The 60948-nt window shown below is 48.6% G+C and overlaps 5 protein-coding genes across 6 annotated transcripts; 2 read left to right on the forward strand and 3 right to left on the reverse strand.

The window, feature by feature from the left end:
- Positions 1 to 7608: 7608 nt before the first annotated feature.
- LOC149279835 (aquaporin-12-like) lies at positions 7609 to 10682 on the forward strand. The gene is made up of 3 exons (XM_089500832.1): positions 7609 to 8206; positions 9731 to 9847; positions 10597 to 10682. Exons 1-3 carry the CDS (start codon positions 7609 to 7611, stop codon positions 10680 to 10682), a joined length of 801 nt encoding a protein of 266 aa, XP_089356958.1.
- Positions 10683 to 14031: 3349 nt separating this feature from the next.
- Positions 14032 to 17719, reverse strand: LOC149279836 (methylosome subunit pICln-like). Its single transcript, XM_089500833.1, has 7 exons — positions 17697 to 17719; positions 16865 to 17188; positions 15735 to 15871; positions 15403 to 15519; positions 14533 to 14643; positions 14267 to 14440; positions 14032 to 14099 (listed from the first exon to the last, which is right to left on the reverse strand). The coding sequence occupies exons 1-7, from the start codon at positions 17717 to 17719 to the stop codon at positions 14032 to 14034; spliced, it is 954 nt and encodes a 317-aa protein (XP_089356959.1).
- A 3639-nt stretch (positions 17720 to 21358) lies between these two features.
- On the reverse strand, positions 21359 to 41540 carry LOC149279837 (remodeling and spacing factor 1-like). Its single transcript, XM_089500834.1, has 16 exons — positions 41415 to 41540; positions 34270 to 34353; positions 33188 to 33280; positions 32873 to 33078; positions 32395 to 32537; positions 30268 to 32075; positions 29297 to 29500; positions 29018 to 29122; positions 28389 to 28468; positions 25991 to 26049; positions 25804 to 25903; positions 25617 to 25687; positions 24784 to 24979; positions 24375 to 24598; positions 24085 to 24273; positions 21359 to 21930 (listed from the first exon to the last, which is right to left on the reverse strand). Exons 2-16 carry the CDS (start codon positions 34345 to 34347, stop codon positions 21359 to 21361), a joined length of 4128 nt encoding a protein of 1375 aa, XP_089356960.1. The 5' UTR covers positions 34348 to 34353; positions 41415 to 41540.
- A 1763-nt stretch (positions 41541 to 43303) lies between these two features.
- LOC149279838 (mth938 domain-containing protein-like) lies at positions 43304 to 44469 on the forward strand. Its single transcript, XM_089500850.1, has 3 exons — positions 43304 to 43429; positions 43827 to 43922; positions 44329 to 44469. Exons 1-3 carry the CDS (start codon positions 43304 to 43306, stop codon positions 44467 to 44469), a joined length of 363 nt encoding a protein of 120 aa, XP_089356976.1.
- A 797-nt stretch (positions 44470 to 45266) lies between these two features.
- LOC149279839 (integrator complex subunit 4) lies at positions 45267 to 60143 on the reverse strand. 2 transcript variants are annotated; one of them, XM_089500846.1, is made up of 23 exons: positions 60090 to 60143; positions 59110 to 59301; positions 58612 to 58729; positions 58356 to 58462; positions 57540 to 57725; positions 56810 to 56860; positions 56633 to 56721; positions 56372 to 56492; positions 53569 to 53640; positions 53281 to 53455; positions 52939 to 53144; positions 51953 to 52095; positions 51278 to 51393; positions 49508 to 49641; positions 49221 to 49378; positions 48902 to 48995; positions 48691 to 48771; positions 47762 to 47892; positions 47483 to 47542; positions 46801 to 46960; positions 46349 to 46492; positions 45634 to 45754; positions 45267 to 45457 (listed from the first exon to the last, which is right to left on the reverse strand). In XM_089500846.1, exons 1-23 carry the CDS (start codon positions 60141 to 60143, stop codon positions 45267 to 45269), a joined length of 2904 nt encoding a protein of 967 aa, XP_089356972.1. The 2 variants fall into 2 exon arrangements, with proteins under 2 accessions (XP_089356972.1, XP_089356971.1); XM_089500845.1 differs by having other exon boundaries at positions 59110 to 59307.
- Between the last annotated feature and the right edge of the window lie 805 nt (positions 60144 to 60948).

Below are 60948 nucleotides of genomic sequence, written 5' to 3' on the forward strand. Positions count from 1 at the left end.
GTAGTGTGGGGGGTATCAGTGATGGGTGAGAGGTAGTGTAGGGGGTATCAGTGACGCGTGAGAGGTAGTGTGGGGGGTATCAGTGACGGGTGAGAGGTAGTGTGGGGGGGAATCAGTGACGGGTGAGAGGTAGTGTGGGGGGAATCAGTGACGGGTGAGAGGTAGTGTGGGGGGTATCAGTGACGGGTGAGAGGTGGGGGGGTATCAGTGACGGGTGAGAGGTAGTGGGGGGGTATCAGTGACGGGTGAGAGGTAGTGGGGGGGTATCAGTGACGGGTGAGAGGTAGTGGGGGGGTATCAGTGACGGGTGAGAGGTAGTGTGGGGGGTATCAGTGACGGGTGAGAGGTAGTGTGGGGGGTATCAGTGACGCGTGAGAGGTAGTGGTGGGGGTATCAGTGACGGGTGAGAGGTGGGGGGGTATCAGTGACGGGTGAGAGGTAGTGGGGGGGTATCAGTGACGGGTGAGAGGTAGTGGGGGGGTATCAGTGACGGGTGAGAGGTAGTGGGGGGGTATCAGTGACGGGTGAGAGGTAGTGGGGGGGTATCAGTGACGGGTGAGAGGTAGTGGGGGGGTATCAGTGACGGGTGAGAGGTAGTGTGGGGGGTATCAGTGACGGGTGAGAGGTAGTGGGGGGGGTATCAGTGACGGGTGAGAGGTGGTGTGGGGGGTATCAGTGACGGGTGAGAGGTAGTGGGGGGGTATCAGTGACGGGTGAGAGGTGGTGTGGGGGGTATCAGTGACGGGTGAGAGGTAGTGGGGGGGTATCAGTGACGGGTGAGAGGTAGTGGGGGGGTATCAGTGACGGGTGAGAGGTAATGTGGGGGGTATCTGTGACGGGTGAGAGGTAGCGTGGGGGTATCAGTGACGGGTGAGAGGTAGTAGGGGGGTATCAGTGATGAGGTGAGAGGTAGTGGGGGGTATCAGTGACGGGTGAGAGGTAGTGGGGGGGGGTATCAGTGACGGGTGAGAGGTAGTGGGGGGTATTAGTGACGGGTGAGAGGTAGTGTGGGGGGTATCAGTGATGGGTGAGAGGTAGTGTGGGGGGTATCAGTGATGGGTGAGAGGTAGTGGGGGGGTATCAGTGATGGGTGAGAGGTAGTGGGGGGGTATCAGTGATGGGTGAGAGGTAGTGGGGGGGTATCAGTGATGGGTGAGAGGTAGTGGGGGGGTATCAGTGACGGGTGAGAGGTAGTGGGGGGTATTAGTGACGGGTGAGAGGTAGTGGGGGGGTATCAGTGGCGGGTGAGAGGTAGTGGGGGGTATTAGTGACGGGTGAGAGGTAGTGGGGGGGTATCAGTGGCGGGTGAGAGGTGGTGTGGGGGGTATCAGTGACGGGTGAGAGGTAGTGGGGGGTATTAGTGACGGGTGAGAGGTAGTGGGGGGTATTAGTGACGGGTGAGAGGTAGTGGGGGGGTATCAGTGGCGGGTGAGAGGTGGTGTGGGGGGTATCAGTGACGGGTGAGAGGTAGTGGGGGGTATTAGTGACGGGTGAGAGGTAGTGGGGGGGTATTAGTGACGGGTGAGAGGTAGTGTGGGGGGTATCAGTGGCGGGTGAGAGGTGGTGTGGGGGGGTATCAGTGGCGGGTGAGAGGTAGTGGGGGGGTATCAGTGGCGGGTGAGAGGTGGTGTGGGGGGTATCAGTGACGGGTGAGAGGTAGTGGGGGGTATTAGTGACGGGTGAGAGGTAGTGGGGGGGTATCAGTGGCGGGTGAGAGGTAGTGGGGGGGTATCAGTGGCGGGTGAGAGGTGGTGTGGGGGGTATCAGTGACGGGTGAGAGGTAGTGGGGGGTATTAGTGACGGGTGAGAGGTAGTGGGGGGGTATTAGTGGCGGGTGAGAGGTAGTGTGGGGGGTATCAGTGACGGGTGAGAGGTAGTGGGGGGGTATCAGTGACGGGTGAGAGGTAGTGGGGGGGTATCAGTGACGGGTGAGAGGTATGGGGGGGTATCAGTGATGGGTGAGAGGTAGTGGGGGGGGTATCAGTGATGAGTGAGAGGTAGTGTGGGGGGTATCAGTGACGGGTGAGAGGTAGTGTGGAGGGGGTATCAGTGGCGGGTGAGAGGTGGTGTGGGGGGTATCAGTGACGGGTGAGAGGTAGTGGGGGGTATTAGTGACGGGTGAGAGGTAGTGGGGGGGTATCAGTGACGGGTGAGAGGTGGTGTGGGGGGTATCAGTGACGGGTGAGAGGTAGTGGGGGGTATTAGTGACGGGTGAGAGGTAGTGGGGGGGGTATCAGTGATGGGTGAGAGGTAGTGGGGGGGTATCAGTGACGGGTGAGAGGTAGTGGGGGGTATCAGTGACGGGGTGAGAGGTATGGGGGGGTATCAGTGATGGGTGAGAGGTAGTGGGGGGGGTATCAGTGATGAGTGAGAGGTAGTGGGGGGGGTATCAGTGATGGGTGAGAGGTAGTGGGGGGTATCAGTGACGGGTGAGAGGTATGGGGGGGTATCAGTGATGGGTGAGAGGTAGTGGGGGGTATCAGTGACGGGTGAGAGGTATGGGGGGGTATCAGTGACGAGTGAGAGGTAGTGGGGGGTATCAGTGACGGGTGAGAGGTATGGGGGGGTATCAGTGACGGGTGAGAGGTAGTGGGGGGGTATCAGTGACGGGTGAGAGGTATGGGGGGGTATCAGTGACGGGTGAGAGGTAGTGGGGGGGTATCAGTGACGGGTGAGAGGTATGGGGGGGTATCAGTGATGGGTGAGAGGTAGTGGGGGGGTATCAGTGATGAGTGAGAGGTAGTGGGGGGTATCAGTGACGGGTGAGAGGTATGGGGGGGTATCAGTGACGGGTGAGAGGTAGTGGGGGGGGTATCAGTGACGGGTGAGAGGTATGGGGGGGTATCAGTGATGGGTGAGAGGTAGTGGGGGGGTATCAGTGATGAGTGAGAGGTAGTGGGGGGTATCAGTGACGTTATGGGGCGGCTCCTCTTAAGAAGTGAGTTTTGGGAGTGTATCAGCAGATCCCTCTGTATATAACACACAGCCAATACATTTCACCCAGTAGATCCCCTGTATGGCAGACACTGATAGGGGCACCTGTATAATACACAGTATATCCCACCTGGCAGATCCCTGTATATTACACCCTCCCAGCAGATCCCTGTATATTACTCCCTCCCAGCAGATCCCTGTATATAAAATCCCTCCGCTTTATACACAGTCAGTAGATCCTTGTATATGACAGATCCCGTATTACATATGCCTGTCCCCGGGTCTCACCTCGCTCAGGTGCAGCTCCTCTAGGCTCTGTTACTCTCCGGCTGAGCTTCCTCCCTTGGGTTACCGGTCCGCGTAGACACTACTCCCCACACCCGGCTACTGGCCGCTCCTTACCTCCTTTACCGATACTAATCACTGAGAAGCGAAAGCCGACCGGAGCCACGCCCACCTAACATTGCCGCCAACCACATTCACCGCTTCATATCCTCGCGCCATAACCATCCGCCCCTTCAATGCATGTGCCCAATCAGGACACCACCTACCGCCAGCCACCACCTTCCATCCAGGAGGAGTGAACTCCGCCTACTAAATAAACCACCTCCAATTGCGATCTGCTTCATCTAGCGCTGCCTGTTACCTGGGACAAGCCACGCCCACAGACCTGGTTACCCACGGATCATCTCAAGCGTGGGGGGGGGGGGGCGACAGACTACCCACGTGGGTGCAGGTTAACTAGCTGGCTCCCGGAGATCAGCGGAGCGGCTCGCAATCATCTGAGGTCTCAAAGGTCTCTTCTTCAGGTGTCATTTAAACCCTTATGGAACCCTTTCAGTAGCAGCTCCTGGCATGTACGATGGGCTCTAGAGGGACCCCGCGCGTGAGCTAACAATCTAAAAAGGCATTATATGGGTGGCTGAGACAAAAGGGGTAGTAAAGAAGGTTCCAGCTGCACAGGGGGGTGCTGCTCAGACAGGACGACAGCCAAAGCTGGGTTATAAAAGGAATTTTGCCCCGGTCTGTCGGTTTTCTACCCCTGTCTCGGGGTGAATGAGAAGATTCTCGGGGTTCTTACCCCAGCCTTGGAGTGACCGGGTGGATGTTTTAGGGCAGATATATTTGGGATATTTACCCTAATTTCTGGGTCTCGGAGTAAATGAGCATTTTCACTGTTTTTACCCCAGTCTCGGGGTGAAGGGGCAGATTCTGGGGTCACACAGTCTGGAGCCGACTCCTCTGATTTCATGATATCCGAGCGTCCCGATCGGTGCTTTTCTCCCTGCTATACCACAGCTGGAATCCCTTGAGTACAGGTGACTTCATTCGGAATACCAGTCCGTATGCCCCCATAGGCCGTGTCGCAGCGCGATGTGCAGAGTGCGATGCCGGCGTCTCTGTATGCGGGGCGCGTTCGTTTACAGAATATATTCACAGAGAATGGATGCGTTCCATCATCGGACTTTCATTTTCCAGATCAAGGATTTTCAGACTGAAACACAGAACCCGCCGGCGGATCGGCCCCATCCGGCCCCCGTCTCGTCTGCCCGTTTCTCCTGCTGTAAAGACTCAAACCTTAATCAGTCGTTGGTCTCGTCTTAGATTCAGGAGCCGTATGTCTATCCCAGGCATGGTTAATACCCTCACTGTATTACCCACTACCACTTCTGCTGGGAGGCTGTTCCACTTATCTACTACCCTCTCAGTAAAGTAAAACATGCTTACACTACGTTTAACCCCCGGAACCCCTAGTTATGTTACTTTACTAGAACTTGGTAGGGATTTAAGAGGTGGGGGTCCCCAGTATTAAAAACGCTACCCCCGGTTTGTTTGATTTGGCTGCCCACCGTGATTCCGAATAAAAGCTAAAAGTAACAGTAGCGCCTGGGTGTATTTAATGTATAAAGACCCCCCCCCCCCGCGGATACATGGTAAGTGTCACTTCGGGGAATTCCGAAATCCCCAGGGTCAGTTTCTGTAAACCTGATTGGCTGACACGGACGCAAGCCCCGCCCCTCTCAGGGATCCCACGCAACAGAGAAAAAATCCTGACGTTTAAACGTTTTATTTCTGTACTTTACGATGAAACGACTTCCCTGCGCTTTACAATCATTAACCCCTCCGTGGCCGGGATCCTCATGCTGCAATCAGGAAGCGGATGCATATATATATATGTGTGTGTATATATATATATATATATATATATATATATATATATATATATATATATATATATATATATATATATATGATGCTGTTCAGGGCGTGATCGGTGGGCAGCGATCTGGATCCAGGGGGGGGGGGGTAGGTAGTATTGGCACCTGGATTGGGAACCCCCAGTATAGAAAGTATATATATATATAGCATATATATAGAGAGACGGTATATAGACAGTATATATATATATATAGACGGTATATATATATATAGAGACAGTATATATATAGACGGTATATATATATAGACAGTATATGTATATAGACAGTATATATATATAGAGAGACGGTATATAGACAGTATATATATATATATATATATATATAGACAGTATATATATATATATAGACAGTATATATGTATATAGACAGTATATATGTATATAGAGTATATATAGAGAGACGGTATATAGACAGTATATATATATAGAGAGACGGTATATAGACAGCATATATCTATATATTGTGACAGGGAACAGGGCATGGTGGTTGATAACACATATATTTCTCACAAAGTACTGCAGTGCGATGTGTTTGATAACCGCAGGGAGAATGTTTAGTTAATGGTAATGCTGTAGCTGCGTTTGGGTCCCTGGGTGGAGCATTTGGAGAGAAGGGAGGGCCAGGGCTCCACTCCACAGTTTACTTGCAGCCAGTCCCGGAGTTCTGGTTATCGCAGGTAGGGACTCACCTGATACCAATGAGCGGCAGGGGCTGCTGCAAAAAGGAGCCCAGTGAGGTCTTCAGGGGAGAAACGCAAGCGGTGACTGAGACTGCGGTGTCTCCTAAACGGAAAGGGCTGCGCTGAATGGTTTTTTGTTGGTAGCGGGTAAGCCGTCCAACGAGAGTTAGTCGCTGTTTGCCAGTAAGAGCTCAGAGAGCAAGGCTTTTCTTTTTGTTTGTTTTATTTATGTTTGTTTACAGACTTTTTAATAAAAAGGACTACAATTTCTAAAAAGAATTCAGCCTTATGTGGTATTTGAAACCTTAAGACTGTGTGGTTACATGATCCCAGCTCACACTATATAGACAGTATATATAGAGAGACAGTATATAAACAGTATATATATATATATATATATATAACACCCTGCAGTCTGTCAGCAAAGAGCTTTCGGCCTCTGGAGTTATTTCCTTTTTTTATATGAGAACCATAGCTGCCAACAACCCTGAATCCAAGGCTGTCCTGGGAAAAAAAGAGTCTTGTTTGTGGGGCCCGCATAAAAAGGGGGAAACAGGACGCGTCTACATTCATATAAAGAAGGAGATACAGCTCGGTCGTCTCCGACAAAACTCATTCTTTTTATTCACCCAAACTGAGGACTGCAGTGCGTTTGCCGTTTGTACAGCGCTGCAGAATATGATGGCGATACATAAACCAATCGATGGAAATTGGATGGCGCTATATAAAACAATAAATAATAATAGGTGACGAGCGCTCCGTAGAGCAATTTGGGTCTCATGTATTGGCATAGACTGCAGCGCCATCTACAGGCCGGACTTAGTTTCACAATCTCTATCATTATTATTATTAGTAATTAGAATATTATTACAATGCTTGCCTTTATACCAAGCATACCACCCAACACCGTACATGGCAAAAACAGAACAGGGACTTACCCAGACTATTTATGTGACTTTGTGCCCTATCGCTGGGGTATTTGTGTAACTGAGTGGGGCATTTAGAAGAATAACCTCCTAGAAAAGAGGGGTATGGGGGGGGGGGTGCTAATTTCTCCTGCTGTAACGACTCAAACCTTAATCAGTCGTTGGTCTCGTCTTAGATTCAGGAGCCGTCTATCCCATGCATGTTTAATACCCTCACTGTATTACCCTCTACCACCTCTGCTGGGAGGCTTTTCCTGCTTATCTACTACCCTGTCAGTAAAGTGAAGGGATGAAGGAAGTAAAGGTAAAATGAATGTTAAATGTCTGCATTCCGGTTCCAGAATGTGATATCGCGCTGAACAGGTTTTTCTGGACTCGGATCCTTTTATGTTTGTTTGAGAGATGGACGTTTTAATAATTCCTAAAAACTGGATTAACGCCACATAAGTCTCCGGATACAGCAAGTCCTCTTGTTTCGGTGTCTGGGATGCGACTACAAAAGACTGAGTTAAATGGGGTATTAAATCAGATCACAATCAGAGCGTGAGAGACACGGCTGGGAAAGGTTCAGGGGGCATCCGGAGACAGAGAGGGGCGGAAAACAACAATAAAAAGGCCTAATCTGAACAAGCAGCCCCAATCTCTCAGTAACCGGGACCCCTCCCAATCTCTCCTGTAACCGGGATCCCCCCAATCTCTCCTGTAACGCCGCCGAGCCTTTAAAAGCGGAAGCCCCTCCTCACTTCCAGCCGGGTGTCCAGAGAAGGGGCGGGGGTGATGACGTGTCACGTTGCCCCGGTAACCAGCTCAGTCAGTCAGGTAGCGTCCTAGGCGGTGAGAGGTCGGCATGGGGCTGCTGCCGGCCGGTGCGGAGGCCCTTTGGGGCGCGCTGCTGCTGATTGCCGGTGCGGTGCTTCTGTGTGAGGCTCTGCGCCGCGTGTCCCGGGCCTGGCTGCCAGGTTTGCCGCAGGAGCTGGCCCTGGAAGCCGTGTCCACCGCGCAGCTGTGCCTCTGTGTGCGGGAGCTGGCGCTGCTGGGAGCCGCCGGGGCCCTGGAGCCTTGGCAGGGCCTCTGCCTCACCTACCTGCAGACCGTGCTGCACTGCCTGACCGCCGGGGCAGACTGTAACCCCTGCGCCAGCCTGCAGCAGTGGCTGCGCGGGGAGGCCCTGGTCCGGGACACGCTGCTGCGGGTGGCGGCTCAGGTGTCGGGGGCCAAGGTGGCAAAACTGACGTCCCCCCTGCTGTGGGGTCTGAGGCTGTCCCCTCTGCACGCCGGACAGGGGCCCTGCCGGAGCCCGCTGACTGTGGGGCCCCTGGCTGGGTTCGGGGTGGAGATGCTCTGCGCCCTGTGCCTGTACATCCTGCTGCGGCAGCTGGGCCGGGTGCGGGAGGCCTACAGAGTGCATGCGGTGGCCCTTCTCATCACCGGCCTGGTCTGTGCAGGTAACCGGGGCAGGGGTGGGAGCACAGGGGCTCGGTGCTGGCCAGGGCGCTAGCTGGTTGGGGGCTGGAAGGGTTAAATGCCAGGGTTATAGATGGCAGAGGCAGATATTGGGGTGCGGGGCAGATATACCCGATCACTGCGGTTGTGAAAGTAATTCTTAAGGTTTTGAGACTGCGGCGTTTTCCATCAGGAGCCGGCTGAGAGTGATAGGTGTTGGCTGGTTAAAGTTTAATTGAAGAGGGATTTTCGTTTAAAAGTTTCTGCGGAACACGAGACCCATAAAGAGGGCTGTGGATTAAACGTTCGCTTTACTGCGAGGGTGGTGGATAAGTGGAACTGCCACCCAGATGTAGTAGTAGAGGCTAATACAGCGAGGGCATTTAAACACACTGGGGGCCAATTTACTGATTTGAGTCTTTACAGCGGGAGAAACGGGCCGGATTGGGCCGATCTGCTGGCGGGTTCGGTGGCGATACCCCCCTCCGCTCTCCCTTTCACCCATGGGCCCCATCCGCCAAGGTCGCCATTGTTACCCAACAAGTCAGTCCTGACCTCTGGTTGGGGGGGGATCTGTAAATACCCCCAGGGTGGTATCTTTGGACTTGGAACCTGTGTAATGATTGACAGCTCGGGTTACAGACGGGCATTTAACCCTTTCTTCACCTGGAGCCTCTTTGGTGTTTTTTTCTCATTTTATGTGCGGCCGTGAAAAATTATACATTTTTTTTTATACGGAGCTTTCTTTAAATGCCTCTTTCAGCTGTAAACATCTCTGAATAATATATAAAAAACCTGAAAGAAATGCCTTTTTTGTATGAAGTAGCTGAGTTGACCAAAATACCCCAAAATGGCAATTCTTGGACCCTGCGGATTCAAAGTATTTTTACAGTCAGTATCCGGGTTTTTAACGAGAATCGCAAACAAAACCCAAAATAAACATAAAACAACAGTTTGGCCGCCGGTATTTGCGAGTTTTTTTCCCCCCCAAAAAAACTTTCTCCATGAGCGTTTTTCGTGGGCCAAAAAATCACCAAAATGTATTCCGCTGCCCCTCCGGATTACGGAAATACCGTAAAATGTGTAGGTTAAATGATCAAATCTACGCCATACACAGCACACAGCGGGGGCAGGGCCGGCACACAGAAGATATAGGGTCATGTGATCAGACAATGTGCAACACCCCTTAATGGGAAAGCTGCACCAAACCTGCTGGCAAAGCGGCCCCATCCAGTCTGCCCGTTTCTCCTGCTGTAAAGACTCAAACCTTAATCAGTCGTTGGTCTCGTCTTCGATTCAGGAGCCGTATGTCTACCCCATGCATGTTTAATCCCCTCACTGTATCAACCTCTACCACTTCTACTGGGAGGCTTTTCCACTTATCTACCGTCCTTTTTAGCTTAAAACCTAAAAGAGGCGGAGACAGGGCCATGGGGGGGCGTGGCCTGGAGCTACTGTACTAGGAGACGGGGTTAAAGCTGTCGGCCATCGCGCCGTGTGTTTAACGTGTCTGACTGTTCTTGCAGGAGGGGGTCTGACCGGAGCCGTGTTCAATCCGGCGCTCGCCTACTCGGTGCTGTTCCACTGTGACGGAAGCTCCTTCCTGCGGAACGTCTCCGTGTATTGGCTCGGACCCGTCGTCGGTAAGTCGGCTGTGCGTTTGCCGTATAAAGGACTATGTGGGGTGGGATATACAGATAATCGCTGGAGGAGGCGGGGGGTCTCGGCGAATGGCTGTTTTCGGTTGGCGATGGGGGCGTCGGGGGCACCTCCTGCGAATTCCGAAAGTTTTCATAACCTAAGGACCCGTTTTTTTTGTCCTTCGTTTTTACCGTATGCTCGTTAAACCGCCACTCCCCCTTTTCATAATTGATGAACCCGTGAAAAAAACACTTCTGCCGGCGCTCGGTGATAGACGCCCGGGGTAAGTGCCGGCAGCAGCAGAGGTTACCAGACAGGAGGATCCGGGTCCCCTGCAGCGCTGTGGGGGATCTGGATCTTAGTCTCATAGTCAGACCTCATTTGACGTCTGATTATAAGACGAGGGGTATTTTTCAAGCAAATACGGTGTATTTTAATTTAACTTATAGTTTTTTGCACCGTTCCCAGAGCAGTTTGGCCCACGATCCTAACCCAGGGCACCTGCCCCCGTCATTATACCCGGGCGTCGGAGCGCCGAGCCGACTCCATAGTGTTAACGAGCCGGTTGAGGAGATCCGGGATTTCTCTTTTAACCGGCCCGTTGAGTTGTGCGTTAAAGGGGGAGCCCGAGGCTGTGGCCCCCGGAGGCCACGATACATCAGGGCTCGTGCGGGGTCTTCCTGGGACGCGATCCTCGGCTTGCCCCGTCTGGTCGCGGTGTTTTTCACGCCCTCTCTGTGTGCCGTTGCAGGTTTACTTCTCTCGATCCTGTTGACCGACGGCTGCGTCCCGAAATTCAGGCGGAATCTGAAAGCCGACGGCAAGAAATTCCAGTAATCGCCTTGTGGCTTCCGCACGGAGCGTTCCCGCGACCAATAAGAGGACAGCGGATACGGGATCTCAGCCCAAGCCCGGCACTCATTGGGGGTTCTTCCTCTATGGAATTTTACTTGCATTGTGATCGACTACAAATCCCATCATGCACGGCTGCATGACACCGGAAGACTCTCCTGGGGTTATATATCCAGTCCCTGTTGCGCTGTGTTTTTAAACTGATGAACAGGAGCCGCTTCTGTCCATTTTTTACATTCCCATGAAAATACCTCTGGTTCCCCGGGCCCTGGGGGGGTGGGGGGGGGGGGGGCGATGGGAGGCTTCCCCAGCCGGGCTGCAGGGGGTGGTAACGCAAACGGGTTATGATTTGAGGGCAACATCCAATGCTTACCCGCCGTTTCTGAGCCCTGCCAGTTGCCCGGATTAGATTTTTTTAATATTTGAACCCCGAGCCTCGCTGCTGCTGTGAACTTTTTAAAGGACTGTTAACCATATCTGTGCCAAGTGGTATTTTGACATCGCTGCTATAAAATATTTAATTGCCCTGTGCCTCGGGGGGGGCGCTGAGGGCATGGGTGTTCCTCACGTGCCGGAGCTATTTTGCCATTTTTACCATATGTGGGTTTCATTGAGATGCCCTTTTCCAGGTTTGATGTCATAGAAACATGCAAAAAATTGCTGTAAAAAAAAAAAAAAAAGTGATTTTGCTATTTTCTTAGAATTTCTTCTACACTTTAGGTGCCGCTGTTTGAACAATGACCAAATTTATCTTTAGATGAAGCTCTAGGATGATGTTTTTTTGTGCAATATGGATAGAGATCTTTTTAGGCACCTTTCAAACGTGTTGTGTGCCAGTGATGTCACAATGACATCACTTAGCTCGCTTTGTGTATTTTTTATTATAAACGGTGGGAGGAGGGAGAAACATTTCTCACTCTTCCCTGTGGTCCCGCTACACTGATACCAAGAAAGTCTCCATAGACTTCCATTGGGGGCTGCAATGTGTGATCAGCCAGTGGGGGGGGGGAGAAGAGGGGGTAACCTGCCTTCCTGTAACCTTCTGGTTGACATAATCAGCGATGTATTCCGAAAGGAAAGGCACGATCAGGCATTCTATGAGTAAAGGCTTACCGGTGCTTGTTCCGGCAGCCAAGCAATCGGTCAGCAGCAAGCCAGCGAATGCCCCCGTCGCTGGAAGAGAGCCATGACGTATATGTACATCATATAGGGCTTCTAAGCAGAGCTCTTTAGGACGTACATGTACTCATGAAGGTTTACGGGATGAGTGGCGCTAAAATCTGATTGTATTTCTGATCTTTTGAGTTTCATAAACTGAAGGCATAAAAATACATTTTCATGTCTATATGAAGATTTCTTAATTTTTTATTACTTGGCTCAGTGATTGCATTTTGCAATAGAAGCTTCTTTTGCCCCCTTTTTTTTTTGTACTTCGCGTTTCTCCAATGACACGCGGTGACCGGCGGGGGCGGGGTTTACATGAGTTTCTGCCCATCCTGTAAAGGATGTTCCACAAAGTGGAAATGAAGCAGGTTTCACTTGATTGATGGGGGTGATAGGTAAGTGGAACAGCATCCCAGCAGAAGTGATAAAGGCTAAGAGAGGGAGTGAAGTTAATCATGCATTGGATAGGCACAATGGCTCCTCACCAGATGAGAGCAACTACCATAATTCACAGATACAGTACTTGATTTGTTGCGAAAGCAACCATTAATACTATTTCTACTGGATTAAAACGATTAAATTACAAAGTTCTGCCGCTGACCTCTCTTCTATTTATCTTCCGCGTATACGTTATATACTACTTGTTGCGTCCCGTCTACCACCCATTGTACAGCGCTACGGAATATGACGGCGCTATATAAAAACATAATAAAACAATGATTCAGATATGGTTATAAAGAACGCTGGACAGGCCGGGTCTGCGCTGGTAACGAGTAAGAAATATCAGCGAGCGGCGCGACTCCGATTATCCGACACGGCCGCATATAAAATATATAAATCATCCGCACCTCTAGGATTTGGGGATATTTAGAGGGATTTTAAGCATGGATGAAATCTGATGTTTATAGAGCCGGCCCGGTTACTGGTCCCTCGCGTTGCGGAAAGGCCGGGATTTGCTGACCTAGTAGATCACTATTTACAAAACCCAGAAGGGGTTTACGTGACCCCAACAAGTTTTGGGGCACTTTGAGATGTTTGAGGCGTGGGGAGAGGATTATACCCGGCTGACTACGGATGTCAGTTCTTTAACCGCTCTACAGGTTTTACACACTTCATCATGATATCCTCTCAAGAGTCTAAGAATTAAAGGCCCCTCTCCTCCACAGCGTGTGCTCGGCCATGGGGGGGGCTGGCGTACCGGATCGAGAGATATAGAGAGGAAAGAAAACCTGGGGCGGAGATCATTTTCCTGACCGGGTTGGTTTGTTGGTCATCCAGCGAGCCGGCAATTACCAGATCGGCAAAAACACCAAACTCGCAGCACAGCTTGAGCGATGGATCAGAGCCGCGTGCGCAGGTTACTCAGCGAGCTCACATAGTCATCGCGGTTTTTTTTTTTTAACCCTGCGGGAACATCAGACACCCCGGCGTTGGTTCAATACAAAATCTAAGTTTATTTGAGAAACGTAAGAGCGTTATACTACAGAGCGTCACGACGAAGCGCCTTTAGTTCCCCCCATTCATCAGCTCCTCGTGTAACGGCGTCACAGCGCAGGAACGGGTTTCCAAAAATAAAAGTCTCTAGGAATGTTACGGAATCAAAGAAAAAAAGCGTCTGGCAAACGGAGCCGTCTCTCCGCGACTCACTAACGCGTCTGATGGGTGCAGCGCGCCGAGATCCGTTCGTGAGGAGCCAGGGTGGTATAATCTATACATGCGCAAGACATTCCCCTCCAAAACATTCACGTGACGACATCATACAAACCAAAAGGTAAACGTATTTAACCCAAACAAACCAAACGAGAGTTAGAAACGTTACAGTCCGCTAGATATTCCAAACGGCTACGCGGGGTTCCCTCCAGCAGGACTAGTAGGGGGGTCAGGTCGTTTCTAATCACAGGGAACCGTGGCAAACACTCTTGACATTTAGTCCTAACAGTCCTGATAACGCCCCGCTGGAACGACAAGGCAGAGGCATTTCGTTAGTAGATCTAAGGAAACGGAACGACGCGAGCCGGAGGTCACGCAATGTAACTGAAAAGCAATGGCCGCCCGCTCCCGATCGAGTGCAACGCCTAGAAACAAAAAGGAACACGGTAAGGAGACCGGGGGGCCGCACAAAACGCTTGCTTGTGTATTTCATCCACACTCACCGGACTGCAATCTCCCGTTAGTGATCGACGTCGGCATCCTCAAACTGCCCGGCCTCCGCGGGAACGGCCTCCACATCCATCCCGTCTGCATCGGAAAGTCAATAAATATACAATCGTTATAATATAAAAAAAATCAATATATGTAGTTTGCAAAAACAAAGTAAAAAGGTGGGTGTTTAGCACATGGGGGGGGGTCCCCGCAGCATGGCACCCCTTAAGATAACGGAAGCCTCCGCCAGGGGAGAGTCTCACCTTCTGCTTCCAGCGCAGAGCCCTCCGTTCGGACGCCAGCCATGGTGTGCTGGCTGCCCACAGAGTTGGCCAACATGCTTTCCAGCCTCTCCAGCGTAGCCTGACCTTCGGTGGTCAAGTGCGACAAGCCTTCTTCATACGTGTAAAAGGAGGGGATCTCACACTGTCCCTGCTCTGCAGCCAACAGAAAAACACACATACCATCTGCCCCGACGTAATATCACAGCCAAGCTGCTCCTCTGCCCCCGCCTTACTGGAACACCCACCATGTGCTTCAACATCATATTCCTCCCCCTCAAAGTCATCGTCCGAGTCCTCGTCCTCCGGGTCGGGATGGAGAGCCTGGCAGTCGCACATCGCAGAGAACATCTCTCCTACTGAAAACAAAAAGAAAGGCTGTGGGGTTCAGTGAGCGACGAGCGGCTTTTATCAGATCGGACCGGTGTATGTTAAATGTTATCGTGGGGGGGGGGGGGGGGGCAGCACTCATAGGGGAGGGTAACACCACAGGCCCTGCTGTAGGGTATTTATCACATATCTACCAGCACCAAAGATGTTTAGTATCCCCTGAAACACCATGAGGGCCTGGGGGGGGCACTCCCCTGCGACGTGCCCCAGGGGGGGGGGTCGGCTCCCCTGCGACGTGCCCCGGGGGGGGGGGGTCGGCTCCCCTGCGACGTGCCCCGGGGGGGGGGGGGGTCGGCTCCCCTGCGACGTGCCCCGGGGGGGGGGGGGTGTTCGGCTCCCCTGCGGCGTGCCCGGGGGGGGGGGGGGGGGTCGGCTCCCCTGCGGCGTGCCCCGGGGGGGGTCGGCTCCCCTGCGACGTGCCCCGGGGGGGGGTCGGCTCCCCTGCGACGTGCCCCGGGGGGGGGTCGGCTCCCCTGCGACGTGCCCCGGGGGGGGGGTCGGCTCCCCTGCGACGTGCCCCGGGGGGGGTCGGCTCCCCTGCGACGTGCCCCGGGGGGGGGGGGGGGGTCGGCTCCCCTGCGACGTGCCCCGGGGGGGGGGGGGGGTCGGCTCCCCTGCGACGTGCCCCGGGGGGGGGTCGGCTCCCCTGCGACGTGCCCCGGGGGGGGGTCGGCTCCCCTGCGCTCGCTCTGTTAGCGTCTTGTGTCTCGGTATAATGGGGTACGTACAATCAGACTTCTCAGCCGGAACAAAACGAATCTCTGTGATCGGTTCTTCATCTTCATCACTTTCTTCTTCCTCCTCCTCCTCTTCATCACCCATAGGCCGTTCCTTTACTTCTGCGCCTGATAACAGATAATAGCGTTGGTGCCGGACAGGATATGAGGCAATGTGCCCAGGATACAGGCGCGCGGAGGGGCAGTCCTATAGAATATTACCCCGCAGTCATTTATAAAGACAAAGCGCTCCGGTTGTAGCCAAACCGGCCGCCATCAGACATTTAGGACCGGACAGCCCCCTCTATAAGGCTCCCCGGCGGTACGAGCCCCGAGACACAGACCTCCGAGCTTGGCGTTAACCATGACGTAGAGATGCTCCTCCGGGTAGGCGGCCGGGTCCTTGGAGATGGCGTGAAGACTGATGGACGGATATTCCAGCGAGAAGCCAAGTCCGGACCCATTGAGCCAGGCCACACGGCTAGAAGAAAAGGCAACGCCACGTCAGCGATACACATAACTGCACGAGCCAATGGATTCCGCAGATGGAAAGAACACTGCTACCACTTCTGCCAAAAGCTGTGCCACTTATCTACTACCCCACATTTCATCTCAGTATCCGGCCCTCTAGTTTTAGATTATTGCCTCTCGTTGCAGCACTTCTCCTCCTGAACTTCGCTAAACCCGAGTAACAGGGACAGGGAAGCTGTATATAGAGAGACATGGAGAGCTGCTGCCAGCTGTTTGGTCACATGACAATTAAGCATTCCCAGAAAAATTAGGATTGAGGCCAGGAAAGGAATAAACTTAAAATCCCTCCTGTAGTTCAGTTATGTCCTTCAGCAACTCAAATAGAATGACAGCTTATCTACGAAAGGGAGGAGAAAAGTTACAAGAGACAAGACGTTTACTTTACTGAGAGGGTAGTAGATAAGTGGAACAGCTTCCCAGCAGAGGTGGTAGAGGGTAATACAAGGAGGGTATGAAACATTCATGGGATAGGTATATGGCTCGTGAATCTAAGACGAGACCAACGACTGATTAAGGTTTGAGTCTTTACAGCAGTTACTGGCAACTAGATGAGGGCCGGATGGGGCCGATCTGCCAGAAAATTTGAGGTTTCTATCAGCCCACGTAAATCACTTTTCTTTAAAATTCCGTTTTTGGGCTCAGAATCTGATGTTATTTCCTGCTTTTTTAGGCCAATAAACAATTTCCGACAAGTTGTCAGAGGACAGAATGACAGTCAGGCTGGACATCATGCGATGAGCCAGACCACAACACTGCAGCAGGCTCACTGGGCTCTATGTCTTTAGTATTTTACGATTTAACTGTTAAGACAAGAATAGCGCGGCTGCCATGGAAACCAGAGGAAAGTTCTAGCTTTTTGCGTCACTTTTAGCACTTTGCGCCAAGCCTGTCTAGGGTACGTGCAGCATTGTGAAGCAGTACCGGGAACCACGCCGGGGGTTACCTCTCCGCAATGTAGAGGGTGCCGGGTCCCAGGCCCTCCCCGCTCACTACGGCCTCCGTCCCGGGCTGAAGCCGGCGGACCCCGTCCGCTGGAGGACTCAGGCTGCTCAGGAGGGCGGTCATGCTATCTGACAGGAAACAGCGCGAAAAAGCACGCTCTCGCTCACTACCGCGGATCGGAAGTGACGCACAAAACTCGGCGCGCGGGACTCTTACAGATTCCGCCTGGCCGCCATGCTTCCGGAGCCGCCGGAAACCTCGAGAGTGGGCTCCGGCAAAATGGCTCCCGGGCTGTGAGGCTATTGTGGGATTCGGTGAGCGCCCCCTACAGAAGGCAACCGGGTAATACACGCCTTACCGGTTACCGTGCGCGTTACCAGAGACGTCCCGCTGCTTGGGGTATTTACTAAAACCCTTCTGTATCTGTTATGTGGGGTATTATTATACATGTCGACTCCCACAACTTTTAACAAGCTAGGGGTCTACTATTATCTGCAAAGCACATGTGCTAAGAATCCCTGTTTAATTTATCCAGTCCCTCTTTGGGGCCCTGATACTTAATTTAAAAGTTTACTTCATGGAAGCGGAGGACAGTGGCAGCCTGTGGCAGAGTCAGCATTGAATCAGCTTTATTGCCCGAACGAAGCCAAGTGCCTCCAACCACAATGTAGGAGAACCTTTAGAACACAGGATTGGGAAACGTGACGGATCTGTTTGAATTAAATGTTTTTGCCCTAAATATATTATTTTAGGATATTTACTGAAGACACCCAATCCTCCTCACTAACCTCGTTATAAATAGAATGCCGCGGTCCTAACTAATGAGAGCCTACGCCGGGACGGACTTCATTAGCATCGCCATAAAGCGTCACCTCAGTGTGGTGATTGAGCCAGGAAAGTCACCCAAAATATCACATGACTGACAGCAACGGCGGACAGAGCATCTAAGTGAAAGAGCTTTTTTCCTTCCTGAAGGGATAATTGTGCAAACCTTCCTTTTAAGGCTTTACGTAAGCGCTGTATACAGTAATATAACCCCCCCAGCGCTGTATACAGTAATATAACCCCCCCAGCGCTGTATACAGTAATAACCCCCCAGCGCTGTATACAGTAATATAACCCCCCAGCGCTGTATACAGTAATATAACCCCCCCAGCGCTGTATACAGTAATATAACCCCCCCAGCGCTGTATACAGTAATATAACCCCCCAGCGCTGTATACAGTAATAACCCCCCAGCGCTGTATACAGTAATATAACCCCCCAGCGCTGTATACAGTAATATAACCCCCCCAGCGCTGTATACAGTAATATAACCCCCCAGCGCTGTATGCAGTAATATACCCCCCAGCGCTGTATACAGTAATATAACCCCCCAGCGCTGTATACAGTAATATAACCCCCCTGCGCTGTATACAGTAATATAACCCCCAGCGCTGTATACAGTAATATAACCCCCCAGCGCTGTATACAGTAATATAACCCCCCAGCGCTGTATACAGTAATAACCCCCCCGCGCTGTATCTCCATGCGCGTCATGTACCTCCAGTCAGCTCCAGCGCTGGCCAACACTACATGCCGGTGGTCTGTCGAGACCCCCAGAGCGCTTGTGGAAAGAACTCCCATTGAAAGTATTGGAGCATTTCCTACCAATCAGCAGCGAGAACGCCCCATCACAGGGGAAGATGCCAGCTATAGCGGCCTGGCTGCAGCTTCCGCTTTTGGAAGAAGGCATGTTAAAGCGGTCACAGAGGGCAACTCCTCGGGGACATTAAACTGTTTATATTCGACAACAAATCCTGGGCTGGAGCTTAGCAGCTGAAGCCGTTTACGTGCGGCCCGGGGAGCGGGAGACACGCGAGGTCTCTGGACGCACTCAGCTGCACTCCTTCCCGGGATCTGTTCTGCGAAGGATGAGCTCAACAAGAATAATGTAACCTGCAATTTATAAAAAAAAAGTGGGGGGAAAAACACATGCATTGTTTAAGTTGGGGGGGGCTCTTAGGGAGAAGCTGCAGCAGAATCTACAGCTCACTCCCTCTGAGCCTGCCAATTAAAATAAATGGGCGGCGCTTGTAGCGCATGCACACGAGGGTCTCGATAGAGCATTTCGCCAAGCCAGAGCTGAAGCTGATTGGTGGTAAGCGTATCACATGACATGAGTTCTGCATTTACTAACCCCCAGGTAAATGTAAAGGGACCTCCAGCTATCATATGCGTTAACCCTTTAAGTGCCATTGTTAACCCTATGAATTAAATCGCAGTAGACTTTTATTTTATATAAAGTTTCTTATTCCAATTCTATTCTAAATGTTTCGGAGGAAGACGACAGAACAAGACGAGGCGAGAGAAGAAGCGGCGCTGCGGAAAAAAGAGGGCAGGGAGATGGTAGAGAGGAGACTGAGGAGATGAGTGTGAGTGGAGAATGAGTGAGCGTGAGTGTAACGAGTAAAAACAGCTGTAGTTTTTTTTGTCCCCCAATATGGTCGTCTTGCTTCAGGCCTTTTATTTATTTTTCTTTTCATTAAGATCAAAGATCGGGGGGGCCGTCTTCTAATCAAATATACAGTAACGATGCTGATAAATGGTGTTACGTTCTCCCCGACAGGCCGCTGACGCATTCTACACGCTTTATATCCTGGTAGGAAATGGCTAACTCACTTTATGATGAAAAACTCCCAGCATCCTAAGCTACGCTAGACCAAGCCAAACGGCAGCGACACATCTGTGATTCAGATGAACTCTTTGTGCCATGACTTGCTGTTCGCACACCATCACTCCCTCACTCGCGATTGACTCTGAACGTTTGTTTTACTTTTAGCGACGTTACAGAAAAAAAGAACGGAAAGAACGGGGCGCAGTTCCAGATCACGGAGCCGAGCTGGCGCTTGGATAGCGGGTTACCTGCACATGCGCCGATGCTGCTACCCACAGCTTTATTCTCATGATGCATGCGACGGATGGTACAAGACAGCATTGCAGCAAAACCCCCCGAAAGGTAAACGCCGATACCCCTGCTATACCGTAGCTTGGTTTTTTTAAAGATTTTTTTTTTGCCCAAACCCATATTCCACAAATACCGTAGTTCATACAAACTTTTACATAGTGGCCCTTCCAATAATGGGTCGTGATTGGAAAAAGAAAAAAAAGCCGTGGCAAGCGTTGGTACTTACAAAAAAAAAAATAAAAAAATAAAAAAAAAAGATTTAAATGAACATTTCAGGTACTTTACAAACCATCAGAAGTTTCTAAGACACAGAATCACATGAAACGCACACGACGTCCCCCACCCAAGAGCTTACTTCAATTTGAAGCAGACGGAACGTGGCACCACGGGCCGGACCCTTCAATACTGAAAGGGGCTAGGGACGCAGGGGGGGGGGCAGGGTTACAGTCCCTTTCAGTGCTGATGGGGTTAAACACCAGCCATCCTTGCATACCAATTACAATTTACCGCGTAGACCCTTCATTAGACAAATTTGTGCCATAGCGAAAACGACAATTTCACAAAACCGGGGGGGGGGGGGGGGGGTTTGTGGAGAATGATCCGGGTTTTCCCTGCGTTTTTAACCCTTTCAGAACCACACATAACAAAAAGGCTGTAGCCACACAACGAGGAAACAATTGGGTAAAAGTGGCGCAATCGGGGAGGATATTGCATCCCGTTGCCATGGTGAATGCCTTTAATAATAATAAAAATAGGGCTCGGAGCTGTTTTTACCCCTCCTGCGGTACTGAGAGGGGGCAACAGTCCCAAGGTGTTTTTTTATTTTTAGAAATGACGTTGGGAAACGACACAGAAGCGGTTAATATAAATCTAGCTGTCACCGTCGGCTCTATTACATTTTTTTTTTTTTTAAATCACTAAACTAAATGAAAGCGACCCGTTTTATAACTAAGACTCACGAAGCAACAATGAAGTCGTTGGTATTTTTTATTCGTAACTGCCTGTAGTAACCTAAGTACTGAAGTATTTAAATAGAATATATATTTCATATGAAAAAGCTAAAAGCATCAAGTGCTTATCCCCCCCCCCTGACCCCCCCCCTTTTAATCCCCTACTTTCGTCATTTGGAATATTACGCTCCCTGTCCACGAAGAAAAATAATCGTTTATTGTCAGGACGTTTGGAATGCACGGCGTCCCGAGGCTATTCACAAAATTTATGCGGGACCACAATTATTATTTTTTTTGCCGGATGGTTTCAGTTTGTGAAATTACGTGTGACCACAAGACGCGACGCGAGAAAACGAAAAATAATAATAAAAAAAAGGATTTTTTTTTTTTTTTTGGTTTGTTTTTACAGAATTTTTGCCGAATGTTCAAAAAACTGGTCACTTCACAGAAAGACGTCGGGACCGTCGGTCTCTATAAAAAAAGGTAAAACTGTAGTGGAGGAAAGTTCTGGAGGTGGAATAAAACTGCATTTTGGAACCGGCCCACCGGCATGAGCTGCTCTGGAATAAATTAGCGCAAAAACGGAAGCCGCCGAGTCTTATAACTGTTCGCTGTTACAGACGTAGTCCACAAGGTCCGTTACCCTCAGCAGCTCGTCCTCGTCCTCCTCCGGCACCGCCGCTTCCGGGCCGCCGCCGGTGCCGTTGGAAGGCTGGCTGACGTTGGCCGAAGCGTCCTTAGAGTTCTGACTCTTTTCGCTCGGTTTGCCAATCAAGTTCTCCATGGTTTTTCCCGGGCTCTGTCCGTTAGCGGAGGGTAAATCCACCAGGCTATAGTCCAACGGGCTTCCGTCCTTCCCCACGTTCTCAAACTCGTCGTCGTCGCTCTCCAGCCGATAGCAGGGCTTCTTAGTGCTTTCCGGCAGGGTGCTCGTCGTCGATGGTTTCTCCGCAGGGGGCGGCGGGGCAGATGGGGCAGTTGGGGAAGGCTTGCCGTCCCCTTCCTCGTCCTCATCGTCCGTTTCTATCCGATTCAGTCTCTTCCTCGCAGGCTTCTCCTCTTCCTCCTCCTCTGAGAGATCGTCATCCGAGCTGCGGATGCGTTTCCGCGGCAGGTGCTTGCGCCCCGCTTGCGGCTTCTCTGCGTCGGAGGCTTTGGAGAAATCGCTCTCTGAAAGACAGCAACGTTTCAGGATTACATCAGAGATGAGTAATTATGGAATTTATTATCATTATCACCATTTCATTGTCGCATACCAATACGATCTACAAGTACCCGCTACCTTCCCGGTCCGTGCACTTCCAGTGTCATGTTTCAAAGTGTAAAATGTGGTGCAATCGCCATAGCAACCAACAGAATGTTTCCGATTGTATCACTTTGCATAGCTAGAACTGTTACTGAAACAGGAGGAAACGTGGTGTTACCGGGGGCAACCGCTGGCCTATGCAGTGAGGAATGGGATAAATATCACCGTCTACACCAGGGTTCTCCAATTTCCCTTAAAAGTATAACCCCCAGCGCTGTATACAGCAATATAACCCCCCCAGCGCTGTATACAGCAATATAACCCCCAGCGCTGTATACAGCAATATAACCCCCCAGCGCTGTATACAGTAATAACCCCCAGCGCTGTATACAGTAATAACCCCCAGCGCTGTATACAGCAATATAACCCCCCAGCGCTGTATACAGCAATATAACCCCCAGCGCTGTATACAGCAATATAACCCCCCCAGCGCTGTATACAGTAATATAACCCCCAGCGCTGTATACAGTAATATAACCCCCCAGCGCTGTATACAGTAATATAACCCCCAGCGCTGTATACAGTAATAACCCCCAGCGCTGTATACAGCAATATAACCCCCAGCGCTGTATACAGCAATATAACCCCCAGCGCTGTATACAGCAATATAACCCCCAGCGCTGTATACAGCAATATAACCCCCCCAGCGCTGTATACAGCAATATAACCCCCAGCGCTGTATACAGCAATATAACCCCCAGCGCTGTATACAGCAATATAACCCCCAGCGCTGTATACAGCAATATAACCCCCAGCGCTGTATACAGCAATATAACCCCCAGCGCTGTATACAGCAATATAACCCCCCAGCGCTGTATACAGCAATATAACCCCCCAGCGCTGTATACAGTAATAACCCCCAGCGCTGTATACAGCAATATAACCCCCAGCGCTGTATACAGCAATATAACCCCCAGCGCTGTATACAGCAATATAACCCCCAGCGCTGTATACAGTAATATAGCCCCCCAGCGCTGTATACAGTAATATAGCCCCCCAGCGCTGTATACAGTAATATAGCCCCCCAGCGCTGTATACAGTAATATAGCCCCCCAGCGCTGTATACAGTAATATAACCTTCCCAGTGCTGTATACAGTAATATAACCCCCAGCGCTGTATACAGTAATATAACCCCCAGCGCTGTATACAGTAATATAGCCCCCCAGCGCTGTATACAGTAATATAGCCCCCCAGCGCTGTATACAGTAATATAACCTTCCCAGTGCTGTATACAGTAATATAACCCCCAGCGCTGTATACAGTAATATAACCCCCAGCGCTGTATACAGTAATATAACCCCCCAGCGCTGTATACAGTAATATAACCCCCCAGCGCTGTATACAGTAATATAACCCCCCAGCGCTGTATACAGTAATATAACCCCCAGCGCTGTATACAGTAATATAACCCCCCAGCGCTGTATTCAGTAATATAACCCCCAGCGCTGTATACAGTAATATAACCCCCAGCGCTGTATACAGTAATATAACCCCCCCAGCGCTGTATACAGTAATATAACCCCCCCCGCGCTGTATACAGTAATATAACCCCCAGCGCTGTATACAGTAATAACCCCCAGCGCTGTATACAGTAATATAACCCCCCAGCTCTGTATACAGTAATATACCCCCCAGCGCTGTATACAGTAATATAACCCCCCAGCACTGTATACAGTAATATAACCCCCCCGCGCTGTATACAGTAATATAACCCCCCAGCGCTGTATACAGTAATATAACCCCCAGCGCTGTATACAGTAATAACCCCCAGTGCTGTATACAGTAATAACCCCCAGCGCTGTATACAGTAATATAACCCCCTTATGGCGATGCTAATGAGGTTTCTTCAGTCCCCTCTTTATATGAAACTTACAAAATTCTCACCAAGTTTTGCGGTTGGATTTTTTTGTCTACGTTCGTGACGTTATCATAAAAGTCACGGCTTCATGCACATCACGTGACTAACCCAGGGACGCCGAGCCGAGGAGGATCATGGGTAACGCGGCCAATTTCTTACCGTCGCTTTCCGAGCTGGAGAACCTGCGTTTCAGCACCCGTCGCATCTCCTTGCCCCGGCCGAGTCGCGCTTTTTTCTGGGAGCCGTCGCTCTCCGAGTCCTCTCTGTAGTTGACCTGCCGCTTCTGGTTCCTCCGTGACCTCCTCCTCCTGGTGTCCAGACAGTCATCACTGTAATCACTACTTTCTTCTGTTTCTGCAAACCCCCCCGAGAAGACAGAGCGGGCGTGAAGAATAAGAAAAAGGTGTTTGTTTTTTTAATGTCACAAAAAATGGCATTATTGTACTCACCGGACTCCTGGACGTCCTCATCGGACTCGTCGTCATCATCGTCGTCGTCATCATCATCAGAATACCGCCTCCTCTTGGACCGCCGCGCCACCCGCTTGCTTTTCCTCATCGGTCTCCTGTAGTGGCGCCTGGGCTTGCGCGCCCCAAAGTCGCTGTCATTAGACTGCTGATCGTCGTCGCTATCGGGGGGGTTCTCATCGGAGACGACAAACTCTTCCTCAGATCTGGAAGAACCCAACAGATAATATAAGGAGGACGGTACGCAGACGGATAAGACGGACATCGCCGGACAGACAACATATAAAAGCACCGGTCACAGAACGGAGCGCCAGCATCAGACACCCGGGGCAATTGCGACGCGCAGGAACGTTACACACGACGGGGCAAAAACTGAAATGGAAACACAGACCCTTCACTGATCCGGAACTCGTCTTCGCTCTCCTCCTCGTCCATGTTGCTGTCGCTGTCCAGGTCGTTGAGGCGCCGGCGTTTTTTGCGGCGACTGGTAGCTCTTTGCGGCCGTTTCCCTTCAGTCTTCTCTCCTTCTATGATGGTTGATATGTCCTTTCCCCGGGTGATGTTGGACATGTCTTTCCCCCGGCCAACTGCCGAGTCAACACCGAGAATTAGAGATTATACTTAAACTGACCAAAAAAAACTGTGCTAGCATACGTATAGATCAAGCATTTTTTTTTCTTATGTATTTTTTTTTAACCTCCAAACGCACCACTTTGTGCATTAAATAGAAAAAAAATCATAATTCCCAGAAGATTTAAAAACAGATTTTGTTACAGAACTCAATGAACGTCAGAGATCTTCCCTCCAACCGGTCTACTGAGCCGCATGGGGCCTGATCAGCTAAGAAGTGTGTCCTGCACCCCCCCATATTGCAGCAGGGGGACTAACACCCCCCACCCCCCCGCCAGGATACATCACTCTATTGTAACGTAGTATTTCAGGTTAAAAAAAGACCCAAGTCCATCAAGTTCAACCCTTCCAGCTTTTGGTCCCCCAAAAAAGGCAAAAAAAATAAAATCCAATTAAGCTTTTTTAATTATTTTTTTTTGGGGGGGGGGGGTTGCCACTTCTCGAATCCAAGAGGCTCTCGGGTTTCTCGTTGGATGAAGAAGCTCTGGAGTATGGATGGTTTATTGTATCATTTATAGCCCGGTGAGAATCCGGAACGCTGCCGGAATACGAGGAGATCCCGATCCCGAGAGGACAGGAATGTGATCTACCTACCACCCCCTCCCTCCGCGTCCCTGATGTCCTCCTCGATCGCTTCATCGATCGCTTCGTCGAATTCATCAAACCTAAAAACGAGAGGACAAAATGAGTGGACGCAAACGAAGCCACCGATAGGCTGTTGCCGTAGACGCTGAAAAGGCTTGGCGGGCGTGCCGGTGTTAGTGCGACGGACGGGACTTACCTGTAACTTATACATTTTCTCGTCCGCGTTGACCTCCTTTCGAGCAGCTTCGTTTTTTTCTTCTTCTTTTCTTCTTTTTCTTGGATTTCTGGGACCTCTTCTGTTTCCTGCGATAAAAAAACAAACGTTACGCGATCCCAAAATAACACAAAAGTGTCTGAGCGCAAAACGCGGCAGCGGGTCAGACGTACCTGCGTGGGAATGATGTTTTCGATGCTGATACCGACGTAAACCAGCCGCTCCTTCCTACAAGAGACAAATACATGGAGGATTCTAACGACCCAACCAGGGAAACTTCAGCTGTCTGCTTTACTGCCGCTTACAAACAAAAAGAAACTGCCCCGGGGGGGTTTTGAAGGGTGTTCAACGCCCAACTTTTTCCTGGCTTTCTGCCACATGCGAAGCTGCTAATTCTCCTTAGGGACTTTAGTTACAGATTTAAGCGCGTACGGGTCACAGATCCGCTTTATTACTGACGGATTAAAAATACGCTTTCAAAAATATCGCTGTTTTCTTTTTTATCCCAGTTGTAGTTTTTTGCCCCATAATATAATGTTTCAGGCGGCTGCGTATCAGCCATTTGTATGATTCTCGCTCTGTTATCCAAACCCCAATCTACTAAACCCCCCGAACTCCTTATCATACTGCCTGTGGGGAACAACAGAATGACTCAGTCTTAATCACCAAGCCGGACTCTCTGACTAATGAAAGTCTATGGAGAAATGGACTTCATTAGCATTGCCATAAAGCGTCAGCTCAGTGCGGTGTTTGAGCCGGAAAAGTCACCCAAAATATTACATGACTGACAAGCAGGGGGGTTATATTACTGTATACAGCGCTGGGGGGTTATATTACTGTATACAGCGCTGGGGGGTTATATTACTGTATACAGCGCTGGGGGGTTATATTACTGTATACAGCGCTGGGGGGTTATATTACTGTATACAGCGCTGGGGGTTATATTACTGTATACAGCGCTGGGGGGTTATATTACTGTATACAGCGCTGGGGGGTTATATTACTGTATACAGCGCTGGGGGATTATATTACTGTATACAGCGGTGGGGGGTTATATTACTGTATACAGCGGTGGGGGGTTATATTACTGTATACAGCGCTGGGGGGTATATTACTGTATACAGCGCTGGGGGGTTATATTACTGTATACAGCGCTGGGGGGTTATATTACTGTATACAGCGCTGGGGGGTTATATTACTGTATACAGCGTTGGGGGGTTATATTACTGTATACAGCATTGGGGGTTATTACTGTATACAGCGGTGGGGGTTATATTACTGTATACAGCGCTGGGGGGTTATATTACTGCATACAGCGCTGGGGGTTATATTACTGCATACAGCGCTGGGGGTTATATTACTGCATACAGCGCTGGGGGTTATATTACTGCATACAGCGCTGGGGGTTATATTACTGCATACAGCGCTGGGGGTTATATTACTGCATACAGCGCTGGGGTTATATTACTGCATACAGCGCTGGGGGTTATATTACTGCATACAGCGCTGGGGGTTATATTACTGCATACAGCGCTGGGGGTTATATTACTGCATACAGCGCTGGGGGGTTATATTACTGTATACAGCGCTGGGGGGTTATATTACTGTATACAGCGCTGGGGGGTTATATTACTGTATACAGCGCTGGGGGGTTATATTACTGTATACAGCGCTGGGGGGTTATATTACTGTATACAGCGCTGGGGGGTTATATTACTGTATACAGCGCTGGGGGGTTATATTACTGTATACAGCGCTGGGGGGTTATATTACTGCATACAGCGCTGGGGGGTTATATTACTGTATACAGCGCTGGGGGTTATATTACTGTATACAGCGCTGGGGGTTATATTACTGCATACAGCGCTGGGGTTATATTACTGCATACAGCGCTGGGGGTTATATTACTGCATACAGCGCTGGGGGTTATATTACTGTATACAGCGCTGGGGGTTATATTACTGCATACAGCGCTGGGGTTATATTACTGCATACAGCGCTGGGGTTATATTACTGCATACAGCGCTGGGGGTTATATTACTGCATACAGCGCTGGGGGTTATATTACTGTATACAGCGCTGCGGGTTATATTACTGTATACAGCGCTGGGGGGTTATATTACTGTATACAGCGCTGGGGGGTTATATTACTGTATACAGCGCTGGGGGGTTATATTACTGTATACAGCGCTGGGGGGTTATATTATTGTATACAGCACTGGGGGTTATACTACTGCATACAGCGCTGGGGGTTATATTACTGCATACAGCGCTGGGGGTTATATTACTGCATACAGCGCTGGGGGTTATATTACTGTATACAGCGTTGGGGGTTATATTACTGTATACAGCGCTGGGGGTTATATTACTGCATACAGCGCTGGGGGTTATATTACTGCATACAGCGCTGGGGGTTATATTACTGCATACAGCGCTGGGGGTTATATTACTGGAGACGGGGGGGGTTATATTTATCGTTGCGGTAAGCAGTACGACTGCCATCGAGCAGGTTGCAGGGGAGATGATTTGGAAGCCCCCTCTGTATCGCGCACCCGATGTAGACGAACCTCCGCTCCGCCCGCTCCTTCTTCTTCAGGACCACGTCCAGGTCCAGCAGCTGCTCCTCCAGCTTCTCGCACAGTAACTTCTGTTCAGGTAGAAAAGATTTAGGTTCGGCTCAGAGAATGAATCCTAACAGAGTCCGCGTGACGTTATCACGAAGGAACGTTTACGTTCTACTCCTTCAATAAGGGATCCTAATAAATCGATCAAAAGCCTCTTCTGCTCTCAAGGCACAGGAATATTATTGGGTTCGGAAGGAGAAGAAGTGTCAGCACTCGAGGTCATAATACAACTAGAGCGTCAGATTTAAATGTAATGGAAGGAGGTTTTACTTTACTGAGAAGGTGGTGGATAAATAGAACAGCCTCCCAGCAGAGGTGGTAGAGGGTAATACAGTGAGGGTATTAAACATGCGCGGGATAGACATACGGCTCCTGAATCTAAGACGAGACCAACGACTGATTTAAGGTTTGAGTCGTTACAGCAGGAGAAACGGGCGACTAGACGGGGGCCGCCGGGGGCCGATCTGCCAACGGGTTCTGGGTTCAGAGCATTTCAATTATCTGCATGTTTATAAGGAAAGCCGGGGGGGGGCACAATACCCAGAAGGTAATAAAGATAACCCCATTCGTACATGTTGGCACGGGGGGCAGAACCATTCCCCGTCCGGGATGAGCATGAGTGGGGGCCGCAGGCACGCCGTGTGATAGCCGCTGTCACACGAGTCGCAGAGCAGGATCTGGAACAAAGAGACGCGTAACCGTTATTATATATAAAGGCAGGCAGAATATCCGCAGAGCCCCCCCACGTTTATTACCCCGTACGCCTGGATATCGCCCGTAAATCACCAGCATTTCTCTGAGCACCGATACATCTGACCTTTGTGAGCTCCTTCACTACGCGGCGCACTCACCAGTTCCGGGTGGTTGGGAAGGCTGCACTTTTTGCACGGCTCGTCGTCCTCCCCCGGAGCCGCCGCCTCGTTCTCCTCTTCCTCGGACCCGTGCTCCGAGTCCTCCTCGCTGCCGCTCTCCTCGCTCTCCTCCTCGCTGGACTCTTTGCGCCTGCGACGTGATCGAAAGTTAGTCCAGCGAGCTCGCCTTCTCTGCCTGGGCTTCTACAAAGGAATGGCAAAGTAAACACGTGGAGAGACGGCGAAGCCGCGCGGTGACCCCGATCCCCTACGCCCCACAACAATCGTGATAAAAACTCTTTAATGTCACCATTTAACGTCTGAATTATCTCAGTGTGACGGACGATGAGCGTCTCCCACCGGCGACTATTTATGGCCAACTATAGCTACATACGGTCTATTCAAACCCAATTCTACAGCCGATGATCAATAGGGATGGAGAGACTCATTTATTTGGGTCAGATTGGAGATCTCATTATTATCATACTGCCTGTGGGAAACAACAGAACGGCTCGGTCTTAATCACCCAGCCAGACTCCCTGAGTAAAAAAAGTCTATGGAGGAACGGACTTCATTAGCATCGCCATAAAGCATCAGCCTCCAGGTTTTTGCCAATTCCAAGCAACATTACTGTCTCAGGTGTAGTGTTTTTGTCGTCAATGATAACCTACATTAGAGGGCGATAGAACAATGGAACAGCCTCCCAGCAGAAGTGGTAGAGGGTAATACAGTGAGGGGATTTAAACATGCATGGGATAGACATACGGCTCCTGAATCTACGACGAGAACGACGACCGTCAAGTGGGACAAAATGGGCAACTAGACGGGGGCCGGATGGGTCTAATCGGCTACCAAACATTAGTGCTCTGCTTTACGCTGGAACCGATCCGCCTGAGCATAAAATCCAGCGCCGTGTACAGTAATGCAGAGAGTCGGATGTCGCTCCCTGCCACCACCTCGTATAATCCTACCTGCACCCGCTTGGTTTTCTGACACGAGTCTTTCTCAGACTTCCTTTCTTCGTCTTTTTCTGCCCTCGGGGGGGCAGCCTTTTCCTCGTCGTCGCTTTGTCTCTTTTCCGGCTTCCGCTCCTTAGTTTCCGCCATCTTGGCCGAGGGGCGCGATATTCTCGGAGAGCGTCTCAAAGACCGACCGATGCTCTCCTCGGCGTCGTCCGCCTCGTCTGGCGCAGGCTGCGTCGGCTCATTCTTCTTTCTCTTGTTGGAGATCCTGATGGTCAACTTGATGCCATCTTTCTGCCGCTCGGAGGTCATCTCCTTCCCTTCCGTCCCGCTGGTCTCTTCTTCCAGGACCGTTTTATACTTTTGTCTGTTTCTCGAGGACGACACTTGGTTCTCCGTCTTCAAAGGCTTTTCCACCTCTGCCTTTGGAGTCTCGTTGACCTCCTTATCTTCAGGTGATGCGCTGGTCTCGCTCTCTACTGGAGCCACCGTGTCTCTCGGTGCCGCCCTCGAACTTTTCGCTTTCTTCTCGGCCCCCGCGGAGGTTTCTTTTAATAACGTCTCGGCGGCACCGGTCTTTGTGGTTGAGGATTCCGTCACATCCTCCTCGGGTGAATCAGGTTTCGCAGCGGAAGGTTTTTGGGGTTCGGGATCCATTTTCTCCTCTGGTCGGCCGCCATCTTCCATCTTCTTCGGAAGGTCGTGCTTTTCCTGAACCGTTTGCTCGGGCTTCTTCTCAGACCCATCCGCGGCCGGGAGTTGGGCCAAGTTACCGCCATCACCTGGCGACGGGGTTCTCGGTTTCTCCAGCGTGGCCGGCTCCGGGCTGGACTTTGAACAGCTAAGGTCTTTTTTGGAATCCTCTTTAAATGAAGCCTCCGCAGCTTTATTGGGGACCAAAACAAGTTCATTTTTCCTCGTTTCTCCCTCTTTCGTCTCGGTTTTATGGCACTCAGTCTTGCCGAGCTCTTCTGTCGCTGGTTTTTGGTTGGCCTTTTCTGCTGAAGGAGAAGACGGATCATCCCCAGGTTCCGCTACCCTCTCCAGTTTCTCGTGCCCTGTATTTTTGGAGCTCTCCTTGGGCTCCCCTAGGCTTTTGATGACCGGCTCGCTCCTCTTCTTGCTCGTTAGACCATTCTCGTCCTTGGCCACGGACACAACGGACTCTCTCGCGCTGTTCCCGTTTTTCTCGGCCGGGTCCGGCTTGGCTTTGGGCGCCATCTTCTCGCTGTTCACCTCTCCGTTCACAAGCTGCTTCCCGTCTGCGGCAGCCGCGGCCCCCGCGGAGGTCTTCGCCGTGTCGTCGTCCTGCTTCCCGTCGTCCCTTTGTAGCACTTCCTTCGTAGGGGTGACGGGCTTGTGCAGCGACGCTTTAACGGGGCTGTCGAAATCATCGGTCAACTTCAGCTCTCGTTTCTTCAAGGGGATTTTAGCTTGCTGGTCGTTCTTCAGCTTTTCGGACTCCTCCACGGACCTCTCCGCGGGCTCTTCGGCTCTTTTCACGATCACCGATATTTCGGAGCGCTCCGGTTCTTGGGGCGGATGGATCTTCTCGGGGTTCCCCTTTAATTCTTTCGGCTCTGACCTCTCCTCCGGTTTTATCGGCTTCACGTTCTCCTTGAAAGAGTCGTCTTCTTTGGCAGCGACGGGCGCCTCGCACGGATCCGTGGACGGCTCGCTCTTCATGTGACTCGGGGCCTTTACAGTCTCTGCCTCCGTTTTACACGTCGTGGTTCCGTTCTCCGGGCTGTCGGTTTCTGGCTTAACCCCATCAGCCGGCTTCTCCTCTTTTACGTCTCCATCCTCTATGGATTTCTCTGTCGTTGCAACAAAAAAATGCATGCATTTAGACCTAAATGTCTCTTTTTAAGCAGAAACTCTTACATATATACATTAACCGTATAACCGACATAAGGAAAGTAGCTGGGATCATTGTTGGTGATGATGTCATGTGGTTGGCATATGGGTTAGATGGGATTTCAGTTGGGAGTTCTAAAATTATTATATTTTTAATGACGACAGACCTGGGGGGCTTCCGTCCCACTCACATGCCGCGATTCCTTATATCCCCGGCATCCGAATGGGCTCTTTAAGAATAAAATTAAAAAAATTAAATATATATAAAAAGCAACGCACCCTCGTTTTCTTTTTTAATCTCGTCGTCTTCCGGATCGGGGCTCTCACGAGAAGAACTTTCCGGCGGGTCGGATTTCTTTAATAACGCGGGGTCTATCTGAGCTTTTAGCAGCTCCAGAGTTTCCGCCAATTCATTCCTACTCCTGCGTCAGAAAAAAAACATATTAAAGACGTCATTAGGATGGATTACCAGGAAAGGGATCGGTCAGACCTACGCGTGTCGTTTAACCCCTGACTAGTAACAGACATCGGCAACTGGGCAGATCCCAGTCAGAAAGGAGGACCATCCCGAATGATCAACAACGCTAACAGACCAGAGGCGTCCCCCGGCAGAGGCGGAAAGAGGTAAGCCTCGCTCTTTATATATTTGTGGGTAAATTGCGATAAACGCCCTTTAAACGCGTGCCGCGGGGGGGGTTTGCCGGTAAGTTCTATGTTAAATCGGCTGACGTCTCGAGGAGACTCGCGGGAGGGCTACCTGACGATGCACTTCCACGTGGACCCGTCCTGGTCGTCCTGCTCCTCGATGTACACGCGGATGTTGTGATCTTGATCCAGTTGGAACCAGTACATCAAGCCGTCCTTATCGCGCCCGATGGGCTGGAGCCGCATGGCGTCGCCGTCTTCCTCGTTGATGATGTTTTTAAACTTGAGATTGTCGTCGAACTGGCACTCGCACAGGTGCTGCAACGAGGGAAAAGCGGCAACGGTCAACGAGCGGCCGCCACGCGAGGGAAGCTGGCGGTCATTCCCGTGATTTTATGGCGCGGGGGGGGGGGGGGTAATCGCTTACCTTCAGCAAGCCCACTTTGCACTCCAGGCTCATCTCCGGATAGCCTTTCTTCTCCATCTCCCAGGCCCACGTGCAGTTATACTCCTGGCAGATCTGGAAGACATGATATTTACCAAAAGGATCACTCGCTGCTCACCGGACGCTCGCCCGCTGCAGCTGGAACCGAAAGGAAAGCGGTAACCCGACGGGCATCGGGCGATCATTTATAGAACCCCAGCCAGCCGAGACGGATTAGCGAGAGCCCCCGGTATAACGCTGCCGGAAACACAGGGCCGCCCGGGGGCTTCGTTACCGACGGGACATCGTCATAAGGCTTTGTTAACTCTTTGGTGACATCTTCCAAAACTGGTTACTTGTCTTTTTTCAATACTAGTCCCCCTACGGCACCCACTGCCGAGTTATCCCGCTGGACAGGAAAGCCCCATGTTTTGTTTCATAAGTCGGTCATGTGACCAGGGATCGGATAAACGACTCTGCGTCTGCATGCTGCCAAGCCTTTTTTTTTTTTCCACGGCAGCAGCCGGTCATTCTGTGCCGCCGGCTTCATAACCCATTTCTGCCTATAGACAGGAACTGGAAATGTTATTTTGTTAACTTAAAGAGAGCCTCCTGGTTACGGCATTTTCTCCTTCCCTGATCCGAGCCTCTGGAGTGATGGGAGTGATAAAGGGCCATTGGAACCCAGGAGTGATGGGAGTGATAAAGGGCCATTGGAACCCAGGAGTGATGGGAGTGATAAAGGGCCATTGGAACCCAGGAGTGATGGGAGTGATAAAGGGCCACTGGGACACAGGAGTGATGGGAGTGATAAAGGGCCACTGGAACACAGGAGTGATGGGAGTGATAAAGGGCCATTGGAACACAGGAGTGATGGGAGTGATAAAGGGCCATTGGGACACAGGAGTGATGGGAGTGATAAAGGGCCTCTGTACGCCATTTCCAGCCACAATAGTCATTTACAGCATTAACCCCGCCTGCACTGGATTTCTGATCCATTTCATCTTATTTTAAAAGACAAGATCTGCTTGTTGTTGTAACATAAGGACATTTTTCATGCGCAGATGGAGAGGTTTGTACCGCACCTTCATTAAGTATTTTTCCCATCTGTCAACCGTTACCGACTTCCCAATTTTTCTCATGAGTTTCAGGTGAAGCTCCATTAAAGGCTTTGTGACTAAAGAGAGAGGAAAAAACACAGCGTGAGAATTACGTTATTTACAGATATAGCGATATATGTTCCATACGGCATCCACGATAATCTAATGATAATTCCACAGCGCCTTCTCGTTAATGAACCAAACTTTCTGATTAGTTATCTCGACTGGGAGGAGTGCTACATAAATGAAAAATAATCATTTCATGATTTAAATAAACTCAGTAAGCAGAATTGCCCTCGCGGGGGCCACCGGTAACACGTGACGCGTTTCACCCGTGGAAAGGCGAGGGGACAGGTGCTTGGATTGGGTTTTCTTTTGAAGACGCGCGGGATAAAGCCGTCCCCGTGATCGCAGCAGACGGACGCGTCCACGTGGCCAGACCCAACTCTCCGGCCATCTCCAGTTTCCCCCCCACCCCGCGTTATCTCCGATGTCCCCGCACTTAGATTAATGAAGAAGCGCTCGGCCATTCTCCGCTTCACCTGTAACTCGGGTTAACAGGACGAGCTCGGAAACAGAAGCGACCGGCGCGAGAATAAAACAGAGCGGAACGCGTGGATTCGGGGCAAGCGTGGCCCTGCGCTCTATACAGCAGTACATGTCTGGAAACTATTCTCAGCGGGGGGGCACGGGTACGGGGGGGTTATATTACTGTATACAGCGCCAGGGGGGGTGTTCTATTACTGTATACAGCGCTGGGGTTATATTACTGTATACAGAGCCAGGGGGGTTTATATGACTGTATACAGCGCCGGGGGGGGGGTTATATGACTGTATACAGCGCGGGGGGTTATATGACTGTATACAGCACGGGGGGTTATATTACTGTATACAGCGCTGGGGGGTTATATTACTGTATACAGCGCTGGGGGGTTATATTACTGTATACAGCGCTGGGGGGTTATATTACTGTATACAGCGCTGGGGGGTTATATTACTGTATACAGCGCTGGGGGTTATATTACTGTATGCAGCGCTGGGGGGTTATATTACTGTATACAGCGCTGGGGGGTTATATTACTGTATACAGCGCTGGGGGGTTATATTACTGTATACAGCGCTGGGGGGTATATTACTGTATACAGCGCTGGGGGGTATATTACTGTATACAGCGCTGGGGGGTATATTACTGTATACAGCGCTGGGGGGTATATTACTGTATACAGCGCTGGGGGTTATATTACTGTATACAGCGCTGGGGGGTTATATTACTGTATACAGCGCTGGGAAGGTTATATTACTGTATACAGCGCTGGGGGGTTATATTACTGTATACAGCGCTGGGGGTTATATTACTGTATACAGCGCTGGGGGTTATATGACTGTATACAGCGCTGGGGGTTATATTACTGTATACAGCGCTGGGGGGTTATATTACTGTATACAGCGCTGGGGTTATATTACTGTATACAGCGCTGCGGGTTATATTACTGTATACAGTGCTGGGGTTATATTACTGTATACAGCGCTGGGGGGGTTATATTACTGTATACAGCGCTGGGTGGTTATATTACTGTATACAGCGCTGGGGGTTATATTACTGTATACAGCGCTGGGGTTATATTACTGTATACAGCGCGGGGGGAGAGGAGTTACGCTCCAGGATAAAATATGAAATAAGCGGGTGATATATTTTTTTATTTGCCGGGAGGTTTCCGCTCCGCACTTTAGGTTTAGTCACAGAGGCCTCGCTATCTCTCCGGCAGCCACCGTCGGCTTAACCTCCCTCATGTTACAGAGTAATTATTTTTTTTACTCATACGACGGAATCTTTTCTGGCGCCGCGGAATGAAGACGGCCGGGAGACTGCTGCGCATGCGCTCGTGGAGATGGAAGAAAACATCGCCCTCTTATAAGATGAATGATAAGTGAAGTAGCGCAGGGGCGGCAGCGCACGTGGCGTTTGTGAACAGGTGGGGGTCATGAGGCGGCGGGGAAAAGCCAGTCCCGGCATCCCTTCCATTATAACAAGAAGGGCTCGACAAACCCCGGGCACCGGGCCGTCGCATGGCGTGGCTTTTGTGTTCCGTGTCCTTCTCATGTAACGCACAAACACAAATTAAAAGGGGGGGGGCGGGCCTTTCTTTAGATACCGTTATTTTGATCATATCTTATCTACTATAAAACGGTGGGGGGGGGGAGAAAAAAAACCTTTTCCAAACCTTTCAAAATAGATTAAAATAATTTGTCCTGAGTTTAAAAACACCCAGTAGCGCTCTGCTTTCTTCTAAGAGCCCCCAATTCTTTTTTTTTTTTCTTATTTTTGTACTTTGAGGGCAAGAATGTGTTTTTAATGTATTTTTTTACATTTTATTTTTACAGTTTCTTTTATGATGTCATAGTGACATTACTGGAGTATTTTACAATGTTATTACATTTTTATTCTCTAACGATGTTAAACAGTTTATATTTTGCGGATCACAGTGATCGGTAAGCAGGGCTCACAGTGATCGGTAAGCAGGGCTCACAGTGATGGGTAAGCAGGGCTCACAGTGATGGGTAAGCAGGGCTCACAGTGATGGGTAAGCAGGGCTCACAGTGATGGGTAAGCAGGGCTCACAGTGATGGGTAAGCAGGGCTCACAGTGATGGGTAAGCAGGGCTCACAGTGATGGGTAAGCAGGGCTCACAGTGATGGGTAAGCAGGGCTCACAGTGATGGGTAAGCAGGGCTCACAGTGATCGGTAAGCAGGGCTCACAGTGATCGGTAAGCAGGGCTCACAGTGATCGGTAAGCAGGGCTCACAGTGATCGGTAAGCAGGGCTCACAGTGATCGGTAAGCAGGGCTCACAGTGATCGGTAAGCAGGGCTCACAGTGATCGGTAAGCAGGGCTCCATTGCCCTGCATTCCTGATCGCGATACCCGTGATCAGCCTGCAGGGGAGCTCAGACGTCTCAGGAGGCTGTGGACAGAGCGATATCTCCTACCATTTACCGCATACCCGCACTTCTTACGCCTATTTATATATAGGCGATACTTATAGGTATATGCCATATGATTTACTCCATAGATGTTATAGAAAGGGTTAACCCAGGGCTTCACAAACCCTGGCAACAAGAAAGCACTTGCTGGTGCCCCGGGCTCTGCAGGGCTGCCATTATAAAGTTCGGTAATACGTAAAAATACCGTTATCGGGACTGGATTAAGCATTTTATATTATTGTGATTTTGTTGGCTATACACTTTATATTCTTGTTATACTTTGTTGTATGTTTATGTTGCTGGTCCCTTTATGTTTTTATTATATTCTCTCTTTTAGGATTTCATCTCTTTTTTTAGGCCTGGCTGCTCCGTACATTTCCATATTTTGGGTTTTATATTTTTGGAGCCTGTTTGAATTTTTCTTTCTCCCGCTTTGGAATAATCGGTTTGTATTAAATTCATTGTTTCATATTTTTTGACGGTGGATTTATAAATCAGCGCTGCGTATGTTTTTGGTCGATTGTTTTCTGTATTAAGGAGACGTGATGGTGAAGCAGCAACACAGACAGGAGGGGGAGGGCGGATAAGAACCAAACTTTAAATATATATATTATTATATTATACATATTATATATTAAAGGAAATATTTACACGGTTAGAAGAGAAAAATTGGTCGACCCCCTGATTACACGGATACAACACAAGCCTCCACGCCCAGAAAAACATTATTTTGCTTGCAAATCGGCCCCATCCGGCCCCCGTCTAGTCGCCGTTTCTCCTGCTGTAAAGACTCAAACCTTAATCAGTCGTTGGTCTCGTCGTAGATTCAGGAGCCGTATGTCTATCCCATGCATGTTTAATACCCTCACTGTATTACCCTCTACCACCTCTGCTGAGAGGCTGCTCCACTTATCTACCACCCTCTCAGTAAAGTAAATCCCTTTATGTATTTAAATGTTTTTTTCCCACAACTCTTCTCCTCCAAGCACTCAGAACACATTTTAAATTTCCCTGTTATAGAAAATAAATGCCGTCTAAGGAAGGTAGGGAAACGGGGTATTAACATTTTAAACCCCCCAAGCCCCGTATCGCTGTATAGAAAAATATACTCCTCCCTCTGGGGCTGTATACAGTAATATCCACCCCCCCCCCCACCCCGGGCTGTATACAGTAATATAGATCAGTGACTAAAACCTCCTTTTATGTCATTTTGCCCCAATAAACTCCCTTTATCTGCAGCCCTGGAGCCGCCGTTGCTGTCAGTCATGTGATATTTTGGGGGACTTTCCCAGCTCAAACACCACACTGAGCTGAGGCTTTATGGCGATGCTAATGAAGTCCGTCCATAGACTTTCATTAGTCAGGGAGTCTGGCTGGGTGATTAAGACTGAGCCGTTCTATTGTTCCCCGCAGGCAGTATGATAAGGAGTCGGGGTGTTTAGTAGATCGGGGGTCAGATAACAGCGCAAATGGCTGATATGCAGCTGCCTGAAAACATTCTTGAAAACTTTTTTAATGTGATATTTGAAATTTAAAAAACAAATGGTGCGACTTCGCCTCTGAAATCCTTAAACTTGCGGAGGAAGTGGGGGGTAAAACATCCTTTTGGGCCCAGACTCCCTTATACCTGATGCTGTAAACCAGAGCCCCGGATTATGATGTCATATGAAGAATTAGCATTTTCATACGTTATACGCACATATACATCAGGTGTTGTATTTTTACCCCGCCCCCAAAATAAAAGGACGCGGGGGGGGCAATAAAAACGTGTTCCCAAAATGTCTCAAAAACCAGCAATGCGATCTCAAACATCTCGCCCCGTTGAAATTTCGGGAAAGCTGTATATTTTCTAACCACGTGCTAATAGATTGTAAGCCTGCGTGCCGAGCCCTGTGTACCTCATTTATTGGGGGGACCCAGTCTGTCAGTTCTAGTTTCGGGGGGCGCTCTGAAGAACAGATAAAAATAATAAATAAATAATTTGAAAGTTAAAGCCCCCCCCCCGAGAAAACATCCTACAAACCGCCACAAAACACAACGTTTCACTGTAACAAAATCATTGTTTGGATACAAAGTATTTAAATGCCATTTAACCCCTTCGGCGCTTGTGTGCCAAGTAACGCATTTATTTGGTAACAAGCCAGAACGCTTTAAAGCATTTAACGAAACGGAAGTACGTTTTACTTTACTGAGAGGGTGGTAGATAAGTGGATCATCCTCCCAGCAGAAGTGGTAGAGGGTAATACAGTGAGGGTATTAAACATGCATGGGGTAGACATACGGCTCCTGAATCTAAGACGAGACCAACGACTGATTAAGGTTTGATTCTTTACAGCAGGAGAAACGGGCGACTAGACGGGGGCCGGATGGGGCCGATCTGCCAGCAGGTTCTATGACGCACCTGTCCATAGGGTGGACAGACAGATTAATCATTTTCTGTTAAATGTCAGCTTGGGAAAAATGGCTACAATCCGGTAACAGCGGCCGGGTAACTTTGTAACACGAAGAGCGAACAATTTACACAAAAGCGACACAAAAACCGACAGCGAGGCTTTATCCAGCCAGGGATACCACGGACCGGCTGCAAGCGTCTAACACGGGAGTTCAAACAGCCTTTAAGTTATTCTCTCACACGGCAGCAAAACTTTCCGCAAGCAGGACACCGACAAAAAAAAAAAAAAAAGGTAGTGGATACCTGGAAGGGACTTCCAGTGGGAGTAGTACAAATATATACAAAAAGGGGGATTTAACAAAGCTTTAGATGAGAATAAAACCACCCCGAAGAATGGATAAGTAAAAATGGATTTAAAAGGGATTGACAGTCTCAAAATCATCAAATATCTCAATTCAGTTATTATAAGAAAGCCCGCTGAATTTATCGTCGCGCTCTGCGAAGCCGAACGCCCCGATTGATTGCGTTCTGAATATAAGCTCATGCGCGGGGTCCTCATAAGCCCACCATACTTAAGAAGGTTGGGTAAAAGTGCCATATGGATAGATTGCAAGCTCACGGGCAGAGTTGTAAACCCCTGCTGCACCTGCAGGTTTAATGTTTGTTACGTACTTGGTGATGACCCCATATTAAAAATTGTACAGCGCTGCGTCATATGTTGGCGCTAAAAGAACTAGAAGTTCATGGAAAGTACTCTTCTCTAGCGGGGGGGGGGGCACTGATCACAATACGTGTAAATATTAAAGCATCCGCACGACAATTAAAGATCCTCAGCAACAAACACACAAAAGAATGGGGTCTCGCGGGGTCCCGCTACAATACGGTCCCGTCCAGGCACAACAACCCCCCCCCCATAGATTGCAAGCTCCAGTGATCAAGGCTTTCCAGACCAATCCTGGATTCAAACAATACAAGGGGCTGGAAGTGCGGTAGCAAGTCCTCCAGCAATGAAAGGGTTAAGAAATCAATTCAGTTTTCACAAATCCAATAAAAATAGCGATTCGAACCAAAAACAGCCAAAATTCTGCAAAATTCATCCATTCCCAATAGCCGCAGCATCCCTGCCCCGGGGCATCAGCGGTCCCCTGAGGAAGAGCGGACGACTGGGTCCCGTTTGCCTCCCAGACACAGCACCAGCCTCAGTATGAGTGGCCCCTGGGAGCCTCAGTATGAGTGGCCCCTGGGAGCCTCAGTATGAGGGGCCCCGTTTGTTTGTTGTCATGACCCCCCCCCCTCCTGTGAGGGCAGGAGACAGGCTCGGAGCATGCGCACTACACTGACCGGCAGCAGGGGCACAACACATCCACTGACCCCAGTGCCCACCCACAGCCCAGGGCAAACTACCCCTCTGCCTGCTACTGGCAGCACATGGCGGTAACCCACCCCCAGCAGTGCCTGAGACGCACGGCTGCTGATGATGATGAATGGGGATGGGTTATCTTAGGCGCCAAAGCATCGATGCAGGGTGCAAAGGGTTAATGCAGAGGCGCAGATAGGGCACCCCGCAGTATCCCTGCCTGAGCTGGGGGGAGGGGTGACGTGGGGGTACCACCAGGATCGTGATGGCGTAGACTCCAATTCCAGGCTGTGACTAGGAGATGCAGGCCTGCGCCTCACCCCCGGGGCAGCTCGGACCCCGCGATCCCCCAGTACTCCTTCAGCCCCCTGCTCCATCATCCCATCAACAACCCCAATACCCGCCCCCCCTCACCTCCCCCGGTCTCCTCCAGCGCCTCCTCCAGCTCCGGGAAGGTGAGTTCGGGCAGGTCCAGCAAGGCGCCATAACGCTCCAAGAACGAGCACACCACAGCGAAATCCGGCAATGCTCCGGCTCCGGACGGAGGGGCCGCCACCGTCGGGCTGTCCGCCGGGGGAGCCAAAGCCTCCGCATCAGCCGCCGCTGCCGCCATCTTGGAGTTTGGAGGAGGGAGAGGGCGGGGTGAAGGAGACGGGGAGGTAGACGGGGGGGGAGTGTCTGCGCGCGCACGGGCGCGAGACTCAGCTAGCGTGGGCGGGGTTATAGGCGGGGCTAAAGTCAGTATGAGCGCAGCAGCCCAAGCGGCTACGCCTTCTTTCGGCGGCTTGAGTCTAATTCCTATCCCACAATGCACCTAGAAAGCATTCGAAACCACAGGGGTACTCCTCCCCGCCCATTGTAAGACGGGTAGAAGAGGCGTCAAAACAACAAAGGAAAAGTTTTTTATTCACGCAACTTTATTTCAAAGTGTTAACACGAACAAAACACTCCTGGCGTAAACAACGCAGCGCGCGGCGGTGCATCGGGTACGAGAATACGTCATTGCTCTAAAGGCGTGCTCTGCATACTTAATTAACGCTGTGAGTGCCAGGGGAAGAGAACCCACCCCTGAAGCCCACTAATGGTTGTGCTCGCCGCTGACAAGGGCCAAGCCGTCCAACCCCGTCCTCTCCAAGCACACAGTGCTGTAGCAGCAGCAGCAGCAGCAGCACTCTCTTTCCCGCCTACCGCTGGGGGCGTGTTTTGAGCATGTCGTCCAATAAGAAGGCAGCAGTGGGTATATAAATAGCAGTGTCCGCGGCTGCTGGTGAGTGACGCAGTCTCGCAGAGATATGAGGAGGGCTTGTGTGTTTGACCGGTATGTCTGTGCGTCACTCACTCACTCACTCACTCACTCACTCACTCACTCACTCACTCACTCACTCACTCACTCACTCACTCACGCACTCACGCGCCCCCGCTCCTGACTACTCTGCATGCTACCTGTTTCGCCACTAACCTCCAAGGGTTAATCAGTGCCCCCCAGCAGTTGTGGCAATTTCTATGGCATGTATTTGCCCCTAACCCATTGCTCTATGTGCGCAGAAGGCATGCTGCCAATTACCTGGGCTTGGCCGAATCTACCCCCCTGGGGCAGATGTAGCAGCTGACTCTGCGGGTAAAGGTTAAGCCCGGGCTCTTGGCATCCAGCCAGCTCCTCATTTAAAGAGCCAAAGGCCTTTAAATCCGGCCATAGAGGCAGTGTGATCGAACAGCCCCGGCCTGCTCTATTGCCCCAAGCACTGCCATGCCTTGTACTAGGGGTAAGAGACTAAAGCCCAGCCCTTTCGCTTTGGCTGAAGTATTTATTGCCCCCTCTGTAGTTAAGTAAACTTTTGCTGCTCAGACACTTTGTTTCCTGTAAAAAGTTTCTGTCGCACAAATAACACAAACTTATGGTGCCTTTTCTGCTTCTATGGCAACAGCCTATCGGTTTTCCTGTCCAAAAAAATATTGATGAGGCAAAATGTCACGATTGGAAAGTTATTGTGGACCCCCTGCTTTTTCTGCAGCGTGGGGGATGAGCTCCTGTACGAAGCAAAAAATATGCCCAGCACGCAAAAGGTTACCTTAACGTGCGTTCATTGGTCAGGAGCGCATCCCGTTTTATTGCTAAATATATGAAACCATTTTGTCATTAGGGCTTTATCGTCTATACGGAGCGTTCCTGACATCCGGATTCTCGGGCTTGCGCATGGGCTCTGAGCGATGCATGCTGGGAATAATTCAAATGCTTGTCACATATGGCTACCTTTCCTCTCTCCCCCCCCATAGATCCCGTGTGGCAAAATGTCTTCTCCTGAAATCTCCAAGCTGTCCTGGGGAAGCATGAACGTCGGCGGCCGCCAGTACAAGGACTGTAAGGTTTGGCCGGGAGGAAGCAGGACGTGGGACTGGCGGGAAACCGGAACCAACGTAAGACGTCATCCGGAAGTGGCTGGCCCTGCATGATGTATAGTTAAATCAGTGGGGTAACTTTGCAGACTTCTCGTCCCCCCCCAATTAGCTATAACGAAGTTTGGGACTTCCTGTCCCTTTCTGAATGTCTGTCCCCCTCTTCCCGTGAATCCCATCCAAAGCCACGCTTGGCATCTCCTCTCCTGCTCGGAGTAGTAGTCAGCGTTGCTTCCGGACGGTGAAGCTGGTAATGCGAGTTCCAAACGGCCTCAGAATCCCCGACCAATGCCTGCTGGTTGCCATGGTGATAAGACAGTGCCGGATTTGCTCTTCATAACCCCCTCTGTAAATCGAAGAGACCAAAGCTGCCCGGTTTGTTGAGATCCGCGTTTAATTCTTCTGCCGTTCCAAACAGCATCATCCCGGCGTCCAACCCGCTGACCTGGAGGAGGTGGTAAAGAAAGGTGTGGAGACGCTGGTGATCGGCCGGGGGATGAGCGAGGCCCTGCAGGTAAATACCCAGAGAGGCGACGTTCTGCGGGGGAAATCCTTGTGAAATAATCGTAGCCAACATCCCTCTCCCCTTACTAGGACTCTTGGTCCTATTTTAGAGCCAATCCCATGCATGTTCAATACCCTGTACCACTTCTGCTGGGAGACTGTTCCACTTATCTACCACCCTCTCAGTAAAGTAAAACGTCCTGCCGTTCCATCTCAGCCTGATCCTCTCTGTTGTAACTTTTCTCCTCCTTTGAAATAAACTCCCTCCTGTACTTTATTAACTCTTTATGTATTTAAACGTCTCCCCCGAGCCGGATATGAGATCTGTTTTTCCGTCCCAGTAAATCTGTGTGAATGCTGCATGTTTTTCCTGCATCCTTTGCACAGGGTAATCTGTGTCGTCTCGTCCCTCGCAGGTCCCGCCGGCTACGCTGGAGTACGTCCGAGGCCACGGCGTCGATGTCAGGGTCCTCCAGACGGAGAAGGCGGTGGAAGAGTACAACGCTCTGGCAGCGCAGGGTCTCAAAGTGGGCGGGGTCTTTCATTCCACCTGCTGATTGGCCCAATCACCTTAAATACAGTCAGGGGGCCGCGCTCCACGAGAGAAGAGACATCTCGGGGTGGGGTCAGCCCGGAATCTTCCAGCAGATTGTAAATAATTTTAATGAAATTACATTTCTAGCTTTGGGGTCAGAAAAGTGTCGTCGATTTAACACAAGAAACACAAAGTTATTAGCAATAAAGAGGCAACGCAGGGGTTAAACCCGTTTATATTACACTTTAATACTCTGTACAGTGTCTCCACACCAACAGCAACTGTGCTTTGGGGGGGGGCATGGGTACTACACGCGCCGCCCCCCCCCCCCATTACATCACGTTTACATTTAATGTACAGAGAGATTCGTTATAAAGCGGAATCCGCAGAGTCTACAAACATTTACTGTTCCCAGCGATCGGGGTTTGGGGGAGAACCCTCCAATTCCTGCGTTATCCTCAAAACTTCTCTCCATCCTGACAGAGCCCCGCGGGCCGTTACCGGCCCCTTCACAGCACCGGTAACAGTCGTATACACAAAAGCTCTGCAGAATCATTTCCCATCATTTAGTAGACAGAGCCCTCGGTATGATGTCATTTCCCATCATTTAGTAGACAGAGCCCTCAGTATGATGTAATTTAGGCAGGTATCTATTTGGTGTTATTGGAGTAAAGAAAACATCTAAAATACAAAGATTTTCTCTCGATTCCTCAGCGGTTCTGCCGGTTTTTGGCGATGGCTGCAGCCGGCCCCCCGGGGGATACTCAGCATCCCAACATCCAGCGCTGTGCCCCTCGGCAGCCGGACCCTCCGGATCTCTCACCTCCTGGCCGGCTTGGGCATCAGGTAGACTCTGACGGGTTTGCTGAGGTGGACGGTGCCCTCCGTGGTGCTGTCGGCGGGGGGCATGGTCTCCGGGCCGTCGCCGCACGCTTTGGCCGAGCTGCTCGATGCTTTACTCCGGGTGGAGCTGTAGGCGAGCAGGAGCCTCACTTCAATCTGGCAGGGCTCTGGAACAGAGAACGGGGGGGTCAGAACCGGTCAACGGAACCAGAACCGGGATTCTCCCCCCGCCAGCTCACGCGGAACCGGGACAGTCGCACGTTATACGTAGAAATAAATAGGGCAAAATTACTATATTAATAAAATGCTGATTTGTGAGAAGGGCCCCATTTTTTCCGGTTACCTGTCCAGGCCGTATGTGAAAGATACACCTGGGTTATGAGCCGGTGCCGCCCGGGCCCCGGGTTCCGGAAATCCGCTGGTTTGGGGTGGATTATCTGGACCTGTCCGTCTGGGTAGGTTACCTAAAAAATAAATAAAAAAAGTATATAAAAATATTAAAGTACGCATCGCTAAAGCATGGAAGATGAGAGTACTAGATACAGGGGACAGCCGTACCGAGGTCGACTTTGTCGAATGGCAGAACAGATTGGGGTTTATTTCTATTGGCTCACAAGTACAAGGGGGGGGGTTGCATCATACGATTTACTAAGCTTCAGATGATGGAGACTGTAGTCAGGACTTAAAGGGGGGTGTATTTTGGTGCTTTGCTTTTATTTTTATCTGTGTGTGCGGGACGTCACTAGCAGCTGGAGAGCCTTGGCCTGCAGCCTCATCTGGTGTATTATGGCCACCTGAAAGGAACACACTTTTACTTCACTGACAGGGTGGTAGATAAGCCTCCCAGCAGAAGTGGTAGAGGGTAATACAGTGAGGGTATTAAACATGCATGGGATAGACATACGGCTCCTGAATCTAAGACGAGACCAACGACTGATTAAGGTTTGAGTCTTTACAGCAGGAGAAACGGGCGACTAGACGGGGGCCGGATGGGGCCAATGTTTTGGGGATATTGCAGGGCAGCCTTTGCTCCAACGCATCACGACACACAATCACACCTGGACTTTGACGGTGCTCTGCGGGTCCTGTACGTGGTCCAGCGTGGCATCGACGTCCACAGCCACCACCAGGCCCGAGGTGAAGCGGATCGGGTTGTCTGACCCCTCAGCTGGTTCTATAATATTGGCCGAAGCTTTGTGGATCTGTAAGAAATAGGCAAACGTTTGAGTTCCGTGTGTACAAAACACGTAATCCAACCAATAACCCAGAACCATGAAATCAGGGACGGGTGGTAGATGAAAAAGGTGGGGGAGAAATGGAACAGCCTTCCAGCAGAGGTGGTAGAGGGTAATACAGCGAGGGGATTAAACATGCATGGGATAGACATACGGCTCCTGAATCTAAGACGAGACCAACGACTGATTAAGGTTTGAGTCGTTACAGCAGGAGAAGCAGGCAGACGAGACGGGGGCCGCATGGGGCCGATCTGCCGGCGGGGTCTGGGGTTTACCTGCTCTGGTAGAGTCAGACGCAGGAAGCTGCTTTGCCGCAGGGTCGCCTGCAGGATTTTAACCATTTCTAGCGGCTTTGAGTTGACCAGTCTGGGCATCAGATCCAGCAGCTTATCCACGAAGCTCTCCTGCATCTGAGGGAGTTCAGAGATAAACGATCTGCGTCGGGAGGGAGACAGAAAACCCAACGGAAAGTCAGAAACTCCGACCGAACACCAAACAGGAAAGAACCGGCGCGGACTTAATGAACGTCTAAGGATTCGGATAAAAGATTCCAACCTCCGGGGGTGAAACCAACGGGATTTACAACTCTGATCCCAATCTACTAAACAAACCCCCCGATTCCTTATCATACTGTCTGTATGGAATAGAATGGCTCAGTCTTAGTCACCCAGTTGGACTCTCACTAATGAAAGTCTATGGAGGAACAGACTTCATTATCATTGCCATAAAGTGTCAGCTCAGTGTGGGGTTTGAGCCGGAAAAGTCACCCAAAATATCACATGACTGACAGCAACGGCGGCTCCAGGTCTGCAGATAAAGGGAGTTTATTGGGAGAAAATGAGATAAAAACCAGGTTTTTGTTAATGCCGACCCTACATCCCGGTATATCGTTATATTTCGGATACACGAAAGCCATCAATAATAGACAAAGAAAGTATTGGTGGAAAATTTGCAGACCTTTGGAAAAAGTCCACTTCCTGCAGGAACTGCTCACACATCCCGAACAGCGGCTCCACGCTGACAATAATAATAATAAGAAGAAAAAAGGGAGTTAAAATCTGTGAAAAAACACAAAAGAGAACAGTCTGAAGAAGAAAGAACGAGAAAAGACGTCAGGGAGAAATATTCACTAAATAAAAGATAGATTTCGTGGAAAAAAAAGTGCCTTGGGAGAACGGAGAGAAAAGCAGGATATGAACCCAAAACAGAACGGCCGCGATCCCCGCGCATGCTCACCCTCTGGTGGTGCGGGCCGTCACTAGCAGCTGGAGGGCCTTGGCCTGCAGCCTCATGTGGTGGATTATGGCCACCTGACGGCTCTCCAGCCCGCTGTACATGAACTCCATCTTGTAGGTTTCTTCAAGGATCTAAAAAAGTCACAGAATACAGAGAGAGGTTGGTGGCGCAGAGCCGGAAACGACGCGAATACGTGACGAGGAGATGGCCCGGCCGGCCCCCAGTCACGCCGCATGCCGGCCGCCATACACTAACGGCACAAGGTCTTTATTGATGGAAAGGGTTAATGATGCTATTCACTAAGCTTAAACTTGGAGGGTATATTTGTTGAGAGTATCCCAGATATTCAACTCGGGGACAATAACCCTTAAATAACAAAATTCTATACCCCCCTATATATCAATATGGATCTCCTCAAAGATCTCACACATCTTATGTAAGCAGTGATGTCATAACGACATCACTGAGCTTACTGTATTATTACTTTTTTCCCCCTTTTCCCTTTGTGGGGGGTATGTTGTTTCTCACTCCCTTCCCTCCAAACTGCGATCAGCAAGCAAAGCTCCGTAGACTCGCATTGCTGATCGCGCCGCATGTAATCAGCCAGCAGGTGGCGAAATCGGAGCTCCCAGCCGGGTCCGTTAGTTTCTCCGCTCCTCCCGGAACCTTCCAGCACCGACGCCTACAGAAGCGGAGTGCCCGAGTGCACCATTTAACGGATATACCTCGGACGGGGGCTCCCGTGACACTCATCTGATGTCACGGCGATTAAGGCGAGTGCTGCCGCTCACACCATAACACCTGTGTCACGAAAGGGTTAATACGGTCACTTTCCCAACACGCAAAGAACAAATCTCCAAAAGCCCCATAACGCACGCCGTGGCCCCGAGCGATATTTAATTATTAAGCAGGCGGTTATTTTATGTCACCTGCTTCACGGCGGCCGCTGTCTGCGGATTCTGGTTCAGACAGAGAGGAGCCGCCAAGCTCCACAGCTTCTCGTTCAAAGCCTGAAGAGAACGTTATAAGAAGAGAAATTATTATTAGTTTTATCCGGGCCAGCGGCGGTGAATACACCGCGGAAAAATCCACCGCCGAGCCGAGGGTTATTTATGCAGTAAAGGGCAGTAAGCGGCAAACCTTGGTCAGCAGCAAGTGGCAGCGCAGGTACGTGGCCGAGAAGTCCGCCATTCCGGCCAGCTCGTACTGCAGCTCCCCGATCCTCTGCAGGTCTCTACAAAGTGGAAAGCGATAAATATTACACCCGGCACAGAGGTCTCGCTCTGATAGAGACCGCCGCAGACCCCGCTTCCCCACCGCAGACCCCGCGTCAGCGAATGACACAAACAAGCCCAATGGGGCCGATTATACACAGACATAGTTATCCTTACTGCGACTGCAGCAGAATCTGGTAATTAATGAATCAGAGCCCCCCATAGCCCCCGGCGGTTACGTGCACCTGATGGTGTATTCGAGCAGCTCCTGTGTCCCCTGGGAGCCCAGGTGCTGAAGGCTGTGCACCCGCTCCAGGCTGTGCTGCAGGAACTGCTGGGACGGGTCCTCGTTGGGGGTCGCCTTCTCCAAATCCGGTATCCAAGACCATTTCACACCCGGCAACTGAAGAGGGGAAATGATATTATATATTACATCATAAATAGCGAATCACAAAATGATTCGTACGCACAGGAAGGAAAAGGTAAGGAGGGCTCTGATCAAAGGAGCTGACAATCTAGACGAGAAACGTACGTTGAGAGGCGGGACGAGGTGGGAGAGACTGTCTCGCAGGTACGCGTAATGACGAAAGGTGTGATCGGAGAACAGGGCAGGCATAGTGGGGCAGGTCTTGGCGGCGTTAAAAATCAAAACCAGAACAGCAATATCTGGCGAGACGAGTTAAAGCGCAAAACAGCAGCAAAGAGGGACGAGAAACAAGAATACGGCATAAAAAAAAAGCCGAAACCGGACCAATTCAACAAAATATATATATAATATATAAAAAAAAATAAAAAATAAAAAAAATCGGTGGAATTCTGCCTTTCCGGTCCCCGGAGCGAACTTCAGATAATTATAATCATTATATATATATATATACACACACACACACACAGTAAATATATATATATACACACACACACACACAGTAAATATATATATATATACACACACACACACACAGTAAATATATATATATATATATACACACACACACACACAGTAAATATATATATACACACACACACACACACAGTAAATATATATATACACACACAGTAAATATATATATACACACACACACACACACACAGTAAATATATATATATATATACACACACACACACAGTAAATATATATATACACACACACACACACACAGTAAATATATATATATATATATACACACACACACACACACAGTAAATATATATATATACACACACAGTAAATATATATACACACACACACACACAGTAAATATATATATATACACACACAGTAAATATATATATATATATATATACACACACACACACACACACACAGTAAATATATATATACACACACACACACACACAGTAAATATATATATACACACACAGTAAATATATATATACACACACACACACACACAGTAAATATATATATACACACACACACACACAGTAAATATATATATATATATACACACACAGTAAATATATATATACACACACACAGTAAATATATATATATACACACACACAGTAAATATATATATATACACACACACAGTAAATATATATACACACACACACACACAGTAAATATATATATACACACACACACACACAGTAAATATATATATACACACACAGTAAATATATATATACACACACAGTAAATATATATATACACACACACACACACACACACACAGTAAATATATATATACACACACACACAGTAAATATATATATACACACACACACACAGTAAATATATATATACACACACACACACAGTAAATATATATATACACACACACAGTAAATATATATATATACACACACACACACAGTAAATATATATATATACACACACAGTAAATATATATATATATACACACACAGTAAATATATATATACACACACACACACACACACACACACAGTAAATATATATATACACACACACACACACAGTAAATATATATATATACACACACACACACACACAGTAAATATATATATATATACACACACACACAGTAAATATATATATATACACACACACACACACAGTAAATATATATATATACACACACACACACACACACACAGTAAATATATATATATACACACACAGTAAATATATATATACACACACACACAGTAAATATATATATATACACACACACACACACACAGTAAATATATATATATATACACACACACACAGTAAATATATATATATACACACACAGTAAATATATATATATAAATTCATTCAAACGTTATGGAAAAACCAAGAAAGGGATACAGGCCGGATCATCCATATCGGGCTCGGGGGTGTCAAAGAACGGGTGGGTGCTGAGCAGCTCGGGGACCAGCGACAGGACGAGGGTGGGATGCCGGCTGCCCAGGAACCTCAGACATCTGCAAAAAATAAAAAAAAATGAAAGAGAGCAAAAAACGGGATTCTGAGAAATCTTCACAGCGAACGGGTTTTACGTCCTGAACCGCGCCGCGCGTCACGGGACGAGGAATACCGACCGACAAAACTACTTTCCACATCACGCTGGCGACAGTATAAGAAACGTCAATTTAGCTTAAATGCTTTTTATTAGGTTTTCCCCCATAAACAGTAACCGTTGTTACATAGAAACCTACAATCTGCCGGCAGATCGGCCCCAATTGGCCCCCGTCTAGTTGCCCGTTTGCTGTAAAGACTCAAACCTTAATCAGTCGTCATTCTTGTCAAGAGCAGTATGTCTATCCCATGTATGTTTAACCCCCTCACTGTATTACCCTCTACCACCTCTGCTGGGAGGCTGTTCCACTTATCTACCAGTAAAATAAAAACATCCTTACATTCCATCTCAGCCTCTGACCCTCTAACACTAAGAACGTTATCCAGCGATCTCAGGGGGCAGCCCGTGTCCTTCCGGCTCTCGGGGATTACACGCTGATGAATGGGACTGAATCGAATACTTACTTCCACACGGAGTCTCGGTCCGTCGGGTACTTGGAGAGGTTCTTCAGAAGTTCCACCAGGGCCAGCTGGATGCACTCCTTGGTGGACACGTTGGTGCAGCACAGGAGTTCATGCAGAGCTTCGCGGATGTCTCGGGAAGAATCCTGCAGAACAGGAACGTGGCGGACAATCACTATGTGCAAAGCGGAGCAATCGCCATAACAACCAACAGAATGCTCCCGATGGCCCATCCAAAGCTATAATGTATAGATAAATCAGTGACCGGCCCCTGTATAATGTATAGATAAATCAGTGACCGGCCCCCTGTATAATGTATAGATAAATCAGTGACCGGCCCCTTGTATAATGTATAGATAAATCAGTGAGCGGCCCCCTGTATAATGTATAGATAAATCAGTGAGCGGCCCCCTGTATAATGTATAGATAAATCAGTGAGCGGCCCCCTGTATAATGTATAGATAAATCAGTGACCGGCCCCCCTGTATAATGTATAGATAAATCAGTGACCGGCCCCTGTATAATGTATAGATAAATCAGTGACCGGCCCCTGTATAATGTATGGATAAATCAGTGACCGGCCCCCCTGTATAATGTATAGATAAATCAGTGACCGGCCCCTGTATAATGTATAGATAAATCAGTGACCGGCCCCCTGTATAACGTATAGATAAATCAGTGACGCCTTAAAAGGAGGAGGAAAAATGTAATTTTAAAAAGCCAAGATCCCGGTGTTGGGACTGCAGAGAGATCCGGTGAGCAACTCTGTGTCCGGGAGACGCACTGAACCTGCAAAAAGGGACTTCTGTGGTCTCTTACATGACGCGTACATCTTAATTGATGAACAGTCACACAAAAGTAACAGAGACTTTTTGGACTATCTTCTCCAGGGGGCTATATCTAATTTTGTGATATCGGCTTGTTGGGCAGAGGGCCGGCTGGGCCACTGGGATCCCCGGACTACGCAGCGAAGCTTTCGCGAGCCGTACCTCCAGCACGGCCAGCACGGTATCCAGCTGGTCTTCCCGCAGAGTGATGTTATCGGATATCTTGCGCATGGTGTGGATGGACTGCAGACGGACCTCTTCGATCTCATCGTTAAACATGTCCACCAGGAAGTCCAGACACTTCTCTGCGAAGGGGCGAGAGGAGCGAGCGAGCAGACACAGCGACTCCACGGCGGCGATCCTCACCTCTGCAGGAACGCAACACAGATGAGCGCTGGGAGCGATCGACAACCACCAGCGCCTCACAGCGCTCCGCACCCCGCCGGAGGGCCGCTAACTGCGTCAACGCAGCTGAGTAATGATATCACGGCGGGTTTTCCGTACCGTACATCTCGTCCTCCAAGCCGTGAACGAACGCCCCGCACGCCCCCGATTCGATGAGGTTCACCGCGCCGCTGTCCAGTTCCTCCTTGGGGGCGTCATCGCCCCATTTTCTGCCGCTGGAGAACTCCCCGGAGCTGTACAGTTCCTTCGCGCGCTCGTGAGCCGTTCTCTTTCTCTGCGGGAGCGAACGAGTGCGTTATAAACACATAATAATCAGTAATACAATAAAAGCGCTTTAAATAACTCAGATTTTTTTTTATATATTTTGCTAAATCGATACAGACTCACCCTCAGGTCTGACATGAGCTTCTTGTCCAGCGTCTGCTCCAGGAAGTGAGGACTGACCTGCTGCATAGAGCCCTTCGGCAGGAACAGAGAGACACGTTAATGAAAACAACTGCCTTACATCTGGGACACACACAATGTTATAAGGACGGGATTAGTTATACGGCCTGAGAGTATATAATATATAATATGAGGAATATACAGGGATATAACGGGTTATAAGGACGGGATTAGTTATACGGCTGGAGAGTATATAATATATAATATGAGGAATATACAGGATATAACGGGTTATAAGGACGGGATTAGTTATACGGCCGGAGAGTATATAATATATAATATGAGGAATATACAGGGATATAACGGGTTATAAGGACGGGATTAGTTATACGGCTGGAGAGTATATAATATATAATATGAGGAATATACAGGATATAACGGGTTATAAGGACGGGATTAGTTATACGGCCGGAGAGTATATAATATATAATATGAGGAATATACAGGATATAACGGGTTATAAGGACGGGATTAGTTATACGGCCGGAGAGTATATAATATATAATATGAGGAATATACAGGGATATAACGGTTATAAGGGCGGGATTAGTTATACGGGGGGAGAGTATATAATATATAATATGAGGAATATACAGGATATAACGGGTTATAAGGACGGGATTATACGGCCGGAGAGTATATAATATATAATATGAGGAATATACAGGATATAACGGGTTATAAGGACGGGATTAGTTATACGGCCGGAGAGTATATAATATATAATATGAGGAATATACAGGATAATAACGGGTTATAAGGACGGGATTATTTATATGGCCGGAGAGTATATAATATATAATATGAGGAATATACAGGGATATAACGGGTTATAAGGACGGGATTAGTTATACGGCCGGAGAGTATATAATATATAATATGAGGAATATACAGGATATAACGGGTTATAAGGACGGGATTAGTTATACAGCCGGAGAGTATATAATATATAATATGAGGAATATACAGGGATATAACGGGTTATAAGGACGGGATTAGTTATACGGGGGGAGAGTATATAATATATATAATATGACGAATATACAGGATATAACGGGTTATAAGGACGGGATTAGTTATACGGCCGGAGAGTATATAATATATAATATGAGGAATATACAGGGACATAACGGGTTATAAGGACGGGATTAGTTATACGGCCGGAGAGTATATAATATATAATATGAGGAATATACAGGGATATATTGGGTTATAAGGACGGGATTAGTTATACGGCCGGAGAGTATATAATATATAATATGAGGAATATACAGGATATAACGGGTTATAAGGACGGGATTAGTTATACGGCCGGAGAGTATATAATATATGATATGAGGAATATACAGGATATAACGGGTTATAAGGACGGGATTAGTTATACGGCCGGAGAGTATATAATATATAATATGAGGAATATACAGGATATAACGGGTTATAAGGACGGGATTAGTTATACGGGGCGGAGAGTATATAATATATAATATGAGGACTATACAGGATATAACGGGTTATAAGGACAGGATTAGTTATACGGGGGGAGAGTATATAATATATAATATGAGGAATATACAGGGATATATTGGGTTATAAGGACGGGATTAGTTATATGGCCGGAGAGTATATAATATATAATATGAGGAATATACAGGGATATAACGGGTTATAAGGACGGGATTAGTTATACGGCCGGAGAGTATATAACATATAATATGAGGAATATACAGGATATAACGGGTTATAAGGAAGGGATTAGTTATACGGCCGGAGAGTATATAATATATAATATGAGGAATATACAGGGATATAACGGGTTATAAGGACGGGATTGATTATACGGCCGGAGAGTATATAATATATAATATGACGAATATACAGGATATAACGGGTTATAAGGACGGGATTAGTTATACGGGGGGGAGAGTATATAATATATAATATGAGGAATATACAGGGATATAACGGGTTATAAGGACGGGATTAGTTATACGGCCGGAGAGTATATAATATATAATATGAGGAATATACAGGGATATAACGGGTTATAAGGACGGGATTAGTTATACGGCCGGAGAGTATATAATATATAATATGAGGAATATACAGGGATATTACGGGTTATAAGGACGGGATTAGTTATACGGCCGGAGAGTATATAATATATAATATGAGGAATATACAGGATATAACGGGTTATAAGGACGGGATTAGTTATACGGCCAGAGAGTATATAATATGAGGAATATACAGGGATATATTGGGTTATAAGGACGGGATTAGTTATACGGCTGGAGAGTATATAATATATAATATGAGGAATATACAGGATATAACGGGTTATAAGGACGGGATTAGTTATACGGCCAGAGAGTATATAATATGAGGAATATACAGGGATATATTGGGTTATAAGGACGGGATTAGTTATACAGCCGGAGAGTATATAATATATAATATGAGGAATATACAGGATATAACGGGTTATAAGGACGGGATTAGTTATACGGCCGGAGAGTATATAATATATAATATGAGGAATATACAGGATATAACGGGTTATAAGGACGGGATTAGTTATACGGGGGGAGAGTATATAATATATAATATGAGGAATATACAGGATATAACGGGTTATAAGGACGGGATTAGTTATACGGGCCGTACACTATAGAAGTAACTGGAATGTCATATGAACTTGTGTTTACTATAGATCGCCTAAAATAGGTAAATCCATAATTCCAATTACCAGAAGTTTGCAGGCCTGCACTCGCACCACCCAGGAGCCGTCGCTGACCATATGGCAGACCTTCCCGAAAGCGTCGTCGACCAGGCGGATCTCCTCATTGGAGGACGGGATGGGAACGATGCTGAGGACACACGGCACCAATAAAGGTTATGAAACTTATTACAGCACCAGGATCAAACCGATGCAGCCCAATCCTCCCAATTACATTAAAAGAGCAAACAAATACGGCCATTTTTGCTCACTTTGGGTTATATGAAATACCTTTCTGGGTAATTCTGGCTTAAGACCCAGACGAGCTGTACTGCGGCACTTCGGACTTGTTCGTAGTCATCTGACAAAAGTTTACAGGCCTGGACAGAGGGAAATAAAAGCAGATCACGTTACCCCCAACTAGAAGTCTATTAGAGAGTCACAAAGCTTAAAGAAAGAAGACGATACCTGGCTATAGGTTGCCTGTTGTAACTTCAATCCTCTTTCATGCAGCTGCAACTAAAGACACGAGAATGAATTATTCTGTTTGCTCACAATAAACGTATCCATCGGACCCTGCGCTCCTCACATTACAGCGGGTAACTTATCACCTGTCACGCCTCTACGGAGGGGGTTCAGCCCCCGCGGGGAGCCAGAAGCCCCAACTACTTACCCTATTTTACTCAAATACAAGGCTAGGCTTTGTTCAGGAAAAAAAAAAAGTGATAACTCAACCCTTCATTAATTTCAAGATTTGCAATTTGCAGAACAATTAAGAATTTCGCAACTCAAAGTAAAACATGAGGTGTTGGAATAATTATAGGTTGTTTTATATTCACTTATTTTCAGGGCCTTTCATTCTTTGTTTATTCAAAGTGTGGATTGTCTTATAATCAGGGTCGTCTTATATTATTAAACTGGCTGCTAACACATATATGCAGCTTATAATATACACGTGATAAATTATATATATATATCTCTCACAGACACATTATATAATTAATTATATATACACATACACGGAAAATCCCTGCTTTGACCACAAGAGATTTAATCCGTTCAAACCCTTTAGATTGCGCGGCTCAGTGCTGGGATATCGGAAAGCCTGGTCGGTTTGTAGTCCTAGAGGCTGGAATATGACATCCCTGGCCTAAAAGCACGCAAAGTCTCCAGAACCCCCCTCAGACCGGGGGCTCACCATGGCTTTAATAGCCGCAGTCCTGACACGGGGGTCCTGGTCGTTGAAGTAATCCCCAATAACCTTCTGGACGTCTTTGGCCGCCGCAGTTTCTGCCTCTTTCGGGGCAATTTTATCCACGATTCCCAGGCATCCGATGAGCTGCAGGCATTTGTTTCTGACGCCATGAGACGTGTCCAAAAGATGCTGTGGGATCAACACAAGAGGTTTACATGTATTAACCCCTTCATATTTAATCCCCCCCAATGAAGGAATCCCCTTAATTATAAAAAAAAAATACATTTAAAATTCATTTGCCTCAAATAACTTAAAACTGAACCACTACCCAAACATTTAAAGCTCAAGCCAGCGTTATTAGACAGCACCGAGCAGCTCATAGCACCCTACTGGATAAACAAAAAATGTTTTCATTTGTATTTTTCCCCCCCTTAAAGCAGACCAACCTGTAACCAACCCCCCCCCCCATCCCTACCCACTAAAAGGGGGAATACGACTCGGTAAAAACGGTACCATGTGCTTTTGAGGGCTTGGAGGTCTCAGCCGACCGAATAAGAGTTCTCCAAAAGCTTGCATAACTGTACATTATTTTCTACGTTGTCCCAATAAGCTCCAGACTTCAACTACAGACTCCATTTTCCCCCCTTCTCTAATATATGCTATATCCACTATATATATATATATATATATATATATATATATATATATATATATATATATATATAGTCTATTCCCTCTTATTTCCTTTATGGGAAACGTTCTCTCATACACCCACCCCTGCCCCCGCTCCACTATCCACAAGCCATCAGCTCCGGGTACCTTGTAGGCCACGTCAACGAGCCGCACGCGATGAGAGACGTTTTCCTGCAGCTTTAACCCGATCTCTAGCAAAGTGTCCAGCAGCTGGGCCAGGACCTGGTGGGATTCTAGGAGAGGCAAATTATATCTTTATTATCATTATTATATCTATCATATTAATTAAATTTAAAAATATAATATATTTATAATATAATATTTTTTTGGCAAAACCAGTGTTAATCGGAACAGAATTTCGCTGGAACGTAAAATAACTTACTTTCATTCTGAAGAATATTGATCACGTCGTCCACAATGCAATCGGGGGAAAATCCGCAAGTCCTGCACAGTAAGCCGAGTAACGACGCGATCTTCAGCCTGACAGAGGTGTCGTTCTCCTGGAAGGAAGACGGCAGATCGATGAATATGGGGGTCACGATGCCAGCCACCATGTTGGCCGCTGCCGGTATCGGCAGGTTAGCTTCATGCGGCGGTCATAATTTTAAATTTTTAAACATCCCAAAAGTGTTCCCGGTTTTGATGGGGGGGGGGGCATTAAAGTGAAAAAGATTGCAATTTATAATAACATTTTAATTGAAAAAATTAAAATATTGAAACATATACAAACAGCGTCTTCTAAAAACAAAAAAGATATTTTGTATATAAATATTTAATCATCTAAAAAATATAAATATAGGATTTTCTTTATTCCCATATTTATTATATTAACGGTAACCGGACCGGAATGAGTTTTTAACGCGTTACGGGCGCCCCGCACCTTGTAGTAATGCTCCAGGAGGATCCTCAGCACTCCCTCCACGCTGTCGGCCTCCACCGGCTTGCGTGCGAAGTGCAGAAGGTGCTGCAGGGCGTCCGACGGCGATGCCGCTTTGCACAGATCCACGTGGAGGGCTGCGGATTTGCTCGGTTTCGTGAGCCGAAGCTTTTTCGCCGAGATCTCCTCGACAGGCTGCTGCTGAGCATGTAACAAAAGCACAAAAAAAAGGAAATTATCTATCTATCCATCTATATTCCCACATATGTACGTATTGCACGGCCTCTTCAGCTGGTTTATGTAGTTTATGATTCCATCAGGCTTGGGCACAAAGCCAGATTTCCCGAAATGCATGTTTTTTTCCCCGCTATAAAACGTACCGTATATACAGGCGAAACGAGTCCTGTTGGTGTCTTTAGGCGATGCGTGCATTAAAGAAGCGTCGCGCTGTCTGAAGGCGATTATGTTTAACATGAATTAAAAGAAGCCTCGCATCGGATGCAGGATTTCGACAAACCCCCCGGCATCCCAGCTGCTGCATTACGGCTTAGTGTGATGAGATTTGATGGGTCGGGGAATGGCCTGAAAATCTCTTACTCCCACCCCAGGAGCCGGTTGGAGGATCTCAGAGTAACAGATGGCGAAATACCAGAAATTGCTTATTCTCATCTCAAGCCTTTGGTAGAAAGGGCTGGCTGAGCGTGATGTGGGTTATACTGCACATACGGGGCGTTATCTCTAGCGGGGGTCTGGAACTCGGGGGCCTTGTCACAGCACCAATGGGCGCCGAATGCTCCCGTATTTTAGTAAACACAGTTTATTTTCACATTTTAGCCTCCAATGTTATTATGACATCAAGGCGTGAGGCCTCGGGATTTCTTTAAACCCGAACCCGGGGATGGCGCGGCCTCAGCGGGGAGCACCAGAAGGCAGAGCTGGAAAGGGGCCTCCCGTCTTCCACTGTTCACGGCTGTTTGTCTCACCTGAACCACTTTAGAGAACTCCTCATAGACGCGTTTTTTCAGGTGAGCCGCCATGTTTCAGGCGGGATGACCCTCGGCGACCGCCGTCCACTTGCAAGCTCACAGCGGAAGGCCGGTGTTCGCACAATCGACTGTTTCGTTCAAATAAAGTTTGTTGAAGAAGAAGAAAAAAGGTCGTCGGTGGAGTAACCGCGAACACGAAGATGTAAAGACGGTCAGGCGCGTTTTCCAAGGGTCTGGTTACCATGGAGACAGGAACATGTGATATTTATATGTTTAGAAACATTGCGAAAATAACATTGTGAAATAATACCTCCCAAGTGCTCCCGTGTATTTTGTCCAGTCCCTCCTTGGGCACTAAACCTTATCTTTCCAGTACCCGTCTTTCCTCCCCTGATGCCCCCTCTTTTCTAGGAGGTCAGAATGTTTGCTGGGTATGAGGGGATCGCAGGGTTCTACAGCCCTAAAAGCCCCGATAATGTGTATTTAACACCTTAATGACAAGATGGTTTTTTTACTTGTTTTAACACTTTTGCGGCGCTCACGTTTAGCTGTAATTTTCTTCTCTCTCAGTTACTGAACCCAGCACAATTTTATATATTTTTGTTTTCAGGACAGGAAAGGCTTTTGTTAATTAATAATTATTTAATTATTTTTATCATATATATATATATGATATATTGGGCAATAATTACAGGTAACTTTTTTTCTCCAAATCTTGAAATCCTGTCCCCGTTTCCTATTTGGGACATCTTTAAAGCCGGCCGATGCAGTTTACCCCCATCAAACCATATATTTTCTAAAACAAGAGACCCTAGGGTTTTTCAAATGCTGATATTTTAACCCTTTCCAGGCGAAC

Source organism: Sceloporus occidentalis, unplaced genomic scaffold (assembly GCF_023333645.1).
Source record: "Sceloporus occidentalis isolate IW3139 unplaced genomic scaffold, rSceOcc1.0.p SCAF_160, whole genome shotgun sequence".
NCBI lineage: Eukaryota > Metazoa > Chordata > Lepidosauria > Squamata > Phrynosomatidae > Sceloporus > Sceloporus occidentalis.

Excerpts from the sequence above, each read along its gene's own strand:
- LOC149279835 (XM_089500832.1), top strand. The coding sequence starts at position 7,609 with ATGGGGCTGCTGCCGGCCGGTGCGGAGGCCCTTTGGGGCGCGCTGCTG. Across the intron at positions 8,207-9,730 it reads CACCGGCCTGGTCTGTGCAG|GAGGGGGTCTGACCGGAGCC; the intron begins GTAACCGGGGCA and ends CTGTTCTTGCAG. Across the intron at positions 9,848-10,596 it reads TTGGCTCGGACCCGTCGTCG|GTTTACTTCTCTCGATCCTG; the intron begins GTAAGTCGGCTG and ends GTGCCGTTGCAG.
- LOC149279836 (XM_089500833.1), bottom strand. The coding sequence starts at position 17,719 with ATGCTAATGAAGTCCGTCCCGGC. Across the intron at positions 17,189-17,696 it reads CTAATGAAGTCCGTCCCGGC|GGGGCGCTCACCGAATCCCA; the intron begins GTAGGCTCTCAT and ends TGCCTTCTGTAG. Across the intron at positions 14,100-14,266 it reads CTCTGCGCTGGAAGCAGAAG|ACGGGATGGATGTGGAGGCC; the intron begins GTGAGACTCTCC and ends TTTCCGATGCAG.
- LOC149279837 (XM_089500834.1), bottom strand. The coding sequence starts at position 34,347 with ATGGAGCTTCACCTGAAACTCATGAGAAAAATTGGGAAGTCGGTAACG. Across the intron at positions 25,688-25,803 it reads AGAAAATGTATAAGTTACAG|GTTTGATGAATTCGACGAAG; the intron begins GTAAGTCCCGTC and ends TCTCGTTTTTAG. Across the intron at positions 21,931-24,084 it reads CTCCAGCTCGGAAAGCGACG|AGAGCGATTTCTCCAAAGCC; the intron begins GTAAGAAATTGG and ends GCTGTCTTTCAG.
- LOC149279838 (XM_089500850.1), top strand. The coding sequence starts at position 43,304 with ATGTCTTCTCCTGAAATCTCCAAGCTGTCCTGGGGAAGCATGAACGTC. Across the intron at positions 43,430-43,826 it reads GGCGGGAAACCGGAACCAAC|CATCATCCCGGCGTCCAACC; the intron begins GTAAGACGTCAT and ends CGTTCCAAACAG. Across the intron at positions 43,923-44,328 it reads GGATGAGCGAGGCCCTGCAG|GTCCCGCCGGCTACGCTGGA; the intron begins GTAAATACCCAG and ends CGTCCCTCGCAG.
- LOC149279839 (XM_089500845.1), bottom strand. The coding sequence starts at position 60,143 with ATGGCGGCTCACCTGAAAAAACGCGTCTATGAGGAGTTCTCTAAAGTG. Across the intron at positions 57,726-58,355 it reads TCGTTGACGTGGCCTACAAG|CATCTTTTGGACACGTCTCA; the intron begins GTACCCGGAGCT and ends TTGATCCCACAG. Across the intron at positions 47,893-48,690 it reads CAGCGGCCGCCGTGAAGCAG|ATCCTTGAAGAAACCTACAA; the intron begins GTGACATAAAAT and ends TGACTTTTTTAG.